A 72,089-nucleotide genomic window follows, 5' to 3' on the forward strand; every position below is an offset into this window, starting at 1 on the left:
GACAGAAAGTCTAATGCAGAGGCCATTCTTTGAGTTTTGTGGTGGTCGGTAAGAATTTTGGGCACCCATCGTGCACAGAACTTACGGTAACCCAATCTTGCTGTTACTATCTCGTACAAGAGAGTCTTAGAAAACCAGTAGACAACTCCGACATTGAGAAACGTCGATTTTCACGAACTTTTGCATCAACTGTCTGAACGAGTTCGTCAGTCACCAATGATGGTCTACCACTCCTCTCTTCATCATGAACGTTTTCTCGTCCACTTTTAAATAAACGTACCCATTCACGGGCAACTTCACTCATAACTCTTAGTCCGTACACGGCACAAAGCTCACGATGAATAGCTGCTGCAGAATATCCTTTGGCTGTAAAAAACCTTATGACAGCAAGCACTTCACATTTGGCGGGGTTTTCTATTGCAGCACACATTTCAAACTGCCACAAAAACTAAACTAGCGCAGGTACGACGTTCACTCAACCACGGCTTGATGCCGACTGACCTGTTGAGTGCGTGAACGCACAGATGGCGTCGCTACTCCCCCAACAACCCGCACTGTGACCAATCGGAGGTTACTTTCTGAACCGCCCTCGTATATGTATCTGGAGATTTAGACTTGGATTTATTCTGTCATTGATCTTTGTCGATAATTAACAGCTTGCAAATTTGTTTCTGGATCATGGTAACAATGTTTTTTTACACGTAGGGAGTTTTCTGTCACACTTGTATACTGACACAATAGTAATTCAGATGTTTAGGTATATTAGGTTTTTCCCATTTTCATTTGTAACTAATACATGCCAGAATTGTATACATCATAAGTGGTAATCCGTTTCAATTCCGAGGTGTCCGATACTATGATACATCCATGTACTTAGCATATAGTGCGCTACATTAGTGATGTTATTTTGGTAATATCTTATCATCTCTTTCAGTTATTTACTGTATTTATCACAGTATGCAATTGAATATGTCAATTACTCTCGAGATAAATTCAAGTTCGTTCATTTAGAGAAATATTTGTGTTAGGTGTCATCACCTGATATGTATCAATTTTAAGATGCAGCTAATAGCTTTGTAGGTCTCAGTGACCGTCACATATCCTCCATTGCATGTTTTATGTCAGTGTACTTAAACGTATTACGAAGTTTGTTTGTGTTGTTTAGGGTTTTGTAGAGACGTATATCTCCATGAGAGAAAATCTTCTTTCTTCATTCTTCATGTAGTGTTAGTGTAAATGGTTTGAAATGTGGAGTGTGAGTGTTGAAAAGGAGTTGTATTACAGTTACCTGTAGAGAAATATACGGGTATGTATGGAGGATATGTGGTATAGATCGTTGTGCCACTTTTACATCGTACGTAGAGTTCTATATGTATCTGAAGATTTAGGCTTTGATTTATTCTGTCATTGAACATTGTCGATAATTAACAGCTTGCACATTTGTTTCTGGAACCATGGTAACAATGCATGTATTACGCATCGAGAGTTTTCTGTCACACTTGTATACTGACATAATAGGAATTCAAATGTTTAGGTGTATTAGGATTTTTCCCATTTTCATTTGTAACTAATGCATGCCAGAATTGTATACATCATAAATGGTAATCCGTTTCAATGCTGAGGTGTCCGATACATTAATCCTTCCATGTACTTAGCATATAGTGTGCTACATTAGTCATGTTTTTTTGGTAACATCTTTTCATCTCTTTCAGTTATTTACTGCATTCATTACAGTACGCAATTGCATATGTCAATTACTCTCGAGATAGATACCAGTTCGTTCTTTTAGAGAATCATTTGTGTTAGCTGTCATCACCTAATATGTATTAATTTTAAGAAGCAGCTAATGGCTTTGTAGGTCTCAGTGACGGTCGCATATCCTCCATTGCATGTTTTATATCAGTGTACTGAAATGTATTAGGAAGTTTGTTTGTGTTGTTTAGAGTCGTTGTTTGCGGAAATTCATCTTCTCTCTTCATGTTTGGAAATCTTCTTTCTTGATTCATCATGTAATTTCATTTTTGGTGTTTTTAATTTTGGATTGTGTAAATACTGTATAAAATAGTTCTGTAGTGTGAATGCTTTGTGTTGTTGAGTTTGTGTCCAGTTGAGATATATGAAGTGTGTTTGATGAATTGTATTAATGTTGTATTTCGGAGTCATATTTCTTCATGTGTGGTTCTCTTCTCTCTTGATTCTTCATGTCATTTGTCCGAGGAGTATGTAAAATGAGTGTAATTGGGTTTATAGTATCATATGTAGAGTGATGCAATATTGTGTTCTGATATTTTTGTGTGAGTGGGTCTGTTGTATATCATATATAGTGTTTTTTAGAGATATTTTTCTTCATGAGACAAAATCTTCTTTCTTCATTCTTCATGTAGTGTTAATGTAAATGGTTTGATATGTGGAGTGTGAGTGTTGAAAAGGTGTTGTATTACAGTTACCTGTTGAGAAAGATACGAGTATGTATGGAGGATATATGGTATAGACGGTTGCGCCAATTTTTACATCGTACGTAGAGTTCTATATGTATCTGGAGATTTAGACTTGGATTTATTCTTTCATTGATCTTTGTCGATAATTAACTGCTTGCAAATTTGTTTCTGGATCATGGTAACAATGTTTTTTTACACATAGAGGGTTTTCTGTCACACTTGTATACTGACACAATAGTAATTCAGATTTTTAGGTATATTAGGTTTTTCCCATTTTCATTTGTAACTAATACATGCCAGAATTGCATACATCATAAGTGGTAATCCGTTTCAATGCCGAGGTGTCCGATACTTTAACCCTCCCATGTACTCAGCATATAGTGCGCTACATTAGTCATGTTATTTTGGTAATATATTTTCATCTATTTCAGTTATTTACTGTATTCACCGCAGTACGCAATTGCATATGTCAATTACTCTCGAGACAAATTCATGTTCGTTCATTTAGAGAACCATTTGTGTTAGGTGTCATCACCTAATATGTATAAATTTTAAGATGCAGCTAATGGCTTTGTAGGTCTCAATGACTGTCGCATATCCTCCATAGCATGTTTTATGTCATTGAAATGTATTAGGAAGTTTATTTGTGTTGTTAGAATCGTTGTGTGAGGAAGTTCATCTTCTCTCTTGATGTTTGGAAATCTTTCTTGATTCATCATGTAATTTCATTTTCTGTGTTTTCAATTTTGTATTGTGTACATACTGTGTAAAATATTTCTGTAGTATGAATGCTTTGTGTTGTTGTGCCTGTCTCCAGTTGAGATATTTGAAGTGTGTTTGATGGATTGTTTTAATGTTGTATTTAGGAGTCATATTTCTTCATGTGTGGTTCTCTTCTCTCTTGATTCTTCATGTCATTTGTCTGAGAAGTCTGTAAAATGAGTGTAATTGGGTTTATAGTTTCATATGAAGACTGATGTAAAGTTGTGTTCTGATCAGTTTGTTTGAGTGGGTTTGTTGTGTAGGTTATATAGTGTTTTGTAGAGATATATCTCCATGAGACAAAATCTTCTTTCTTCATTCTTCATGTTGTGTTAATGTAAGTGGTTTGGTATGTGGAGTGTGAGTGTTGAAAAGGTGTAGTATTACAGTTACCTGTAGAGAAATATACGATTATGTATGGAGGATATGTGGTACAGAAGGTTGTGCTATTTGTATATCGTACATAGAGTTCTATATGTATCTGGAGATTTAGACTTGGATTTATTCTGTCATTGATCTTTGTCGATAATTAACAGCTTGCAAATTTGTTTCTGGATCATGGTAACAATATTTTTTTACACGTAGGGAGTTTTCTGTCACACTTGTATACTGACACAATAGTGATTCAGATGTTTAGGTATATTAGGTTTTTCCCATTTTCATTTGTAACTAATACATGCCAGAATTGTATACATCATAAGTGGTAATCCGTTTCAATTCCGAGGTGTCCGATACTATGATACATCCATGTACTTAGCATATAGTGCGCTGCATTAGTGATGTTATTTTGGTAATATCTTATCATCTCTTTCAGTTATTTACTGTATTTATGACAGTATGCAATTGCATATGTCAATTACTCTCGAGATAAATTCATGTTCGTTCATTTAGAGAACCATTTGTGTTAGGTGTCATCACCTAATATGTATCAATTTTAAGATGCAGCTATTGGCTTTGTAGGTCTCAATGACCGTCACATATCCTCCATTGCATGTTTTATGTGAGTGTACTGAAATGTGTTAGGAAGTTTGTTTGTGTTGTTAGAGTCGTTGTTTGAGGAAGTTAATCTTCTCTCTTCATGTTTGGAAATCTTCTTTCTTGATTCATAATGTAATTTCATTTTTGGTGTTTTTAATTTTGTATTGTGTAAATACTGTGTAAAATAGTTCTGTAGTATGAATGCTTTGTGTTGTTGAGTCTGTGTCCATTTGAGATATTTGAAGTGTGTTTGATGGATTGTTTTAATGTTGTATTTCGGAGTCATATTTCTTCATGTGTGGTTCTCTTCTCTCTTGATTCTTCATGTCATTTGTCTGAGAAGTATGTCAAATTAGTGTAATTGGGTTTATAGTTTCATATGTAGAGTGATGTAAAGTTGTGTTCTGATATGTTTGTGTGAGTGGGTCTGTTGTATATCATATATAGTGTTTTTTAGAGACATTTTTCTTCATGAGACAAAATCTTCTTTCTTCATTCTTCATGTAGTGTTAATGTAAATGGTTTGATATGTGGAGTGTGAGTGTTGAAAAGGTGTTGTATTACAGTTACCTGTTGAGAAAGATACGAGTATGTATGGAGGATATATGGTATAGACGGTTGCGCCAATTTTTACATCGTACGTAGAGTTCTATATGTATCTGGAGATTTAGACTTGGATTTATTCTTTCATTGATCTTTGTCGATAATTAACTGCTTGCAAATTTGTTTCTGGATCATGGTAACAATGTTTTTTTACACATAGAGGGTTTTCTGTCACACTTGTATACTGACACAATAGTAATTCAGATTTTTAGGTATATTAGGTTTTTCCCATTTTCATTTGTAACTAATACATGCCAGAATTGCATACATCATAAGTGGTAATCCGTTTCAATGCCGAGGTGTCCGATACTTTAACCCTCCCATGTACTCAGCATATAGTGCGCTACATTAGTCGTGTTATTTTGGTAATATATTTTCATCTATTTCAGTTATTTACTGTATTCACCGCAGTACGCAATTGCATATGTCAATTACTCTCGAGATAAATTCATGTTCGTTCATTTAGAGAACCATTTGTGTTAGGTGTCATCACCTAATATGTATAAATTTTAAGATGCAGCTAATGGCTTTGTAGATCTCAATGACTGTCGCATATCCTCCATAGCATGTTTTATGTCATTGAAATGTATTAGGAAGTTTATTTGTGTTGTTAGAATCGTTGTGTGAGGAAGTTCATCTTCTCTCTTGATGTTTGGAAATCTTTCTTGATTCATCATGTAATTTCATTTTCTGTGTTTTCAATTTTGTATTGTGTACATACTGTGTAAAATATTTCTGTAGTATGAATGCTTTGTGTTGTTGTGCCTGTGTCCAGTTGAGATATTTGAAGTGTGTTTGATTGATTGTTTTAATGTTGTATTTAGGAGTCATATTTCTTCATGTGTGGTTCTCTTCTCTCTTGATTCTTCATGTCATTTGTCTGAGAAGTATGTAAAATGAGTGTAATTGGGTTTATAGTTTCATATGTAGACTGATGTAAAGTTGTGTTCTGATCTGTTTGTGTGAGTGGGTTTGTTGTGTAGGTTATATAGTGTTTTGTAGAGATATATCTCCATGAGACAAAATCTTCTTTCTTCATTCTTCATGTTGTGTTAATGTAAGTGGTTTGGTATGTGGAGTGTGAGTGTTGAATAGGTGTTGTATTGCAGTTATCTGTTGAGAAATATACGAGTATGTATGGAGGATATGTGGTATAGATCGTTGTGCCACTTTTACATCGTACATAGAGTTCTATATGTATCTGAAGATTTAGGCTTTGATTTCTTCTGTCATTGAACATTGTCGATAATTAACAGCTTGCACATTTGTTTCTGGAACCATGGTAACAATGCATGTTTTACACATCGAGAGTTTTCTGTCACACTTGTATACTGACATAATAGGAATTCAAATTTTTAGGTTTATAAGGATTTTTCCCATTTTCATTTGTAACTAATGCACGTCAGAATTGTATACATCATAAATGGTAATCCGTTTCAACGCCGAGGTGTCCGATACATTAATCCTTCCATGTACTTAGCATATAGTGTGCTACATTAGTCATGTTTTTTTGGTAACATCTTTTCATCTCTTTCAGTTATTTACTGCATTCATTACAGTACGCAATTGCATATGTCAATTACTCTCGAGATAGATACCAGTTCGTTCTTTTAGAGAATCATTTGTGTTAGCTGTCATCACCTAATATGTATCAATTTTAAGACGCAGCTAATGGCTTTGTAGGTCTCAGTGACCGTCACATATCCTCCATTGCATGTTTTATATCAGTGTACTGAAATGTATTAGGAAGTTTGTTTGTGTTGTTTAGAGTCGTTGTTTGTGGAAATTCATCTTCTCTCTTCATGTTTGGAAATCTTTTTTCTTGATTCATCATGTAATTTCATTTTTGGTGTTTTTAATTTTGTATTGTGTAAATACTGTATAAAATAGATCTGTAGTGTGAATGCCTTGTGTTGTTGAGTTTGTGTCCAGTTGAGATATATGAAGTGTGTTTGATGAATTGTATTAATGTTGTTTTTCGGAGTCATATTTCTTCATGTGTGGTTCTCTTCTCTCTTGATTCTTCATGTCATTTGTCCGAGGAGTATGTAAAATGAGTGTAATTGGGTTTATAGTATCATATGTAGAGTGATGCAATATTGTGTTCTGATATTTTTGTGTGAGTGGGTCTGTTGTATAGCATATATAATGTTTTGTAGAGAGATTTTTCTTCATGAAACAAAATCTTCTTTCTTCATTCTTCATGTAGTGTTAATGTAAATGGTTTGATATGTAGAGTGTGAGTGTTAAAAAGGTGTTGTATTACAGTTACCTGTAGAGAAATATACGATTATGTATGGAGGATATGTGGTACAGATGATTGTGCTATTTTTATATCGTACATAGAGTTCTATATGTATCTGGAGATTTAGACTTGGATTTATTCTGTCATTGATCTTTGTCGATAATTAACAGCTTGCAAAAATTGTTTCTGGATCATGGTAACAATGTTTTTTTACACGTAGGGAGTTTTCTGTCACACTTGTATACTGACACAATAGTAATTCAGATGTTTAGGTATATTAAGTTTTTCCCATTTTCATTTGTAACTAATACATGCCAGAATTGTATACATCATAAGTGGTAATCCGTTTCAATTCCGAGGTGTCCGATACTATGATACATCCATGTACTTAGCATATAGTGCGCTACATTAGTGATGTTATTTTGGTAATATCTTATCATCTCTTTCAGTTATTTACTGTATTTATCACAGTATGCAATTGCATATGTCAATTACTCTCGAGATAAATTCATGTTTGTTCATTTAGAGAACCATTTGTGTTAGGTGTCATCACCTAATATGTATCAATTTTAAGATGCAGCTATTGGCTTTGTAGGTCTCAATGACCGTCACATATCCTCCATTGCATGATTTATATCAGTGTACTGAAATGTATTAGGAAGTTTGTTTGTGTTGTTAGAGTCGTTGTTTGAGGAAGTTAATCTTCTCTCTTCATGTTTGGAAATCTTCTTTCTTGATTCATAATGTAATTTCATTTTTGGTGTTTTTAATTTTGTATTGTGTAAATACTGTGTAAAATAGTTCTGTAGTATGAATGCTTTGTGTTGTTGAGTCTGTGTCCAGTTGAGATATTTGAAGAGTGTTTGATGGATTGTTTTAATGTTGTATTTCGGAGTCATATTTCTTCATGTGTGGTTCTCTTCTCTCTTGATTCTTCATGTCATTTGTCTGAGAAGTATGTAAAATGAGTGCAATTGGGTTTATAGTTTCATATGTAGAGTGATGTAAAGTTTTGTTCTGATATGTTTGTGTGAGTGGGTCTGTTGTATAGCATATATAGTGTTTTTTATAGAGATTTTTCTTCATGAGACAAAATCTTCTTTCTTCATTCTTCATGTAGTGTTAATGTAAATGGTTTGATATGTGGAGTGTGTGTGTTGAAAAGGTCTTGTATTACAGTTACCTGTTGAGAAAGATACGAGTATGTATGGAGGATATGTGGTATAGACGGTTGTGCCAATTTTTACATCGTACATAGAGTTCTATATGTATCTGGAGATTTAGGCTTTGATTTATTCTGTCATTGAACTTTGTCGATAATTAACAGCTTGCATATTTGTTTCTGGAAACATGGTAACAATGTTTTTTTACACATAGAGGGGTTCCTGTCACACTTGTATACTGGCACAATAGTAAATCAGATGTTTAGGTTTATTAGGATTTTTCCCATTTTCATTTGTAACTAATGCATGCCAGAATTGTATACATCATAAATGGTAATCCGTTTCAATGCCGAGGTGTCCGATACTTTTTTTCCATCCATGTACTTAGCATATAGTGCGCTACATTAGTCAAGTTTTTTTGGTAATATCTTTTCATCTCTTTCAGTTATTGACTGTATTCATCACAGTACGCAATTGCATATGTCAATTACTCTCGAGATAGATACCAGTTCGATCTTTTAGAGAATCATTTGTGTTAGCTGTCATCACCTAATATGTATCAATTTTAAGATGCAGCTAATGGCTTTGTAGGTCTCAGTGACCGTCACATATCCTCCATTGCATGATTTATATCAGTGTACTGAAATGTATTAGGAAGTTTGTTTGTGTTGTTTAGAGTCGTTGGGTGCGGAAATTCATCTTCTCTCTTCATGTTTGGAAATCTTCTTTCTTGATTCATCATGTAATTTCATTTTTGGTGTTTTTAATTTTGTATTGTGCAAATACTGTATAAAATAGTTCTGTAGTGTGAATGCTTTGTGTTGTTGAGTTTGTGTCCAGTTGAGATATATGAAGTGTGTTTGATGAATTGTATTAATGTTGTATTTCGGAGTCATATTTCTTCATGTGTGGTTCTCTTCTCTCTTGATTCTTCATGTCATTTGTCCGAGGAGTATGTAAAATGAGTGTAATTGGGTTTATAGTATCATATGTAGAGTGATGCGATATTGTGTTCTGATATTTTTGTGTGAGTGGGTCTGTTGTATAGCATATATATAATGTTTTGTAGAGAGATTTTTCTTCACGAGACAAAATCTTCTTTCTTCATTCTTCATGTAGCGTTAATGTAAATGGTTTGATATGTAGAGTGTGAGTGTTAAAAAGGTGTTGTATTACAGTTACCTGTAGAGAAATATACGATTATGTATGGAGGATATGTGGTACAGATGGTTGTGCTATTTTTATATCGTACATAGAGTTCTATATGTATCTGGAGATTTAGACTTGGATTTATTCTGTCATTGATCTTTGTCGATAATTAACAGCTTGCAAATTTGTTTCTGGATCATGGTAACAATATTTTTTTACACGTAGGGAGTTTTCTGTCACACTTGTATACTGACACAATAATAATTCAGATGTTTAGGTATATTAGGTTTTTCCCATTTTCATTTGTAACTAATACATGCCAGAATTGTATACATCATAAGTGGTAATCCGTTTCAATTCCGAGGTGTCCGATACTATGATACATCCATGCACTTAGCATATAGTGCGCTTCATTAGTGATGTTATTTTGGTAATATCTTATCATCTCTTTCAGTTATTTACTGTATTTATCACAGTATGCAATTGCATATGTCAATTACTCTCGAGATAAATTCATGTTCGTTCATTTAGAGAACCATTTGTGTTAGGTGTCATCACCTAATATGTATCAATTTTAAGATGCAGCTAATGGCTTTGTAGGTCTCAATGACCGTCACATATCCTCCATTGCATGTTTTGTGTCAGTGTACTGAAATGGATTAGGAAGTTTGTTTGGTTTGTTTAGAGTCGTTGTTTGCGGAAGTTAATCTTCTCTCTTCATGTTTGGAAATCTTCTTTCTTGATTCATCATGAATTTAATTTTTTGTGTTTTTAATTTAGTATTGTGTAAATAATGTGTAAAATAGTTCTGTAGTATGAATGCTTTGTGTTGTTGAGTCTGTGTCCAGTTGAGATATTTGAAGTGTGTTTGATGGATTGTTTTAATGTTGTATTTCGGAGTAATATTTCTTCATGTGTGGTTCTCTTCTCTCTTGATTCTTCATGTCATTTGTCTGAGAAGTATGTAAAATGAGTGTAATTGGGTTTATAGTTTCATATGTAGAGTGATGTAAAGTTGTGTTCTGATATGTTTGTGTGATTGGGTCTGTTGTATAGCATATATAGTTTTTTTTTAATAGACATTTTTCTTCATGAGACAAAATCTTCTTTCTTCATTCTTCATGTAGTGTTAATGTAAATGGTTTGATATGTGGAGTGTGAGTGTTGAAAAGGTGTTGTATTACAGTTACCTGTTGAGAAAGATACGAGTATGTATGGAGGATATGTGGTATAGACGGTTGTGCCAATTTTTACATCGTACATAGAGTTCTATATGTATCTGGAGATTTAGGCTTTGATTTATTCTGTCATTGAACTTTGTCGATAATTAACAGCTTGCACATTTGTTTCTGGAAAGATGGTAACAATGTTTTTTTACCCATAGAGGGGTTCCTGTCACACTTGTATACTGGCATAACAGTAAATCAGATGTTTAGGTTTATTAGGTTTTTTCCCATTTTCATTTGTAACTAATACATGCCAGAATTGTATACATCATAAGTGGTAATCCGTTTCAATGCCGAGGTGTCCGATATCTTATTCCATCCATGTACTTAGCATATAGTGCGCTACATTAGTCAAGTTTTTTTGGTAATATCTTTTCATCTCTTTCAGTTATTGACTGTATTCATCACAGTACGCAATTGCATATGTCAGTTACTCTCGAGATAAATTCAAGTTCGTTCATTTAGAGAACCATTTGTGTTAGGTGTCATTACCTAATATGTATCAATTTTAAGATGCAGCTAATGGCTTTGTAGGTCTCAGTGACCATCACATATCCTCCATTGCATGTTTTATATCAGTGTACTGAAATGTATTAGGAAGTTTGTTTGTGTTGTTTAGAGTCGTTGTTTGCGGAAATTCATCTTCTCTCTTCATGTTTGGAAATCTTCTTTCTTGATTCATCATGTAATTTAATTTTTGTGTTTTTAATTTTGTATTGTGGAAATACTGTGTAAGATAGTTCTGTACTGTGAATGCTTTGTGTTGTTGAGTCTGTGTCCAGTTGAGATATTTGAAGTGTGTTTGATGAATTGCATTAATGTTGTATTTCGGAGTCATATTTCTTCATGTGTGGTTCTATTCTCTCTTGATTCTTCATGTCATTTGTCCGAGGAGTATGTAAAATGAGTGTAATTGGGTTTATAGTATCATATGTAGAGTGATGCAATATGTGTTCTGATATGTTTGTGTGAGTGGGTCTGTTGTATAGCATATATAATGTTTTGTAGAGATATTTTTCTTCACGAGACAAAATCTTCTTTCTTCATTCTTCATGTAGTGTTAATGTAAATGGTTTGAAATGTGGAGTGTGAGTCATGAAAAGGTGTTGTATTACAGTTATCTCTAGAAAAATATACGAGTATGTATGGAGGATATGTGGTATAGATGGTTCTGCCATTTTTACATCGTACATAGAGTTCTACATGTATCTGGAGATTTAGACTTGGGGTTATTCTGTCATTGAACTTTGTCGATAATTAACAGCTTGCACATTTGTTTCTGGAAACATGGTAGCAATGAATTTTTTACACATAGAGAGTTTTTTGTCACACTTGTATACTGACATAATAGTAATTCATATGTTTAGGTTTATTAGGTTTTTTCCCAATTTCATTTATAACTAATACATGCCAGAATTGTACGCATCATAAGTGGTAATCCGTTTCAATGCCGAGGTGTCCGATAGTTTAATCCTTCCATGTACTTAGCATATAGAGCGCTACATTACTCATGTTATTTTGGTAATATCTTTTCATCTATTTCAGTTATTTACTGTATTCACCGCAGTACGCAATTGCATATGTCAATTACTCTCGAGATAAATTCAAGTTCGTTCATTTAGAGAACCATTTGTGTTAGGTGTCATCACCTAATATGTATAAATTTTAAGATGCAGCTAATGGCTTTGTAGGTCTCAATGACTGTCGCATATCCTCCATAGCATGTTTTATGTCATTGAAATGTATTAGGAAGTTTATTTGTGTTGTTAGAATCGTTGTGTGAGGAAGTTCATCTTCTCTCTTGATGTTTGGAAATCTTCTTTCTTGATTCATCATGTAATTTCATTTTCTGTGTTTTCAATTTTGTATTGTGTACATACTGTGTAAAATATTTCTGTAGTATGAATGCTTTGTGTTGTTGTGCCTGTGTCCAGTTGAGATATTTGAAGTGTGTTTGATGGATTGTTTTAATGTTGTATTTCGGAGTCATATTTCTTCATGTGTGGTTCTCTTCTCTCTTGATTCTTCATGTCATTTGTCTGAGAAGTATGTAAAATGAGTGTAATTGGGTTTATAGTTTCATATGTAGACTGATGTAAAGTTGTGTTCTGATCTGTTTGTGTGAGTGGGTTTGTTGTGTAGGTTATATAGTGTTTTGTAGAGATATATCTCCATGAGACAAAATCTTCTTTCTTCATTCTTCATGTTGTGTTAATGTAAGTGGTTTGGTATGTGGAGTGTGAGTGTTGAATAGGTGTTGTATTGCAGTTATCTGTAGAGAAATATACGAGTATGTATGGAGGATATGTGGTATAGATCGTTGTGCCACTTTTACATCGTACATGGAGTTCTATATGTATCTGAAGATTTAGTCTTTGATTTCTTCTGTCATTTAACATTGTCGATAATTAACAGCTTGCACATTTGTTTCTGGAACCATGGTAACAATGCATGTTTTACACATCGAGAGTTTTCTGTCACACTTGTATACTGACATAATAGGAATTCAAATGTTTAGGTTTATAAGGATTTTTCCCATTATCATTTGTAACTAATGCATGCCAGAATTGTATACATCATAAATGGTAATCCGTTTCAACGCCGAGGTGTCCGATACATTAATCCTTCCATGTACTTAGCATATAGTGTGCTACATTAGTCATGTTTTTTTGGTAACATCTCTTCATCTCTTTCAGTTATTTACTGCATTCATTACAGTACGCAATTGCATATGTCAATTACTCTCGAGATAGATACCAGTTCGTTCTTTTAGAGTATCATTTGTGTTAGCTGTCATCACCTAATATGTATCAATTTTAAGACACAGCTAATGGCTTTGTAGGTCTAAGTGACCGTCACATATCCTCCATTGCATGTTTTATATCAGTGTACTGAAATGTATTAGGAAGTTTGTTTGTGTTGTTTAGAGTCGTTGTTTGCGGAAATTCATCTTCTCTCTTCATGTTTGGAAATCTTCTTTCTTGATTCATAATGTAATTTCATTTTTGGTGTTTTTAATTTTGTATTGTGTAAATACTGTGTAAAATAGTTCTGTAGTATGAATGCTTTGTGTTGTTGAGTCTGTGTCCAGTTGAGATATTTGAAGTGTGTTTGATGGATTGTTTTAATGTTGTATTTCGGAGTCATATTTCTTCATGTGTGGTTCTCTTCTCTCTTGATTCTTCATGTCATTTGTCTGAGAAGTATGTAAAATGAGTGCAATTGGGTTTATAGTTTCATATGTAGAGTGATGTAAAGTTTTGTTCTGATATGTTTGTGTGAGTGGGTCTGTTGTATAGCATATATAGTGTATTTTATAGAGATTTTTCTTCATGAGACAAAATCTTCTTTCTTCATTCTTCATGTAGTGTTAATGTAAATGGTTTGATATGTGGAGTGTGTGTGTTGAAAAGGTGTTGTATTACAGTTACCTGTTGAGAAAGATACGAGTATGTATGGAGGATATGTGGTATAGACGGTTGTGCCAATTTTTACATCGTACATAGAGTTCTATATGTATCTGGAGATTTAGGCTTTGATTTATTCTGTCATTGAACTTTGTTGATAATTAACAGCTTGCACATTTGTTTCTGGAAACATGGTAACAATGTTTTTTTACACATAGAGGGGTTCCTGTCACACTTGTATACTGGCACAATAGTAAATCAGATGTTTAGGTTTATTAGGATTTTTCCCATTTTCATTTGTAACTAATGCATGCCAGAATTGTATACATCATAAATGGTAATCCGTTTCAATGCCGAGGTGTCCGATACATTAATCATTTCCATGTACTTAGCATATAGTGTGCTACATTAGTCATGTTTTTTTGGTAACATCTTTTCATCTCTTTCAGTTATTTACTGCATTCATTACAGTACGCAATTGCATATGTCAATTACTCTCGAGATAGATACCAGTTCGATCTTTTAGAGAATCATTTGTGTTAGCTGTCATCACCTAATATGTATCAATTTTAAGATGCAGCTAATGGCTTTGTAGGTCTCAGTGACGGTCGCATATCCTCCATTGCATGTTTTATATCAGTGTACTGAAATGTATTAGGAAGTTTGTTTGTGTTGTTTAGAGTCGTTGGGTGCGGAAATTCATCTTCTCTCTTCATGTTTGGAAATCTTCTTTCTTGATTCATCATGTAATTTCATTTTTGGTGTTTTTAATTTTGTATTGTGCAAATACTGTATAAAATAGTTCTGTAGTGTGAATGCTTTGTGTTGTTGAGTTTGTGTCCAGTTGAGATATATGAAGTGTGTTTGATGAATTGTATTAATGTTGTATTTCGGAGTCATATTTCTTCATGTGTGGTTCTCTTCTCTCTTGATTCTTCATGTCATTTGTCCGAGGAGTATGTAAAATGAGTGTAATTGGGTTTATAGTATCATATGTAGAGTGATGCGATATTGTGTTCTGATATTTTTGTGTGAGTGGGTCTGTTGTATAGCATATATATAATGTTTTGTAGAGAGATTTTTCTTCACGAGACAAAATCTTCTTTCTTCATTGTTCATGTAGCGTTAATGTAAATGGTTTGATATGTAGAGTGTGAGTGTTAAGAAGGTGTTGTATTACAGTTACCTGTAGAGAAATATACGATTATATATGGAGGATATGTGGTACAGATGGTTGTGCTATTTTTATATCGTACATAGAGTTCTATATGTATCTGGAGATTTAGACTTGGATTTATTCTGTCATTGATCTTTGTCGATAATTAACAGCTTGCAAATTTGTTTCTGGATCATGGTAACAATATTTTTTTACACGTAGGGAGTTTTCTGTCACACTTGTATACTGACACAATAGTAATTCAGATGTTTAGGTGTATTAGGTTTTTCCCATTTTCATTTGTAACTAATACATGCCAGAATTGTATACATCATAAGTGGTAATCCGTTTCAATTCCGAGGTGTCCGATACTATGATACATCCATGTACTTAGCATATAGTGCGCTACATTAGTGATGTTATTTTGGTAATATCTTGACATCTCTTTCAGTTATTTACTGTATTTATCACAGTATGCAATTGCATATGTCAATTACTCTCGAGATAAATTCATGTTCGTTCATTTAGAGAACCATTTGTGTTAGGTGTCATCACCTAATATGTATCAATTTTAAGATGCAGCTATTGGCTTTGTAGGTCTCAATGACCGTCACATATCCTCCATTGCATGTTTTATGTGAGTGTACTGAAATGTATTAGGAAGTTTGTTTGTGTTGTTAGAGTCGTTGTTTGAGGAAGTTAATCTTCTCTCTTCATGTTTGGAAATCTTCTTTCTTGATTCATAATGTAATTTCATTTTTGGTGTTTTTAATTTTGTATTGTGTAAATACTGTGTAAAATAGTTCTGTAGTATGAATGCTTTGTGTTGTTGAGTCTGTGTCCAGTTGAGATATTTGAAGTGTGTTTGATGGATTGTTTTAATGTTGTATTTCGGAGTCATATTTCTTCATGTGTGGTTCTCTTCTCTCTTGATTCTTCATGTCATTTGTCTGAGAAGTATGTAAAATGAGTGTAATTGGGTTTATAGTTTCATATGTAGAGTGATGTAAAGTTGTGTTCTGATATGTTTGTGTGAGTGGGTCTGTTGTATAGCATATATAGTGTTTTTTAGAGACATTTTTCTTCATGAGACAAAATCTTCTTTCTTCATTCTTCATGTAGTGTTAATGTAAATGGTTTGATATGTGGAGTGTGAGTGTTGAAAAGGTGTTGTATTACAGTTACCTGTTGAGAAAGATACGAGTATGTATGGAGGATATATGGTATAGACGGTTGCGCCAATTTTTACATCATACGTAGAGTTCTATATGTATCTGGTGATTTAGACTTGGATTTATTCTGTCATTGATCTTTGTCGATAATTAACAGCTTGCAAATTTGTTTCTGGATCATGGTAACAATGTTTTTTTACACATAGAGGGTTTTCTGTCACACTTGTATACTGACACAATAGTAATTCAGATTTTTAGGTTTATTAGGTTTTTCCCATTTTCATTTGTAACTAATACATGCCAGAATTGCATACATCATAAGTGGTAATCCGTTTCAATGCCGAGGTGTCCGATACTTTAACCCTCCCATGTACTCAGCATATAGTGCGCTACATTAGTCATGTTATTTTGGTAATATATTTTCATCTATTTCAGTTATTTACTGTATTCACCGCAGTACGCAATTGCATATGTCAATTACTCTCGAGATAAATTCATGTTCGTTCATTTAGAGACCCATTTGTGTTAGGTGTCATCACCTAATATGTATCAATTTTAAGATGCAGCTATTGGCTTTGTAGGTCTCAATGACCGTCACATATCCTCCATTGCATGTTTTATGTCAGTGTACTGAAATGGATTAGGAAGTTTGTTTGGGTTGTTTAGAGTCGTTGTTTGCGGAAGTTAATCTTCTCTCTTCATGTTTGGAAATCTTCTTTCTTGATTCATCATGTAATTTCATTTTTGGTGTTTTTAATTTTGTATTGTGTAAATACTGTGTAAAATAGTTCTGTAGTGTGAATGCTTTGTGTTGTTGAGTCTGTGTCCAGTTGAGATATATGAAGTGTGTTTGATGAATTGTATTAATGTTGTATTTCGGAGTCATATTTCTTCATGTGTGGTTCTCTTCTCTCTTGATTCTTCATGTCATTTGTCCGAGGAGTATGTAAAAAGAGTGTAGTTGGGTTTATAGTGTCATATGTAGAGTGATGCAATATTGTGTTCTGATATGTTTGTGTGAGTGGGTCTGTTGTATAGCATATATAATGTTTTGTAGAGATATTTTTCTTCACGAGACAAAATCTTCTTTCTTCATTCTTCATGTAGTGTTAATGTAAATGGTTTGGAATGTGGAGTGTGAGTCATGAAAAGGTGTTGTGTTACAGTTATCTCTAGAAAAATATACGAGTATGTATGGAGGATATGTGGTATAGATGGTTCTGCCATTTTTACATCGTACATAGAGTTCTACATGTATCTGGAGATTTAGACTTGGGGTTATTCTGTTATTGAACTTTGTCGATAATTAGCAGCTTGCACATTTGTTTCTGGAAACATGGTAGCAATGTATTTTTTACACATAGAGAGTTTTCTGTCACACTTGTATACTGACATAATAGTAATTCATATGTTTAGGTTTATTAGGTTTTTTCCCAAATTCATTTATAACTAATACATGCCAGAATTGTACGCATCATAAGTGGTAATCCATTTCAATGCCGAGGTGTCCGGTAGTTTAATCCTTCCATGTACTTACCATATAGTGCGCTACATTACTCATGTTATTTTGGTAATATCTTTTCATCTGTTTCAGTTATTTATTGTATTCACCGCAGTACGCAATTGCATATGTCAATTACTCTCGAGATAAATTCAAGTTCGTTCATTTAGAGAACCATTTGTGTTAGGTGTCATTACCTAATATGTATCAATTTTTAGATGCAGCTAATGGCTTTGTAGGTCTCAGTGACCGTCACATATCCTCCATTGCATGTTTTATATCAGTGTACTGAAATGTATTAGGAAGTTTGTTTGTGTTGTTTAGAGTCGTTGTTTGTGGAATTTCATCTTTCCTCTTCATGTTTGGAAAACGTCTTTCTTGATTCATCATGTAATTTCATTTTTGGTGTTATTAATTTTGTATTGTGTAAATACTGTGTAAAATAGTTCTGTAGTGTGAATGCTTTGTGTTGTTGAGTCTGTTTCCAGTTGAGATATATGAAGTGTGTTTGATGAATTGTATTAATGTTGTATTTCGGAGTGATATTTCTTCATGTGTGGTTCTCTTCTCTCTTGATTCTTCATGTCATTTGTCCGAGGAGTATGTAAAAAGAGTGTAATTGGGTTTATAGTGTCATATGTAGGGTGATGCAATATTGTGTTCTGATATGTTTGTGTGAGTGGGTATGTTGTATAGCATATATAATGTTTTGTAGAGTTATTTTTCTTCACGAGACAAAATCTTCTTTCTTCGTTCTTCATGTAGTGTTAATGTAAAATGTTTGATATGTGGAGTGTGACTGTTGAAAAGGTGTTGTATTACAGTTACCTGTTGGGAAATATACGAGTATGTATGGAGGATATCTGGTACTGATGGTTGTGCTATTTTTATATCGTATATAGAGTTCTATATGTATCTGGAGATTTAGACTTTGATTTATTCTGTCATTGATCTTTGTCGATAATTAACAGCTTGCAAATTTGTTTCTGGATCATGGTAACAATGTTTTTTTAGACATAGAGGGTTTTCTGTCACACTTGTATATTGACACAATAGTAATTCAGATTTTTAGGTATATTAGGTTTTTCCCATTTTCATTTGTAACTAATACATGCCAGAATTGCATACATCATAAGTGGTAATCCGTTTCAATGCCGAGGTGTCCGATACTTTAAACCTCCCATGTACTCAGCATATAGTGCGTTACATTAGTCATGTTATTTTGGTAATAAATTTTCATCTATTTCAGTTATTTACTGTATTCACCGCAGTACGCAATTGCATATGTCAATTACTCTCGAGATAAATTCATGTTCGTTCATTTAGAGAACCATTTGTGTTAGGTGTCATCACCTAATATGTATCAATTTTAAGATGCAGCTAATGGCTTTGTAGGTCTCAATGACCGTCACATATCCTCCATTGCATGTTTTATGTCAGTGTACTGAAATGGATTAGGAAGTTTGTTTGGGTTGTTTAGAGTCGTTGTTTGCGGAAGTTAATCTTCTCTCTTCATGTTTGGAAATCTTCTTTCTTGATTCATCATGAATTTAATTTTTTGTGTTTTTAATTTAGTATTGTGTAAATAATGTGTAAAATAGTTCTGTAGTATGAATGCTTTGTGTTGTTGAGTCTGTGTCCAGTTGAGATATTTGAAGTGTGTTTGATGGATTGTTTTAATGTTGTATTTCGGAGTAATATTTCTTCATGTGTGGTTCTCTTCTCTCTTGATTCTTCATGTCATTTGTCTGAGAAGTATGTAAAATGAGTGTAATTGGGTTTATAGTTTCATATGTAGAGTGATGTAAAGTTGTGTTCTGATATGTTTGTGTGATTGGGTCTGTTGTATAGCATATATAGTGTTTTTTATAGACATTTTTCTTCATGAGACAAAATCTTCTTTCTTCATTCTTCATGTAGTGTTAATGTAAATGGTTTGATATGTGGAGTGTGAGTGTTGAAAAGGTGTTGTATTACAGTTACCTGTTGAGAAAGATACGAGTATGTATGGAGGATATGTGGTATAGCCGGTTGTGCCAATTTTTACATCGTACATAGAGTTCTATATGTATCTGGAGATTTAGGCTTTGATTTATTCTGTCATTGAACTTTGTCGATAATTAACAGCTTGCACATTTGTTTCTGGAAACATGGTAACAATGTTTTTTTACCCATAGAGGGGTTCCTGTCACACTTGTATACTGGCATAACAGTAAATCAGATGTTTAGGTTTATTAGGTTTTTTCCCATTTTCATTTGTAACTAATACATGCCAGAATTGTATACATCATAAGTGGTAATCCGTTTCAATGCCGAGGTGTCCGATATCTTATTCCATCCATGTACTTAGCATATAGTGCGCTACATTAGTCAAGTTTTTTTGGTAATATCTTTTCATCTCTTTCAGTTATTGACTGTATTCATCACAGTACGCAATTGCATATGTCAGTTACTCTCGAGGTAAATTCAAGTTCGTTCATTTAGAGAACCATTTGTTTTAGGTGTCATTACCTAATATGTATCAATTTTAAGATGCAGCTAATGGCTTTGTAGGTCGCAGTGACCGTCACATATCCTCCATTGCATGTTTTATATCAGTGTACTGAAATGTATTAGGAAGTTTGTTTGTGTTGTTTAGAGTCGTTGTTTGCGGAAATTCATCTTCTCTCTTCATGTTTGGAAATCTTCTTTCTTGATTCATCATGTAATTTAATTTTTGTGTTTTTAATTTTGTATTGTGGAAATACTGTGTAAAATAGTTCTGTAGTGTGAATGCTTTGTGTTGTTGAGTCTGTGTCCAGTTGAGATATTTGAAGTGTGTTTGATGAATTGCATTAATGTTGTATTTCGGAGTCATATTTCTTCATGTGTGGTTCTATTCTCTCTTGATTCTTCATGTCATTTGTCCGAGGAGTATGTAAAATGAGTGTAATTGGGTTTATAGTATCATATGTAGAGTGATGCAATATGTGTTCTGATATGTTTGTGTGAGTGGGTCTGTTGTATAGCATATATAATGTTTTGTAGAGATATTTTTCTTCACGAGACAAAATCTTCTTTCTTCATTCTTCATGTAGTGTTAATGTAAATGGTTTGAAATGTGGAGTGTGAGTCATGAAAAGGTGTTGTATTACAGTTATCTCTAGAAAAATATACGAGTATGTATGGAGGATATGTGGTATAGATGGTTCTGCCATTTTTACATCGTACATAGAGTTCTACATGTATCTGGAGATTTAGACTTGGGGTTATTCTGTCATTGAACTTTGTCGATAATTAACAGCTTGCACATTTGTTTCTGGAAACATGGTAGCAATGAATTTTTTACACATAGGGAGTTTTTTGTCACACTTGTATACTGACATAATAGTAATTCATATGTTTAGGTTTATTAGGTTTTTTCCCAATTTCATTTATAACTAATACATGCCAGAATTGTACGCATCATAAGTGGTAATCCGTTTCAATGCCGAGGTGTCCGATAGTTTAATCCTTCCATGTACTTAGCATATAGAGCGCTACATTACTCATGTTATTTTGGTAATATCTTTTCATCTATTTCAGTTATTTACTGTATTCACTGCAGTACGCAATTGCATATGTCAATTACTCTCGAGATAAATTCAAGTTCGTTCATTTAGAGAACCATTTGTGTTAGGTGTCATCACCTAATATGTATAAATTTTAAGATGCAGCTAATGGCTTTGTAGGTCTCAATGACTGTCGCATATCCTCCATAGCATGTTTTATGTCATTGAAATGTATTAGGAAGTTTATTTGTGTTGTTAGAATCGTTGTGTGAGGAAGTTCATCTTCTCTCTTGATGTTTGGAAATCTTCTTTCTTGATTCATCATGTAATTTCATTTTCTGTGTTTTCAATTTTGTGTTGTGTACATACTGTGTAAAATATTTCTGTAGTATGAATGCTTTGTGTTGTTGTGCCTGTGTCCAGTTGAGATATTTGAAGTGTGTTTGATGGATTGTTTTAATGTTGTATTTCGGAGTCATATTTCTTCATGTGTGGTTCTCTTCTCTCTTGATTCTTCATGTCATTTGTCTGAGAAGTATGTAAAATGAGTGTAATTGGGTTTATAGTTTCATATGTAGACTGATGTAAAGTTGTGTTCTGATCTGTTTGTGTGAGTGGGTTTGTTGTGTAGGTTATATAGTGTTTTGTAGAGATATATCTCCATGAGACAAAATCTTCTTTCTTCATTCTTCATGTTGTGTTAATGTAAGTGGTTTGGTATGTGGAGTGTGAGTGTTGAATAGGTGTTGTATTGCAGTTATCTGTAGAGAAATATACGAGTATGTATGGAGGATATGTGGTATAGATCGTTGTGCCACTTTTACATCGTACATAGAGTTCTATATGTATCTGAAGATTTAGGCTTTGATTTCTTCTGTCATTGAACATTGTCGATAATTAACAGCTTGCACATTTGTTTCTGGAACCATGGTAACAATGCATGTTTTACACATCGAGAGTTTTCTGTCACACTTGTATACTGACATAATAGGAATTCAAATGTTTAGGTTTATAAGGATATTTCCCATTATCATTTGTAACTAATGCATGCCAGAATTGTATACATCATAAATGGTAATCCGTTTCAACGCCGAGGTGTCCGATACATTAATCCTTCCATGTACTTAGCATATAGTGTGCTACATTAGTCATGTTTTTTTGGTAACATCTCTTCATCTCTTTCAGTTATTTACTGCATTCATTACAGTAGGCAATTGCATATGTCAATTACTCTCGAGATAAATTCATGTTCGTTCATTTAGAGAACCATTTGTGTTAGGTGTCATCACCTAATATGTATCAATTTTAAGATGCAGCTATTGGCTTTGTAGGTCTCAATGACCGTCACATATCTTCCATTGCATGTTTTAAGTCAGTGTACTGAAATGGATTAGGAAGTTTGTTTGGGTTGTTTAGAGTCGTCGTTTGCGGAAGTTAATCTTCTCTCTTCATGTTTGGAAATCTTCTTTCTTGATTCATCATGAATTTAATTTTTTGTGTTTTTAATTTAGTATTGTGTAAATAATGTGTAAAATAGTTCTGTAGTATGAATGCTTTGTGTTGTTGAGTCTGTGTCCAGTTGAGATATTTGAAGTGTGTTTGATGGATTGTTTTAATGTTGTATTTCGGAGTAATATTTCTTCATGTGTGGTTCTCTTCTCTCTTGATTCTTCATGTCATTTGTCTGAGAAGTATGTAAAATGAGTGCAATTGGGTTTATAGTTTCATATGTAGAGTGATGTAAAGTTTTGTTCTGATATGTTTGTGTGAGTGGGTCTGTTGTATAGCATATATAGTGTTTTTTATAGACATTTTTCTTCATGAGACAAAATCTTCTTTCTTCATTCTTCATGTAGTGTTAATGTAAATGGTTTGATATGTAGAGTGTGAGTGTTAAAAAGGTGTTGTATTACAGTTGCCTGTAGAGAAATATACGATTATGTATGGAGGATATGTGGTACAGATGGTTGTGCTATTTTTATATCGTACATAGAGTTCTATATGTATCTGGAGATTTAGACTTGGATTTATTCTGTCATTGATCTTTGTCGATAATTAACAGCTTGCAAAAATTGTTTCTGGATCATGGTAACAATGTTTTTTTACACGTAGGGAGTTTTCTGTCACACTTGTATACTGACACAATAGTAATTCAGATGTTTAGGTAAATTAGGTTTTTCCCATTTTCATTTGTAACTAATACATGCCAGAATTGCATACATCATAAGTGGTAATCCGTTTCAATGCCGAGGTGTCCGATACTTTAACCCTCCCATGTACTCAGCATATAGTGCGCTACATTAGTCATGTTATTTTGGTAATATATTTTCATCTATTTCAGTTATTTACTGTATTCACCGCAGTACGCAATTGCATATGTCAATTACTCTCGAGATAAATTCATGTTCGTTCATTTAGAGAACCATTTGTGTTAGGTGTCATCACCTAATATGTATCAATTTTAAGATGCAGCTATTGGCTTTGTAGGTCTCAATGACCGTCACATATCTTCCATTGCATGTTTTAAGTCAGTGTACTGAAATGGATTAGGAAGTTTGTTTGGGTTGTTTAGAGTCGTCGTTTGCGGAAGTTAATCTTCTCTCTTCATGTTTGGAAATCTTCTTTCTTGATTCATCATGAATTTAATTTTTTGTGTTTTTAATTTAGTATTGTGTAAATAATGTGTAAAATAGTTCTGTAGTATGAATGCTTTGTGTTGTTGAGTCTGTGTCCAGTTGAGATATTTGAAGTGTGTTTGATGGATTGTTTTAATGTTGTATTTCGGAGTCATATTTCTTCATGTGTGGTTCTCTTCTCTCTTGATTCTTCATGTCATTTGTCTGAGAAGTATGTAAAATGAGTGCAATTGGGTTTATAGTTTCATATGTAGAATGGTGTAAAGTTTTGTTCTGATATGTTTGTGTGAGTGGGTCTGCTGTATAGCATATATAGTGTTTTTTATAGACATTTTTCTTCATGAGACAAAATCTTCTTTCTTCATTCTTCATGTAGTGTTAATGTAAATGGTTTGATATGTGGAGTGTGTGTGTTGAAAAGGTGTTGTATTACAGTTACCTGTTGAGAAAGATACGAGTATGTATGGAGGATATGTGGTATAGACGGTTGTGCCAATTTTTACATCGTACATAGAGTTCTATATGTATCTGGAGATTCAGGCTTTGATTTATTCTGTCATTGAACTTTGTCGATAATTAACAGCTTGCACATTTGTTTCTGGAAACATGGTAACAATGTTTTTTTACACATAGAGGGGTTCCTGTCACACTTGTATACTGGCACAATAGTAAATCAGATGTTTAGGTTTATTAGGATTTTTCCCATTTTCATTTGTAACTAATGCATGCCAGAATTGTATACATCATAAATGGTAATCCGTTTCAATGCCGAGGTGTCCGATACTTTTTTTCCATCCATGTACTTAGCATATAGTGCGCTACATTAGTCAAGTTTTTTTGGTAATATCTTTTCATCTCTTTCAGTTATTGACTGTATTCATCACAGTACGCAATTGCATATGTCAGTTACTCTCGAGAGAGATACCAGTTCGATCTTTTAGAGAATCATTTGTGTTAGCTGTCATCACCTAATATGTATCAATTTTAAGATGCAGCTAATGGCTTTGTAGGTCTCAGTGACCGTCACATATCCTCCATTGCATGTTTTATGTCAGTGTACTGAAATGTATTAGGAAGTTTGTTTGTGTTGTTTAGAGTCGTTGTGTGCGGAAATTCATCTTCTCTCTTCATGTTTGGAAATCTTCTTTCTTGATTCATCATGTAATTTCATTTTTGGTGTTTTTAATTTTGTATTGTGTAAATACTGTATAAAATAGTTCTGTAGTGTGAATGCTTTGTGTTGTTGAGTTTGTGTCCAGTTGAGATATATGAAGTGTGTTTGATGAATTGTATTAATGTTGTATTTCGGAGTCATATTTCTTCATGTGTGGTTCTCTTCTCTCTTGATTCTTCATGTCATTTGTCCGAGGAGTATGTAAAATGAGTGTAATTGGGTTTATAGTATCATATGTAGAGTGATGCGATATTGTGTTCTGATATTTTTGTGTGAGTGGGTCTGTTGTATAGCATATATAATGTTTTGTAGAGAGATTTTTCTTCACGAGACAAAATCTTCTTTCTTCATTCTTCATGTAGCGTTAATGTAAATGGTTTGATATGTAGAGTGTGAGTGTTTGAAAGGTGTTGTATTACAGTTACCTGTTGAGAAAGATACGAGTATGTATGGAGGATATATGGTATAGACGGTTGCGCCAATTTTTACATCGTACGTAGAGTTCTATATGTATCTGGAGATTTAGACTTGGATTTATTCTGTCATTGATCTTTGTCGATAATTAACAGCTTGCAAATTTGTTTCTGGATCATGGTAACAATGTTTTTTTACACATAGAGGGTTTTCTGTCACACTTGTATACTGACACAATAGTAATTCAGATTTTTAGGTATATTAGGTTTTTCCCATTTTCATTTGTAACTAATACATGCCAGAATTGCATACATCATAAATGGTAATCCGTTTCAATGCCGAGGTGTCCGATACTTTAACCCTCCCATGTACTCAGCATATAGTGCGCTACATTAGTCATGTTATTTTGGTAATATATTTTCATCTATTTCAGTTATTTACTGTATTCACCGCAGTACGCAATTGCATATGTCAATTACTCTCGAGATAAATTCATGTTCGTTCATTTAGAGAACCATTTGTGTTAGGTGTCATCACCTAATATGTATCAATTTTAAGATGCAGCTATTGGCTTTGTAGGTCTCAATGACCGTCACATATCTTCCATTGCATGTTTTATGTCAGTGTACTGAAATGGATTAGGAAGTTTGTTTGGGTTGTTTAGAGTCGTTGTTTGCGGAAGTTAATCTTCTCTCTTCATGTTTGGAAATCTTCTTTCTTGATTCATCATGAATTTAATTTTTTGTGTTTTTAATTTAGTATTGTGTAAATAATGTGTAAAATAGTTCTGTAGTATGAATGCTTTGTGTTGTTGAGTCTGTGTCCAGTTGAGATATTTGAAGTGTGTTTGATGGATTGTTTTAATGTTGTATTTCGGAGTAATATTTCTTCATGTGTGGTTCTCTTCTCTCTTGATTTTTCATGTCATTTGTCTGAGAAGTATGTAAAATGAGTGTAATTGGGTTTATAGTTTCATATGTAGAGTGATGTAAAGTTGTGTTCTGATATGTTTGTGTGATTGGGTCTGTTGTATAGCATATATAGTGTTTTTTATAGACATTTTTCTTCATGAGACAAAATCTTCTTTCTTCATTCTTCATTTAGTGTTAATGTAAATGGTTTGATATGTGGAGTGTGAGTGTTGAAAAGGTGTTGTATTACAGTTACCTGTTGAGAAAGATACGAGTATGTATGGAGGATATGTGGTATAGACGGTTGTGCCAATTTTTACATCGTACATAGAGTTCTATATGTATCTGGAGATTTAGGCTTTGATTTATTCTGTCATTGAACTTTGTCGATAATTAACAGCTTGCACATTTGTTTCTGGAAACATGGTAACAATGTTTTTTTACCCATAGAGGGGTTCCTGTCACACTTGTATACTGGCATAACAGTAAATCAGATGTTTAGGTTTATTAGGTTTTTTCCCATGTTCATTTGTAACTAATACATGCCAGAATTGTATACATCATAAGTGGTAATCCGTTTCAATGCCGAGGTGTCCGATACTTTTTTTCCATCCATGTACTTAGCATATAGTGCGCTACATTAGTCAAGTTTTTTTGGTAATATCTTTTCATCTCTTTCAGTTATTGACTGTATTCATCACAGTACGCAATTGCATATGTCAGTTACTCTCGAGATAAATTCAAGTTCGTTCGTTTAGAGAACCATTTGTGTTAGGTGTCATTACCTAATATGTATCAATTTTAAGATGCAGCTAATGGCTTTGTAGGTCTCAGTGACCGTCACATATCCTCCATTGCATGTTTTATATCAGTGTACTGAAATGTATTAGGAAGTTTGTTTGTGTTGTTTAGAGTCGTTGTTTGCGGAAGTTCATCTTCTCTCTTCATGTTTGGAAATCTTCTTTCTTGATTCATCATGTAATTTAATTTTTGTGTTTTTAATTTTGTATTGTGGAAATACTGTGTAAAATAGTTCTGTAGTGTGAATGCTTTGTGTTGTTGAGTCTGTGTCCAGTTGAGATATTTGAAGTGTGTTCGATGAATTGCATTAATGTTGTATTTCGGAGTCATATTTCTTCATGTGTGGTTCTATTCTCTCTTGATTCTTCATGTCATTTGTCCGAGGAGTATGTAAAATGAGTGTAATTGGGTTTATAGTATCATATGTAGAGTGATGCAATATGTGTTCTGATATGTTTGTGTGAGTGGGTCTGTTGTATAGAATATATAATGTTTTGTAGAGATATTTTTCTTCACGAGACAAAATCTTCTTTCTTCATTCTTCATGTAGTGTTAATGTAAATGGTTTGAAATGTGGAGTGTGAGTCATGAAAAGGTGTTGTATTACAGTTATCTCTAGAAAAATATACGAGTATGTATGGAGGATATGTGGTATAGATGGTTCTGCCATTTTTACATCGTACATAGAGTTCTACATGTATCTGGAGATTTAGACTTGGGGTTATTCTGTCATTGAACTTTGTCGATAATTAACAGCTTGCACATTTGTTTCTGGAAACATGGTAACAATGTTTTTTTACCCATAGAGGGGTTCCTGTCACACTTGTATACTGACATAATAGTAATTCATATGTTTAGGTTTATTACGTTTTTTCCCAATTTCATTTATAACTAATACATGCCAGAATTGTACGCATCATAAGTGGTAATCCGTTTCAATGCCGAGGTGTCCGATAGTTTAATCCTTCCATGTACTTAGCATATAGTGCGCTACATTACTCATGTTATTTTGGTAATATCTTTTCATCTATTTCACTTATTTACTGTATTCACCGCAGTACGCAATTGCATATGTCAATTACTCTCGAGATAAATTCAAGTTCGTTCATTTAGAGAACCATTTGTGTTAGGTGTCATCACCTAATATGTATAAATTTTAAGATGCAGCTAATGGCTTTGTAGGTCTCAATGACTGTCGCATATCCTCCATAGCATGTTTTATGTCATTGAAATGTATTAGGAAGTTTATTTGTGTTGTTAGAATCGTTGTGTGAGGAAGTTCATCTTCTCTCTTGATGTTTGGAAATCTTCTTTCTTGATTCATCATGTAATTTCATTTTCTGTGTTTTCAATTTTGTATTGTGTACATACTGTGTAAAATATTTCTGTAGTATGAATGCTTTGTGTTGTTGTGCCTGTGTCCAGTTGAGATATTTGAAGTGTGTTTGATGGATTGTTTTAATGTTACATTTCGGAGTCATATTTCTTCATGTGTGGTTCTCTTCTCTCTTGATTCTTCATGTCATTTGTCTGAGAAGTATGTAAAATGAGTGTAATTGGGTTTATAGTTTCATATGTAGACTGATGTAAAGTTGTGTTCTGATCTGTTTGTGTGAGTGGGTTTGTTGTGTAGGTTATATAGTGTTTTGTAGAGATATATCTCCATGAGACAAAATCTTCTTTCTTCATTCTTCATGTTGTGTTAATGTAAGTGGTTTGGTATGTGGAGTGTGAGTGTTGAATAGGTGTTGTATTGCAGTTATCTGTAGAGAAATATACGAGTATGTATGGAGGATATGTGGTATAGATCGTTGTGCCACTTTTACATCGTACATAGAGTTCTATATGTATCTGAAGATTTAGGCTTTGATTTCTTCTGTCATTGAACATTGTCGATAATTAACAGCTTGCACATTTGTTTCTGGAACCATGGTAACAATGCATGTTTTACGCATCGAGAGTTTTCTGTCACACTTGTATACTGACATAATAGGAATTCAAATGTTTAGGTTTATAAGGATTTTTCCCATTATCATTTGTAACTAATGCATGCCAGAATTGTATACATCATAAATGGTAATCCGTTTCAACGCCGAGGTGTCCGATACATTAATCCTTCCATGTACTTAGCATATAGTGTGCTACATTAGTCATGTTTTTTTGGTAACATCTCTTCATCTCTTTCAGTTATTTACTGCATTCATTACAGTACGCAATTGCATATGTCAATTACTCTCGAGATAAATTCATGTTCGTTCATTTAGAGAACCATTTGTGTTAGGTGTCATCACCTAAAATGTATCAATTTTAAGATGCAGCTATTGGCTTTGTAGGTCTCAATGACCGTCACATATCTTCCATTGCATGTTTTAAGTCAGTGTACTGAAATGGATTAGGAAGTTTGTTTGGGTTGTTTAGAGTCGTCGTTTGCGGAAGTTAATCTTCTCTCTTCATGTTTGGAAATCTTCTTTCTTGATTCATCATGAATTTAATTTTTTGTGTTTTTAATTTAGTATTGTGTAAATAATGTGTAAAATAGTTCTGTAGTATGAATGCTTTGTGTTGTTGAGTCTGTGTCCAGTTGAGATATTTGAAGTGTGTTTGATGGATTGTTTTAATGTTGTATTTCGGAGTCATATTTCTTCATGTGTGGTTCTCTTCTCTCTTGATTCTTCATGTCATTTGTCTGAGAAGTATGTAAAATGAGTGCAATTGGGTTTATAGTTTCATATGTAGAGTGATGTAAAGTTTTGTTCTGATATGTTTGTGTGAGTGGGTCTGTTGTATAGCATATATAGTGTTTTTTATAGACATTTTTCTTCATGAGACAAAATCTTCTTTCTTCATTCTTCATGTAGTGTTAATGTAAATGGTTTGATATGTGGAGTGTGTGTGTTGAAAAGGTGTTGTATTACAGTTACCTGTTGAGAAAGATACGAGTATGTATGGAGGATATGTGGTATAGACGGTTGTGCCAATTTTTACATCGTACATAGAGTTCTATATGTATCTGGAGATTTAGGCTTTGATTTATTCTGTCATTGAACTTTGTCGATAATTAACAGCTTGCACATTTGTTTCTGGAAACATGGTAACAATGTTTTTTTACACATAGAGGGGTTCCTGTCACACTTGTATACTGGCACAATAGTAAATCAGATGTTTAGGTTTATTAGGATTTTTCCCATTTTCATTTGTAACTAATGCATGCCAGAATTGGATACATCATAAATGGTAATCCGTTTCAATGCCGAGGTGTCCGATACTTTTTTTCCATCCATGTACTTAGCATATAGTGCGCTACATTAGTCAAGTTTTTTTGGTAATATCTTTTCATCTCTTTCAGTTATTGACTGTATTCATCACAGTACGCAATTGCATATGTCAGTTACTCTCGAGATAAATTCAAGTTCGTTCGTTTAGAGAACCATTTGTGTTAGGTGTCATTACCTAATATGTATCAATTTTAAGATGCAGCTAATGGCTTTGTAGGTCTCAGTGACCGTCACATATCCTCCATTGCATGTTTTATATCAGTGTACTGAAATGTATTAGGAAGTTTGTTTGTGTTGTTTAGAGTCGTTGTTTGCGGAAGTTCATCTTCTCTCTTCATGTTTGGAAATCTTCTTTCTTGATTCATCATGTAATTTAATTTTTGTGTTTTTAATTTTGTATTGTGGAAATACTGTGTAAAATAGTTCTGTAGTGTGAATGCTTTGTGTTGTTGAGTCTGTGTCCAGTTGAGATATTTGAAGTGTGTTCGATGAATTGCATTAATGTTGTATTTCGGAGTCATATTTCTTCATGTGTGGTTCTATTCTCTCTTGATTCTTCATGTCATTTGTCCGAGGAGTATGTAAAATGAGTGTAATTGGGTTTATAGTATCATATGTAGAGTGATGCAATATGTGTTCTGATATGTTTGTGTGAGTGGGTCTGTTGTATAGAATATATAATGTTTTGTAGAGATATTTTTCTTCACGAGACAAAATCTTCTTTCTTCATTCTTCATGTAGTGTTAATGTAAATGGTTTGAAATGTGGAGTGTGAGTCATGAAAAGGTGTTGTATTACAGTTATCTCTAGAAAAATATACGAGTATGTATGGAGGATATGTGGTATAGATGGTTCTGCCATTTTTACATCGTACATAGAGTTCTACATGTATCTGGAGATTTAGACTTGGGGTTATTCTGTCATTGAACTTTGTCGATAATTAACAGCTTGCACATTTGTTTCTGGAAACATGGTAACAATGTTTTTTTACCCATAGAGGGGTTCCTGTCACACTTGTATACTGACATAATAGTAATTCATATGTTTAGGTTTATTACGTTTTTTCCCAATTTCATTTATAACTAATACATGCCAGAATTGTACGCATCATAAGTGGTAATCCGTTTCAATGCCGAGGTGTCCGATAGTTTAATCCTTCCATGTACTTAGCATATAGTGCGCTACATTACTCATGTTATTTTGGTAATATCTTTTCATCTATTTCACTTATTTACTGTATTCACCGCAGTACGCAATTGCATATGTCAATTACTCTCGAGATAAATTCAAGTTCGTTCATTTAGAGAACCATTTGTGTTAGGTGTCATCACCTAATATGTATAAATTTTAAGATGCAGCTAATGGCTTTGTAGGTCTCAATGACTGTCGCATATCCTCCATAGCATGTTTTATGTCATTGAAATGTATTAGGAAGTTTATTTGTGTTGTTAGAATCGTTGTGTGAGGAAGTTCATCTTCTCTCTTGATGTTTGGAAATCTTCTTTCTTGATTCATCATGTAATTTCATTTTCTGTGTTTTCAATTTTGTATTGTGTACATACTGTGTAAAATATTTCTGTAGTATGAATGCTTTGTGTTGTTGTGCCTGTGTCCAGTTGAGATATTTGAAGTGTGTTTGATGGATTGTTTTAATGTTACATTTCGGAGTCATATTAGTCATGTTATTTTGGTAATATATTTTCATCTATTTCAGTTATTTACTGTATTCACCGCAGTACGCAATTGCATATGTCAATTACTCTCGAGATAAATTCATGTTCGTTCATTTAGAGAACCATTTGTGTTAGGTGTCATCACCTAATATGTATCAATTTTAAGATGCAGCTATTGGCTTTGTAGGTCTCAATGACCGTCACATATCTTCCATTGCATGTTTTATGTCAGTGTACTGAAATGGATTAGGAAGTTTGTTTGGGTTGTTTAGAGTCGTTGTTTGCGGAAGTTAATCTTCTCTCTTCATGTTTGGAAATCTTCTTTCTTGATTCATCATGAATTTAATTTTTTGTGTTTTTAATTTAATATTGTGTAAATAATGTGTAAAATAGTTCTGTAGTATGAATGCTTTGTGTTGTTGAGTCTGTGTCCAGTTGAGATATTTGAAGTGTGTTTGATGGATTGTTTTAATGTTGTATTTCGGAGTCATATTTCTTCATGTGTGGTTCTCTTCTCTCTTGATTCTTCATGTCATTTGTCTGAGAAGTATGTAAAATGAGTGCAATTGGGTTTATAGTTTCATATGTAGAGTGATGTAAAGTTTTGTTCTGATATGTTTGTGTGAGTGGGCCTGTTGTATAGCATATATAGTGTTTTTTATAGACATTTTTCTTCATGAGACAAAATCTTCTTTCTTCATTCTTCATGTAGTGTTAATGTAAATGGTTTGATATGTGGAGTGTGTGTGTTGAAAAGGTGTTGTATTACAGTTACCTGTTGAGAAAGATACGAGTATGTATGGAGGATATGTGGTATAGACGGTTGTGCCAATTTTTACATCGTACATAGAGTTCTATATGTATCTGGAGATTTAGGCTTTGATTTATTCTGTCATTGAACTTTGTCGATAATTAACAGCTTGCACATTTGTTTCTGGAAACATGGTAACAATGTTTTTTTACACATAGAGGGGTTCCTGTCACACTTGTATACTGGCACAATAGTAAATCAGATGTTTAGGTTTATTAGGATTTTTCCCATTTTCATTTGTAACTAATGCATGCCAGAATTGTATACATCATAAATGGTAATCCGTTTCAATGCCGAGGTGTCCGATACTTTTTTTCCATCCATGTACTTAGCATATAGTGCGCTACATTAGTCAAGTTTTTTTGGTAATATCTTTTCATCTCTTTCAGTTATTGACTGTATTCATCACAGTACGCAATTGCATATGTCAGTTACTCTCGAGAGAGATACCAGTTCGATCTTTTAGAGAATCATTTGTGTTAGCTGTCATCACCTAATATGTATCAATTTTAAGATGCAGCTAATGGCTTTGTAGGTCTCAGTGACCGTCACATATCCTCCATTGCATGTTTTATATCAGTGTACTGAAATGTATTAGGAAGTTTGTTTGTGTTGTTTAGAGTCGTTGTGTGCGGAAATTCATCTTCTCTCTTCATGTTTGGAAATCTTCTTTCTTGATTCACCATGTAATTTCATTTTTGGTGTTTTTAATTTTGTATTGTGTAAATACTGTATAAAATAGTTCTGTAGTGTGAATGCTTTGTGTTGTTGAGTTTGTGTCCAGTTGAGATATATGAAGTGTGTTTGATGAATTGTATTAATGTTGTATTTCGGAGTCATATTTCTTCATGTGTGGTTCTCTTCTCTCTTGATTCTTCATGTCATTTGTCCGAGGAGTATGTAAAATGAGTGTAATTGGGTTTATAGTATCATATGTAGAGTGATGCGATATTGTGTTCTGATATTTTTGTGTGAGTTGGTCTGTTGTATAGCATATATAATGTTTTGTAGAGAGATTTTTCTTCACGAGACAAAATCTTCTTTCTTCATTCTTCATGTAGCGTTAATGTAAATGGTTTGATATGTAGAGTGTGAGTGTTTGAAAGGTGTTGTATTACAGTTACCTGTTGAGAAAGATACGAGTATGTATGGAGGATATATGGTATAGACGGTTGCGCCAATTTTTACATCGTACGTAGAGTTCTATATGTATCTGGAGATTTAGACTTGGATTTATTCTGTCATTGATCTTTGTCGATAATTAACAGCTTGCAAATTTGTTTCTGGATCATGGTAACAATGTTTTTTTACACATAGAGGGTTTTCTGTCACACTTGTATACTGACACAATAGTAATTCAGATTTTTAGGTATATTAGGTTTTTCCCATTTTCATTTGTAACTAATACATGCCAGAATTGCATACATCATAAGTGGTAATCCGTTTCAATGCCGAGGTGTCCGATACTTTAACCCTCCCATGTACTCAGCATATAGTGCGCTACATTAGTCATGTTATTTTGGTAATATATTTTCATCTATTTCAGTTATTTACTGTATTCACCGCAGTACGCAATTGCATATGTCAATTACTCTCGAGATAAATTCATGTTCGTTCATTTAGAGAACCATTTGTGTTAGGTGTCATCACCTAATATGTATCAATTTTAAGATGCAGCTATTGGCTTTGTAGGTCTCAATGACCGTCACATATCTTCCATTGCATGTTTTATGTCAGTGTACTGAAATGGATTAGGAAGTTTGTTTGGGTTGCTTAGAGCCGTTGTTTGCGGAAGTTAATCTTCTCTCTTCATGTTTGGAAATCTTCTTTCTTGATTCATCATGAATTTAATTTTTTGTGTTTTTAATTTAGTATTGTGTAAATAATGTGTAAAATAGTTCTGTAGTATGAATGCTTTGTGTTGTTGAGTCTGTGTCCAGTTGAGATATTTGAAGTGTGTTTGATGGATTGTTTTAATGTTGTATTTCGGAGTAATATTTCTTCATGTGTGGTTCTCTTCTCTCTTGATTTTTCATGTCATTTGTCTGAGAAGTATGTAAAATGAGTGTAATTGGGTTTATAGTTTCATATGTAGAGTGATGTAAAGTTGTGTTCTGATATGTTTGTGTGATTGGGTCTGTTGTATAGCATATATAGTGTTTTTTATAGACATTTTTCTTCATGAGACAAAATCTTCTTTCTTCATTCTTCATTTAGTGTTAATGTAAATGGTTTGATATGTGGAGTGTGAGTGTTGAAAAGGTGTTGTATTACAGTTACCTGTTGAGAAAGATACGAGTATGTATGGAGGATATGTGGTATAGACGGTTGTGCCAATTTTTACATCGTACATAGAGTTCTATATGTATCTGGAGATTTAGGCTTTGATTTATTCTGTCATTGAACTTTGTCGATAATTAACAGCTTGCACATTTGTTTCTGGAAACATGGTAACAATGTTTTTTTACCCATAGAGGGGTTCCTGTCACACTTGTATACTGGCATAACAGTAAATCAGATGTTTAGGTTTATTAGGTTTTTTCCCATTTTCATTTGTAACTAATACATGCCAGAATTGTATACATCATAAGTGGTAATCCGTTTCAATGCCGAGGTGTCCGATACTTTTTTTCCATCCATGTACTTAGCATATAGTGCGCTACATTAGTCAAGTTTTTTTGGTAATATCTTTTCATCTCTTTCAGTTATTGACTGTATTCATCACAGTACGCAATTGCATATGTCAGTTACTCTCGAGATAAATTCAAGTTCGTTCATTTAGAGAACCATTTGTGTTAGGTGTCATTACCTAATATGTATCAATTTTAAGATGCAGCTAATGGCTTTGTAGGTCTCAGTGACCGTCACATATCCTCCATTGCACGTTTTATATCAGTGTACTGAAATGTATTAGGAAGTTTGTTTGTGTTGTTTAGAGTCGTTGTTTGCGGAAGTTAATCTTCTCTCTTCATGTTTGGAAATCTTCTTTCTTGATTCATCATGTAATTTAATTTTTGTGTTTTTAATTTTGTATTGTGGAAATACTGTGTAAAATAGTTCTGTAGTGTGAATGCTTTGTGTTGTTGAGTCTGTGTCCAGTTGAGATATTTGAAGTGTGTTTGATGAATTGCATTAATGTTGTATTTTGGAGTCATATTTCTTCATGTGTGGTTCTATTCTCTCTTGATTCTTCATGTCATTTGTCCGAGGAGTATGTAAAATGAGTGTAATTGGGTTTATAGTATCATATGTAGAGTGATGCAATATGTGTTCTGATATGTTTGTGTGAGTGGGTCTGTTGTATAGAATATATAATGTTTTGTAGAGATATTTTTCTTCACGAGACAAAATCTTCTTTCTTCATTCTTCATGTAGTGTTAATGTAAATGGTTTGAAATGTGGAGTGTGAGTCATGAAAAGGTGTTGTATTACAGTTATCTCTAGAAAAATATACGAGTATGTATGGAGGATATGTGGTATAGATGGTTCTGCCATTTTTACATCGTACATAGAGTTCTACATGTATCTGGAGATATAGACTTGGGGTTATTCTGTCATTGAACTTTGTCGATAATTAACAGCTTGCACATTTGTTTGTGGAAACATGGTAACAATGTTTTTTTACCCATAGAGGGGTTCCTGTCACACTTGTATACTGACATAATAGTAATTCATATGTTTAGGTTTATTACGTTTTTTCCCAATTTCATTTATAACTAATACATGCCAGAATTGTACGCATCATAAGTGGTAATCCGTTTCAATGCCGAGGTGTCCGATAGTTTAATTCTTCCATGTACTTAGCATATAGTGCGCTACATTACTCATGTTATTTTGGTAATATCTTTTCATCAATTTCACTTATTTACTGTATTCACCGCAGTACGCAATTGCATATGTCAATTACTCTCGAGATAAATTCAAGTTCGTTCATTTAGAGAACCATTTGTGTTAGGTGTCATCACCTAATATGTATAAATTTTAAGATGCAGCTAATGGCTTTGTAGGTCTCAATGACTGTCGCATATCCTCCATAGCATGTTTTATGTCATTGAAATGTATTAGGAAGTTTATTTGTGTTGTTAGAATCGTTGTGTGAGGAAGTTCATCTTCTCTCTTGATGTTTGGAAATCTTCTTTCTTGATTCATCATGTAATTTCATTTTCTGTGTTTTCAATTTTGTATTGTGTACATACTGTGTAAAATATTTCTGTAGTATGAATGCTTTGTGTTGTTGTGCCTGTGTCCAGTTGAGATATTTGAAGTGTGTTTGATGGATTGTTTTAATGTTACATTTCGGAGTCATATTTCTTCATGTGTGGTTCTCTTCTCTCTTGATTCTTCATGTCATTTGTCTGAGAAGTATGTAAAATGAGTGTAATTGGGTTTATAGTTTCATATGTAGACTGATGTAAAGTTGTGTTCTGATCTGTTTGTGTGAGTGGGTTTGTTGTGTAGGTTATATAGTGTTTTGTAGAGATATATCTCCATGAGACAAAATCTTCTTTCTTCATTCTTTATGTTGTGTTAATGTAAGTGGTTTGGTATGTGGAGTGTGAGTGTTGAATAGGTGTTGTATTGCAGTTATCTGTAGAGAAATATACGAGTATGTATGGAGGATATGTGGTATAGATCGTTGTGCCACTTTTACATCGTACATAGAGTTCTATATGTATCTGAAGATTTAGGCTTTGATTTCTTCTGTCATTGAACATTGTCGATAATTAACAGCTTGCACATTTGTTTCTGGAACCATGGTAACAATGCATGTTTTACGCATCGAGAGTTTTCTGTCACACTTGTATACTGACATAATAGGAATTCAAATGTTTAGGTTTATAAGGATTTTTCCCATTATCATTTGTAACTAATGCATGCCAGAATTGTATACATCATAAATGGTAATCCGTTTCAACGCCGAGGTGTCCGATACATTAATCCTTCCATGTACTTAGCATATAGTGTGCTACATTAGTCATGTTTTTTTGGTAACATCTCTTCATCTCTTTCAGTTATTTACTGCATTCATTACAGTACGCAATTGCATATGTCAATTACTCTCGAGATAGATACCAGTTCGATCTTTTAGAGAATCATTTGTGTTAGCTGTCATCACCTAATATGTATCAATTTTAAGATGCAGCTAATGGCTTTGTAGGTCTCAGTGACCGTCACATATCCTCCATTGCATGTTTTATATCAGTGTACTGAAATGTATTAGGAAGTTTGTTTGTGTTGTTTAGAGTCGTTGGGTGCGGAAATTCATCTTCTCTCTTCATGTTTGGAAATCTTCTTTCTTGATTCATCATGTAATTTCATTTTTGGTGTTTTTAATTTTGTATTGTGTAAATACTGTATAAAATAGTTCTGTAGTGTGAATGCTTTGTGTTGTTGAGTTTGTGTCCAGTTGAGATATATGAAGTGTGTTTGATGAATTGTATTAATGTTGTATTTCGGAGTCATATTTCTTCATGTGTGGTTCTCTTCTCTCTTGATTCTTCATGTCATTTGTCCGAGGAGTATGTAAAATGAGTGTAATTGGGTTTATAGTATCATATGTAGAGTGATGCGATATTGTGTTCTGATATTTTTGTGTGAGTGGGTCTGTTGTATAGCATATATAATGTTTTGTAGAGAGATTTTTCTTCACGAGACAAAATCTTCTTTCTTCATTCTTCATGTAGTGTTAATGTAAATGGTTTGATATGTAGAGTGTGAGTGTTTGAAAGGTGTTGTATTACAGTTACCTGTTGGGAAAGATACGAGTATGTATGGAGGATATATGTATAGACGGTTGCGCCAATTTTTACATCGTACGTAGAGTTCTATATGTATCTGGAGATTTAGACTTGGATTTATTCTGTCATTGATCTTTGTCGATAATTAACAGCTTGCAAATTTGTTTCTGGATCATGGTAACAATGTTTTTTTACACATAGAGGGTTTTCTGTCACACTTGTATACTGACACAATAGTAATTCAGATTTTTAGGTATATTAGGTTTTTCCCATTTTCATTTGTAACTAATACATGCCAGAATTGCATACATCATAAGTGGTAATCCGTTTCAATGCCGAGGTGTCCGATACTTTAACCCTCCCATGTACTCAGCATATAGTGCGCTACATTAGTCATGTTATTTTGGTAATATATTTTCATCTATTTCAGTTATTTACTGTATTCATCGCAGTACGCAATTGCATATGTCAATTACTCTCGAGATAAATTCATGTTCGTTCATTTAGAGAACCATTTGTGTTAGGTGTCATCACCTAATATGTATCAATTTTAAGATGCAGCTATTGGCTTTGTAGGTCTCAATGACCGTCACATATCTTCCATTGCATGTTTTATGTCAGTGTACTGAAATGGATTAGGAAGTTTGTTTGGGTTGCTTAGAGTCGTTGTTTGCGGAAGTTAATCTTCTCTCTTCATGTTTGGAAATCTTCTTTCTTGATTCATCATGAATTTAATTTTTTGTGTTTTTAATTTAGTATTGTGTAAATAATGTGTAAAATAGTTCTGTAGTATGAATGCTTTGTGTTGTTGAGTCTGTGTCCAGTTGAGATATTTGAAGTGTGTTTGATGGATTGTTTTGATGTTGTATTTCGGAGTAATATTTCTTCATGCGTGGTTCTCTTCTCTCTTGATTTTTCATGTCATTTGTCTGAGAAGTATGTAAAATGAGTGTAATTGGGTTTATAGTTTCATATGTAGAGTGATGTAAAGTTGTGTTCTGATATGTTTGTGTGATTGGGTCTGTTGTATAGCATATATAGTGTTTTTTATAGACATTTTTCTTCATGAGACAAAATCTTCTTTCTTCATTCTTCATTTAGTGTTAATGTAAATGGTTTGATATGTGGAGTGTGAGTGTTGAAAAGGTGTTGTATTACAGTTACCTGTTGAGAAAGATACGAGTATGTATGGAGGATATGTGGTATAGACGGTTGTGCCAATTTTTACATCGTACATAGAGTTCTATATGTATCTGGAGATTTAGGCTTTGATTTATTCTGTCATTGAACTTTGTCGATAATTAACAGCTTGCACATTTGTTTCTGGAAAGATGGTAACAATGTTTTTTTACCCATAGAGGGGTTCCTGTCACACTTGTATACTGGCATAACAGTAAATCAGATGTTTAGGTTTATTAGGTTTTTTCCCATTTTCATTTGTAACTAATACATGCCAGAATTGTATACATCATAAGTGGTAATCCGTTTCAATGCCGAGGTGTCCGATACTTTTTTTCCATCCATGTACTTAGCATATAGTGCGCTACATTAGTCAAGTTTTTTTGGTAATATCTTTTCATCTCTTTCAGTTATTGACTGTATTCATCACAGTACGCAATTGCATATGTCAGTTACTCTCGAGATAAATTCAAGTTCATTCATTTAGAGAACCATTTGTGTTAGGTGTCATTACCTAATATGTATCAATTTTAAGATGCAGCTAATGGCTTTGTAGGTCTCAGTGACCGTCACATATCCTCCATTGCATGTTTTATATCAGTGTACTGAAATGTATTAGGAAGTTTGTTTGTGTTGTTTAGAGTCGTTGTTTGCGGAAGTTCATCTTCTCTCTTCATGTTTGGAAATCTTCTTTCTTGATTCATCATGTAATTTAATTTTTGTGTTTTTAATTTTGTATTGTGGAAATACTGTGTAAAATAGTTCTGTAGTGTGAATGCTTTGTGTTGTTGAGTCTGTGTCCAGTTGAGATATTTGAAGTGTGTTTGATGAATTGCATTAATGTTGTATTTCGGAGTCATATTTCTTCATGTGTGGTTCTATTCTCTCTTGATTCTTCATGTCATTTGTCCGAGGAGTATGTAAAATGAGTGTAATTGGGTTTATAGTATCATATGTAGAGTGATGCAATATGTGTTCTGATATGTTTGTGTGAGTGGGTCTGTTGTATAGAATATATAATGTTTTGTAGAGATATTTTTCTTCACGAGACAAAATCTTCTTTCTTCATTCTTCATGTAGTGTTAATGTAAATGGTTTGAAATGTGGAGTGTGAGTCATGAAAAGGTGTTGTATTACAGTTATCTCTAGAAAAATATACGAGTATGTATGGAGGATATGTGGTATAGATGGTTCTGCCATTTTTACATCGTACATAGAGTTCTACATGTATCTGGAGATATAGACTTGGGGTTATTCTGTCATTGAACTTTGTCGATAATTAACAGCTTGCACATTTGTTTCTGGAAACATGGTAACAATGTTTTTTTACCCATAGAGGGGTTCCTGTCACACTTGTATACTGACATAATAGTAATTCATATGTTTAGGTTTATTACGTTTTTTCCCAATTTCATTTATAACTAATACATGCCAGAATTGTACGCATCATAAGTGGTAATCCGTTTCAATGCCGAGGTGTCCGATAGTTTAATCCTTCCATGTACTTAGCATATAGTGCGCTACATTACTCATGTTATTTTGGTAATATCTTTTCATCTATTTCACTTATTTACTGTATTCACCGCAGTACGCAATTGCATATGTCAATTACTCTCGAGATAAATTCAAGTTCGTTCATTTAGAGAACCATCTGTGTTAGGTGTCATCACCTAATATGTATAAATTTTAAGATGCAGCTAATGGCTTTGTAGGTCTCAATGACTGTCGCATATCCTCCATAGCAAGTTTTATGTCATTGAAATGTATTAGGAAGTTTATTTGTGTTGTTAGAATCGTTGTGTGAGGAAGTTCATCTTCTCTCTTGATGTTTGGAAATCTTCTTTCTTGATTCATCATGTAATTTCATTTTCTGTGTTTTCAATTTTGTATTGTGTACATACTGTGTAAAATATTTCTGTAGTATGAATGCTTTGTGTTGTTGTGCCTGTGTCCAGTTGAGATATTTGAAGTGTGTTTGATGGATTGTTTTAATGTTACATTTCGGAGTCATATTTCTTCATGTGTGGTTCTCTTCTCTCTTGATTCTTCATGTCATTTGTCCGAGGAGTATGTAAAATGAGTGTAATTGGGTTTATAGTATCATATGTAGAGTGATGCGATATTGTGTTCTGATATTTTTGTGTGAGTGGGTCTGTTGTATAGCATATATAATGTTTTGTAGAGAGATTTTTCTTCACGAGACAAAATCTTCTTTCTTCATTCTTCATGTAATGTTAATGTAAATGGTTTGATATGTAGAGTGTGAGTGTTTGAAAGGTGTTGTATTACAGTTACCTGTTGAGAAAGATACGAGTATGTATGGAGGATATATGTATAGACGGTTCCGCCAATTTTTACATCGTACGTAGAGTTCTATATGTATCTGGAGATTTCGACTTGGATTTATTCTGTCATTGATCTTTGTCGATAATTAACAGCTTGCAAATTTGTTTCTGGATCATGGTAACAATGTTTTTTTACACATAGAGGGTTTTCTGTCACACTTGTATACTGACACAATAGTAATTCAGATTTTTAGGTATATTAGGTTTTTCGCATTTTCATTTGTAACTAATACATGCCAGAATTGCATACATCATAAGTGGTAATCCGTTTCAATGCCGAGGTGTCCGATACTTTAACCCTCCCATGTACTCAGCATATAGTGCGCTACATTAGTCATGTTATTTTGGTAATATATTTTCATCTATTTCAGTTATTTACTGTATTCACCGCAGTACGCAATTGCATATGTCAATTACTCTCGAGATAAATTCATGTTCGTTCATTTAGAGAACCATTTGTGTTAGGTGTCATCACCTAATATGTATCAATTTTTAGATGCAGCTATTGGCTTTGTAGGTCTCAATGACCGTCACATATCTTCCATTGCATGTTTTATGTCAGTGTACTGAAATGGATTAGGAAGTTTGTTTGGGTTGCTTAGAGTCGTTGTTTGCGGAAGTTAATCTTCTCTCTTCATGTTTGGAAATCTTCTTTCTTGATTCATCATGAATTTAATTTTTTGTGTTTTTAATTTAGTATTGTGTAAATAATGTGTAAAATAGTTCTGTAGTATGAATGCTTTGTGTTGTTGAGTCTGTGTCCAGTTGAGATATTTGAAGTGTGTTTGATGGATTGTTTTAATGTTGTATTTCGGAGTAATATTTCTTCATGTGTGGTTCTCTTCTCTCTTGATTTTTCATGTCATTTGTCTGAGAAGTATGTAAAATGAGTGTAATTGGGTTTATAGTTTCATATGTAGAGTGATGTAAAGTTGTGTTCTGATATGTTTGTGTGATTGGGTCTGTTGTATAGCATATATAGTGTTTTTTATAGACATTTTTCTTCATGAGACAAAATCTTCTTTCTTCATTCTTCATTTAGTGTTAATGTAAATGGTTTGATATGTGGAGTGTGAGTGTTGAAAAGGTGTTGTATTACAGTTACCTGTTGAGAAAGATACGAGTATGTATGGAGGATATGTGGTATAGACGGTTGTGCCAATTTTTACATCGTACATAGAGTTCTATATGTATCTGGAGATTTAGGCTTTGATTTATTCTGTCATTGAACTTTGTCGATAATTAACAGCTTGCACATTTGTTTCTGGAAACATGGTAACAATGTTTTTTTACCCATAGAGGGGTTCCTGTCACACTTGTATACTGGCATAACAGTAAATCAGATGTTTAGGTTTATTAGGTTTTTTCCCATTTTCATTTGTAACTAATACATGCCAGAATTGTATACATCATAAGTGGTAATCCGTTTCAATGCCGAGGTGTCTGATACTTTTTTTCCATCCATGTACTTAGCATATAGTGCGCTACATTAGTCAAGTTTTTTTGGTAATATCTTTTCATCTCTTTCAGTTATTGACTGTATTCATCACAGTACGCAATTGCATATGTCAGTTACTCTCGAGATAAATTCAAGTTCGTTCATTTAGAGAACCATTTGTGTTAGGTGTCATTACCTAATATGTATCAATTTTAAGATGCAGCTAATGGCTTTGTAGGTCTCAGTGACCGTCACATATCCTCCATTGCATGTTTTATATCAGTGTACTGAAATGTATTAGGAAGTTTGTTTGTGTTGTTTAGAGTCTTTGTTTGCGGAAGTTCATCTTCTCTCTTCATGTTTGGAAATCTTCTTTCTTGATTCATCATGTAATTTAATTTTTGTGTTTTTAATTTTGTATTGTGGAAATACTGTGTAAAATAGTTCTGTAGTGTGAATGCTTTGTGTTGTTGAGTCTGTGTCCAGTTGAGATATTTGAAGTGTGTTTGATGAATTGCATTAATGTTGTATTTCGGAGTCATATTTCTTCATGTGTGGTTCTATTCTCTCTTGATTCTTCATGTCATTTGTCCGAGGAGTATGTAAAATGAGTGTAATTGGGTTTATAGTATCATATGTAGAGTGATGCAATATGTGTTCTGATATGTTTGTGTGAGTGGGTCTGTTGTATAGAATATATAATGTTTTGTAGAGATATTTTTCTTCACGAGACAAAATCTTCTTTCTTCATTCTTCATGTAGTGTTAATGTAAATGGTTTGAAATGTGGAGTGTGAGTCATGAAAAGGTGTTGTATTACAGTTATCTCTAGAAAAATATACGAGTATGTATGGAGGATATGTGGTATAGATGGTTCTGCCATTTTTACATCGTACATAGAGTTCTACATGTATCTGGAGATATAGACTTGGGGTTATTCTGTCATTGAACTTTGTCGATAATTAACAGCTTGCACATTTGTTTGTGGAAACATGGTAACAATGTTTTTTTACCCATAGAGGGGTTCCTGTCACACTTGTATACTGACATAATAGTAATTCATATGTTTAGGTTTATTACGTTTTTTCCCAATTTCATTTATAACTAATACATGCCAGAATTGTACGCATCATAAGTGGTAATCCGTTTCAATGCCGAGGTGTCCGATAGTTTAATCCTTCCATGTACTTAGCATATAGTGCGCTACATTACTCATGTTATTTTGGTAATATCTTTTCATCTATTTCACTTATTTACTGTATTCACCGCAGTCCGCAATTGCATATGTCAATTACTCTCGAGATAAATTCAAGTTCAATCATTTAGAGAACCATTTGTGTTAGGTGTCATCACCTAATATGTATAAATTTTAAGATGCAGCTAATGGCTTTGTAGGTCTCAATGACTGTCGCATATCCTCCATAGCATGTTTTATGTCATTGAAATGTATTAGGAAGTTTATTTGTGTTGTTAGAATCGTTGTGTGAGGAAGTTCATCTTCTCTCTTGATGTTTGGAAATCTTCTTTCTTGATTCATCATGTAATTTCATTTTCTGTGTTTTCAATTTTGTATTGTGTACATACTGTGTAAAATATTTCTGTAGTATGAATGCTTTGTGTTGTTGTGCCTGTGTCCAGTTGAGATATTTGAAGTGTGTTTGATGGATTGTTTTAATGTTACATTTCGGAGTCATATTTCTTCATGTGTGGTTCTCTTGTCTCTTGATTCTTCATGTCATTTGTCTGAGAAGTATGTAAAATGAGTGTAATTGGGTTTATAGTTTCATATGTAGACTGATGTAAAGTTGTGTTCTGATCTGTTTGTGTGAGTGGGTTTGTTGTGTAGGTTATATAGTGTTTTGTAGAGATATATCTCCATGAGACAAAATCTTCTTTCTTCATTCTTCATGTTGTGTTAATGTAAGTGGTTTGGTATGTGGAGTGTGAGTGTTGAATAGGTGTTGTATTGCAGTTATCTGTAGAGAAATATACGAGTATGTATGGAGGATATGTGGTATAGATCGTTGTGCCACTTTTACATCGTACATAGAGTTCTATATGTATCTGAAGATTTAGGCTTTGATTTCTTCTGTCATTGAACATTGTCGATAATTAACAGCTTGCACATTTGTTTCTGGAACCATGGTAACAATGCATGTTTTACGCATCGAGAGTTTTCTGTCACACTTGTATACTGACATAATAGGAATTCAAATGTTTAGGTTTATAAGGATTTTTCCCATTATCATTTGTAACTAATGCATGCCAGAATTGTATACATCATAAATGGTAATCCGTTTCAACGCCGAGGTGTCCGATACATTAATCCTTCCATGTACTTAGCATATAGTGTGCTACATTAGTCATGTTTTTTTGGTAACATCTCTTCATCTCTTTCAGTTATTTACTGCATTCATTACAGTACGCAATTGCATATGTCAATTACTCTCGAGATAGATACCAGTTCGATCTTTTAGAGAATCATTTGTGTTAGCTGTCATCACCTAATATGTATCAATTTTAAGATGCAGCTAATGGCTTTGTAGGTCTCAGTGACCGTCACATATCCTCCATTGCATGTTTTATATCAGTGTACTGAAATGTATTAGGAAGTTTGTTTGTGTTGTTTAGAGTCGTTGGGTGCGGAAATTCATCTTCTCTCTTCATGTTTGGAAATCTTCTTTCTTGATTCATCATGTAATTTCATTTTTGGTGTTTTTAATTTTGTATTGTGTAAATACTGTATAAAATAGTTCTGTAGTGTGAATGCTTTGTGTTGTTGAGTTTGTGTCCAGTTGAGATATATGAAGTGTGTTTGATGAATTGTATTAATGTTGTATTTCGGAGTCATATTTCTTCATGTGTGGTTCTCTTCTCTCTTGATTCTTCATGTCATTTGTCCGAGGAGTATGTAAAATGAGTGTAATTGGGTTTATAGTATCATATGTAGAGTGATGCGATATTGTGTTCTGATATTTTTGTGTGAGTGGGTCTGTTGTATAGCATATATAATGTTTTGTAGAGAGATTTTTCTTCACGAGACAAAATCTTCTTTCTTCATTCTTCATGTAGTGTTAATGTAAATGGTTTGATATGTAGAGTGTGAGTGTTTGAAAGGTGTTGTATTACAGTTACCTGTTGAGAAAGATACGAGTATGTATGGAGGATATATGTATAGACGGTTGCGCCAATTTTTACATCGTACGTAGAGTTCTATATGTATCTGGAGATTTAGACTTGGATTTATTCTGTCATTGATCTTTGTCGATAATTAACAGCTTGCAAATTTGTTTCTGGATCATGGTAACAATGTTTTTTTACACATAGAGGGTTTTCTGTCACACTTGTATACTGACACAATAGTAATTCAGATTTTTAGGTATATTAGGTTTTTCCCATTTTCATTTGTAACTAATACATGCCAGAATTGCATACATCATAAGTGGTAATCCGTTTCAATGCCGAGGTGTCCGATACTTTAACCCTCCCATGTACTCAGCATATAGTGCGCTACATTAGTCATGTTATTTTGGTAATATATTTTCATCTATTTCAGTTATTTACTGTATTCATCGCAGTACGCAATTGCATATGTCAATTACTCTCGAGATAAATTCATGTTCGTTCATTTAGAGAACCATTTGTGTTAGGTGTCATCACCTAATATGTATCAATTTTAAGATGCAGCTATTGGCTTTGTAGGTCTCAATGACCGTCACATATCTTCCATTGCATGTTTTATGTCAGTGTACTGAAATGGATTAGGAAGTTTGTTTGGGTTGCTTAGAGTCGTTGTTTGCGGAAGTTAATCTTCTCTCTCCATGTTTGGAAATCTTCTTTCTTGATTCATCATGAATTTAATTTTTTGTGTTTTTAATTTAGTATTGTGTAAATAATGTGTAAAATAGTTCTGTAGTATGAATGCTTTGTGTTGTTGAGTCTGTGTCCAGTTGAGATATTTGAAGTGTGTTTGATGGATTGTTTTAATGTTGTATTTCGGAGTAATATTTCTTCATGCGTGGTTCTCTTCTCTCTTGATTTTTCATGTCATTTGTCTGAGAAGTATGTAAAATGAGTGTAATTGGGTTTATAGTTTCATATGTAGAGTGATGTAAAGTTGTGTTCTGATATGTTTGTGTGATTGGGTCTGTTGTATAGCATATATAGTGTTTTTTATAGACATTTTTCTTCATGAGACAAAATCTTCTTTCTTCATTCTTCATTTAGTGTTAATGTAAATGGTTTGATATGTGGAGTGTGAGTGTTGAAAAGGTGTTGTATTACAGTTACCTGTTGAGAAAGATACGAGTATGTATGGAGGATATGTGGTATAGACGGTTGTGCCAATTTTTACATCGTACATAGAGTTCTATATGTATCTGGAGATTTAGGCTTTGATTTATTCTGTCATTGAACTTTGTCGATAATTAACAGCTTGCACATTTGTTTCTGGAAAGATGGTAACAATGTTTTTTTACCCATAGAGGGGTTCCTGTCACACTTGTATACTGGCATAACAGTAAATCAGATGTTTAGGTTTATTAGGTTTTTTCCCATTTTCATTTGTAACTAATACATGCCAGAATTGTATACATCATAAGTGGTAATCCGTTTCAATGCCGAGGTGTCCGATACTTTTTTTCCATCCATGTACTTAGCATATAGTGCGCTACATTAGTCAAGTTTTTTTGGTAATATCTTTTCATCTCTTTCAGTTATTGACTGTATTCATCACAGTACGCAATTGCATATGTCAGTTACTCTCGAGATAAATTCAAGTTCGTTCATTTAGAGAACCATTTGTGTTAGGTGTCATTACCTAATATGTATCAATTTTAAGATGCAGCTAATGGCTTTGTAGGTCTCAGTGACCGTCACATATCCTCCATTGCATGTTTTATATCAGTGTACTGAAATGTATTAGGAAGTTTGTTTGTGTTGTTTAGAGTCGCTGTTTGCGGAAGTTCATCTTCTCTCTTCATGTTTGGAAATCTTCTTTCTTGATTCATCATGTAATTTAATTTTTGTGTTTTTAATTTTGTATTGTGGAAATACTGTGTAAAATAGTTCTGTAGTGTGAATGCTTTGTGTTGTTGAGTCTGTGTCCAGTTGAGATATTTGAAGTGTGTTTGATGAATTGCATTAATGTTGTATTTCGGAGTCATATTTCTTCATGTGTGGTTCTATTCTCTCTTGATTCTTCATGTCATTTGTCCGAGGAGTATGTAAAATGAGTGTAATTGGGTTTATAGTATCATATGTAGATTGATGCAATATGTGTTCTGATATGTTTGTGTGAGTGGGTCTGTTGTATAGAATATATAATGTTTTGTAGAGATATTTTTCTTCACGAGACAAAATCTTCTTTCTTCATTCTTCATGTAGTGTTAATGTAAATGGTTTGAAATGTGGAGTGTGAGTCATGAAAAGGTGTTGTATTGCAGTTATCTCTAGAAAAATATACGAGTATGTATGGAGGATATGTGGTATAGATGGTTCTGCCATTTTTACATCGTACATAGAGTTCTACATGTATCTGGAGATATAGACTTGGGGTTATTCTGTCATTGAACTTTGTCGATAATTAACAGCTTGCACATTTGTTTCTGGAAACATGGTAACAATGTTTTTTTACCCATAGAGGGGTTCCTGTCACACTTGTATACTGACATAATAGTAATTCATATGTTTAGGTTTATTACGTTTTTTCCCAATTTCATTTATAACTAATACATGCCAGAATTGTACGCATCATAAGTGGTAATCCGTTTCAATGCCGAGGTGTCCGATAGTTTAATCCTTCCATGTACTTAGCATATAGTGCGCTACATTACTCATGTTATTTTGGTAATATCTTTTCATCTATTTCACTTATTTACTGTATTCACCGCAGTACGCAATTGCATATGTCAATTACTCTCGAGATAAATTCAAGTTCGTTCATTTAGAGAACCATCTGTGTTAGGTGTCATCACCTAATATGTATAAATTTTAAGATGCAGCTAATGGCTTTGTAGGTCTTAATGACTGTCGCATATCCTCCATAGCATGTTTTATGTCATTGAAATGTATTAGGAAGTTTATTTGTGTTGTTAGAATCGTTGTGTGAGGAAGTTCATCTTCTCTCTTGATGTTTGGAAATCTTCTTTCTTGATTCATCATGTAATTTCATTTTCTGTGTTTTCAATTTTGTATTGTGTACATACTGTGTAAAATATTTCTGTAGTATGAATGCTTTGTGTTGTTGTGCCTGTGTCCAGTTGAGATATTTGAAGTGTGTTTGATGGATTGTTTTAATGTTACATTTCGGAGTCATATTTCTTCATGTGTGGTTCTCTTGTCTCTTGATTCTTCATGTCATTTGTCTGAGAAGTATGTAAAATGAGTGTAATTGGGTTTATAGTTTCATATGTAGACTGATGTAAAGTTGTGTTCTGATCTGTTTGTGTGAGTGGGTTTGTTGTGTAGGTTATATAGTGTTTTGTAGAGATATATCTCCATGAGACAAAATCTTCTTTCTTCATTCTTCATGTTGTGTTAATGTAAGTGGTTTGGTATGTGGAGTGTGAGTGTTGAATAGGTGTTGTATTGCAGTTATCTGTAGAGAAATATACGAGTATGTATGGAGGATATGTGGTATAGATCGTTGTGCCACTTTTACATCGTACATAGAGTTCTATATGTATCTGAAGATTTAGGCTTTGATTTCTTCTGTCATTGAACATTGTCGATAATTAACAGCTTGCACATTTGTTTCTGGAACCATGGTAACAATGCATGTTTTACGCATCGAGAGTTTTCTGTCACACTTGTATACTGACATAATAGGAATTCAAATGTTTAGGTTTATAAGGATTTTTCCCATTATCATTTGTAACTAATGCATGCCAGAATTGTATACATCATAAATGGTAATCCGTTTCAACGCCGAGGTGTCCGATACATTAATCCTTCCATGTACTTAGCATATAGTGTGCTACATTAGTCATGTTTTTTTGGTAACATCTCTTCATCTCTTTCAGTTATTTACTGCATTCATTACAGTACGCAATTGCATATGTCAATTACTCTCGAGATAGATACCAGTTCGATCTTTTAGAGAATCATTTGTGTTAGCTGTCATCACCTAATATGTATCAATTTTAAGATGCAGCTAATGGCTTTGTAGGTCTCAGTGACCGTCACATATCCTCCATTGCATGTTTTATATCAGTGTACTGAAATGTATTAGGAAGTTTGTTTGTGTTGTTTAGAGTCGTTGGGTGCGGAAATTCATCTTCTCTCTTCATGTTTGGAAATCTTCTTTCTTGATTCATCATGTAATTTCATTTTTGGTGTTTTTAATTTTGTATTGTGTAAATACTGTATAAAATAGTTCTGTAGTGTGAATGCTTTGTGTTGTTGAGTTTGTGTCCAGTTGAGATATATGAAGTGTGTTTGATGAATTGTATTAATGTTGTATTTCGGAGTCATATTTCTTCATGTGTGGTTCTCTTCTCTCTTGATTCTTCATGTCATTTCTCTGAGAAGTATGTAAAATGAGTGCAATTGGGTTTATAGTTTCATATGTAGAGTGATGTAAAGTTTTGTTCTGATATGTTTGTGTGAGTGGGTCTGTTGTATAGCACATATAGTGTTTTTTATAGACATTTTTCTTCATGAGACAAAATCTTCTTTCTTCATTCTTCATGTAGTGTTAATGTAAATGGTTTGATATGTAGAGTGTGAGTGTTAAAAAGGTGTTGTATTACAGTTACCTGTACAGAAATATACGATTATGTATGGAGGATATGTGGTACAGATGGTTGTGCTATTTTTATATCGTACATAGAGTTCTATATGTATCTGGAGATTTAGACTTGGATTTATTCTGTCATTGATCTTTGTCGATAATTAACAGCTTGCAAAAATTGTTTCTGGATCATGGTAACAATGTTTTTTTACACGTAGGGAGTTTTCTGTCACACTTGTATACTGACACAATAGTAATTCAGATGTTTAGGTAAATTAGGTTTTTCCCATTTTCATTTGTAACTAATACATGCCAGAATTGCATACATCATAAGTGGTAATCCGTTTCAATGCCGAGGTGTCCGATACTTTAACCCTCCCATGTACTCAGCATATAGTGCGCTACATTAGTCATGTTATTTTGGTAATATATTTTCATCTATTTCAGTTATTTACTGTATTCACCACAGTACGCAATTGCATATGTCAATTACTCTCGAGATAAATTCATGTTCGTTCATTTAGAGAACCATTTGTGTTAGGTGTCATCACCTAATATGTATCAATTTTAAGATGCAGCTATTGGCTTTGTAGGTCTCAATGACCGTCACATATCTTCCATTGCATGTTTTATGTCAGTGTACTGAAATGGATTAGGAAGTTTGTTTGGGTTGTTTAGAGTCGTTGTTTGCGGAAGTTAATCTTCTCTCTTCATGTTTGGAAATCTTCTTTCTTGATTCATCATGAATTTAATTTTTTGTGTTTTTAATGTAGTATTGTGTAAATAATGTGTAAAATAGTTCTGTAGTATGAATGCTTTGTGTTGTTGAGTCTGTGTCCAGTTGAGATATTTGAAGTGTGTTTGATGGATTGTTTTAATGTTGTATTTCGGAGTCATATTTCTTCATGTGTGGTTCTCTTCTCTCTTGATTCTTCATGTCATTTCTCTGAGAAGTATGTAAAATGAGTGCAATTGGGTTTATAGTTTCATATGTAGAGTGATGTAAAGTTTTGTTCTGATATGTTTGTGTGAGTGGGTCTGTTGTATAGCATATATAGTGTTTTTTATAGACATTTTTCTTCATGAGACAAAATCTTCTTTCTTCATTCTTCATGTAGTGTTAATGTAAATGGTTTGATATGTGGAGTGTGTGTGTTGAAAAGGTGTTGTATTACAGTTACCTGTTGAGAAAGATACGAGTATGTATGGAGGATATGTGGTATAGACGGTTGTGCCAATTTTTACATCGTACATAGAGTTCTATATGTATCTGGAGATTTAGGCTTTGATTTATTCTGTCATTGAACTTTGTCGATAATTAACAGCTTGCACATTTGTTTCTGGAAACATGGTAACAATGTTTTTTTACACATAGAGGGGTTCCTGTCACACTTGTATACTGGCACAATAGTAAATCAGATGTTTAGGTTTATTAGGATTTTTCCCATTTTCATTTGTAACTAATGCATGCCAGAATTGTATACATCATAAATGGTAATCCGTTTCAATGCCGAGGTGTCCGATACTTTTTTTCCATCCATGTACTTAGCATATAGTGCGCTACATTAGTCAAGTTTTTTTGGTAATATCTTTTCATCTCTTTCAGTTATTGACTGTATTCATCACAGTACGCAATTGCATATGTCAGTTACTCTCGAGAGAGATACCAGTTCGATCTTTTAGAGAATCATTTGTGTTAGCTGTCATCACCTAATATGTATCAATTTTAAGATGCAGCTAATGGCTTTGTAGGTGTCAGTGACCGTCACATATCCTCCATTGCATGTTTTATATCAGTGTACTGAAATGTATTAGTTAGTTTGTTTGTGTTGTTTAGAGTCGTTGTGTGCGGAAATTCATCTTCTCTCTTCATGTTTGGAAATCTTCTTTCTTGATTCATCATGTAATTTCATTTTTGGTGTTTTTAATTTTGTATTGTGTAAATACTGTATAAAATAGTTCTGTAGTGTGAATGCTTTGTGTTGTTGAGTTTGTGTCCAGTTGAGATATATGAAGTGTGTTTGATGAATTGTATTAATGTTGTATTTCGGAGTCATATTTCTTCATGTGTGGTTCTCTTCTCTCTTGATTCTTCATGTCATTTGTCCGAGGAGTATGTAAAATGAGTGTAATTGGGTTTATAGTATCATATGTAGAGTGATGCGATATTGTGTTCTGATATTTTTGTGTGAGTGGGTCTGTTGTATAGCATATATAATGTTTTGTAGAGAGATTTTTCTTCACGAGACAAAATCTTCTTTCTTCATTCTTCATGTAGTGTTAATGTAAATGGTTTGATATGTAGAGTGTGAGTGTTTGAAAGGTGTTGTATTACAGTTACCTGTTGAGAAAGATACGAGTATGTATGGAGGATATATGGTATAGACGGTTGCGCCAATTTTTACATCGTACGTAGAGTTCTATATGTATCTGGAGATTTAGACTTGGATTTATTCTGTCATTGATCTTTGTCGATAATTAACAGCTTGCAAATTTGTTTCTGGATTATGGTAACAATGTTTTTTTACACATAGAAGGTTTTCTGTCACACTTGTATACTGACACAATAGTAATTCAGATTTTTAGGTATATTAGGTTTTTCCCATTTTCATTTGTAACTAATACATGCCAGAATTGCATACATCATAAGTGGTAATCCGTTTCAATGCCGAGGTGTCCGATACTTTAACCCTCCCATGTACTCAGCATATAGTGCGCTACATTAGTCATGTTATTTTGGTAATATATTTTCATCTATTTCAGTTATTTACTGTATTCATCGCAGTACGCAATTGCATATGTCAATTACTCTCGAGATAAATTCATGTTCGTTCATTTAGAGAACCATTTGTGTTAGGTGTCATCACCTAATATGTATCAATTTTAAGATGCAGCTATTGGCTTTGTAGGTCTCAATGACCGTCACATATCTTCCATTGCATGTTTTATGTCAGTGTACTGAAATGGATTAGGAAGTTTGTTTGGGTTGCTTAGAGTCGTTGTTTGCGGAAGTTAATCTTCTCTCTTCATGTTTGGAAATCTTCTTTCTTGATTCATCATGAATTTAATTTTTTGTGTTTTTAATTTAGTATTGTGTAAATAATGTGTAAAATAGTTCTGTAGTATGAATGCTTTGTGTTGTTGAGTCTGTGTCCAGTTGAGATATTTGAAGTGTGTTTGATGGATTGTTTTAATGTTGTATTTCGGAGTAATATTTCTTCATGTGTGGTTCTCTTCTCTCTTGATTTTTCATGTCATTTGTCTGAGAAGTATGTAAAATGAGTGTAATTGGGTTTATAGTTTCATATGTAGAGTGATGTAAAGTTGTGTTCTGATATGTTTGTGTGATTGGGTCTGTTGTATAGCATATATAGTGTTTTTTATAGACATTTTTCTTCATGAGACAAAATCTTCTTTCTTCATTCTTCATTTAGTGTTAATGTAAATGGTTTGATATGTGGAGTGTGAGTGTTGAAAAGGTGTTGTATTACAGTTACCTGTTGAGAAAGATACGAGTATGTATGGAGGATATGTGGTATAGACGGTTGTGCCAATTTTTACATCGTACATAGAGTTCTATATGTATCTGGAGATTTAGGCTTTGATTTATTCTGTCATTGAACTTTGTCGATAATTAACAGCTTGCACATTTGTTTCTGGAAACATGGTAACAATGTTTTTTTACCCATAGAGGGGTTCCTGTCACACTTGTATACTGGCATAACAGTAAATCAGATGTTTAGGTTTATTAGGTTTTTTCCCATTTTCATTTGTAACTAATACATGCCAGAATTGTATACATCATAAGTGGTAATCCGTTTCAATGCCGAGGTGTCCGATACTTTTTTTCCATCCATGTACTTAGCATATAGTGCGCTACATTAGTCAAGTTTTTTTGGTAATATCTTTTCATCTCTTTCAGTTATTGACTGTATTCATCACAGTACGCAATTGCATATGTCAGTTACTCTCGAGATAAATTCAAGTTCGTTCATTTAGAGAACCATTTGTGTTAGGTGTCATTACCTAATATGTATCAATTTTAAGATGCAGCTAATGGCTTTGTAGGTCTCAGTGACCGTCACATATCCTCCATTGCATGTTTTATATCAGTGTACTGAAATGTATTAGGAAGTTTGTTTGTGTTGTTTAGAGTCGTTGTTTGCGGAAGTTCATCTTCTCTCTTCATGTTTGGAAATCTTCTTTCTTGATTCATCATGTAATTTAATTTTTGTGTTTTTAATTTTGTATTGTGGAAATACTGTGTAAAATAGTTCTGTAGTGTGAATGCTTTGTGTTGTTGAGTCTGTGTCCAGTTGAGATATTTGAAGTGTGTTTGATGAATTGCATTAATGTTGTATTTCGGAGTCATATTTCTTCATGTGTGGTTCTATTCTCTCTTGATTCTTCATGTCATTTGTCCGAGGAGTATGTAAAATGAGTGTAATTGGGTTTATAGTATCATATGTAGAGTGATGCAATATGTGTTCTGATATGTTTGTGTGAGTGGGTCTGTTGTATAGAATATATAATGTTTTGTAGAGATATTTTTCTTCACGAGACAAAATCTTCTTTCTTCATTCTTCATGTAGTGTTAATGTAAATGGTTTGAAATGTGGAGTGTGAGTCATGAAAAGGTGTTGTATTACAGTTATCTCTAGAAAAATATACGAGTATGTATGGAGGATATGTGGTATAGATGGTTCTGCCATTTTTACATCGTACATAGAGTTCTACATGTATCTGGAGATTTAGACTTGGGGTTATTCTGTCATTGAACTTTGTCGATAATTAACAGCTTGCACATTTGTTTCTGGAAACATGGTAACAATGTTTTTTTACCCATAGAGGGGTTCCTGTCACACTTGTATACTGACATAATAGTAATTCATATGTTTAGGTTTATTACGTTTTTTCCCAATTTCATTTATAACTAATACATGCCAGAATTGTACGCATCATAAGTGGTAATCCGTTTCAATGCCGAGGTGTCCGATAGTTTAATCCTTCCATGTACTTAGCATATAGTGCGCTACATTACTCATGTTATTTTGGTAATATCTTTTCATCTATTTCACTTATTTACTGTATTCACCGCAGTACGCAATTGCATATGTCAATTACTCTCGAGATAAATTCAAGTTCGTTCATTTAGAGAACCATTTGTGTTAGGTGTCATCACCTAATATGTATAAATTTTAAGATGCAGCTAATGGCTTTGTAGGTCTCAATGACTGTCGCATATCCTCCATAGCATGTTTTATGTCATTGAAATGTATTAGGAAGTTTATTTGTGTTGTTAGAATCATTGTGTGAGGAAGTTCATCTTCTCTCTTGATGTTTGGAAATCTTCTTTCTTGATTCATCATGTAATTTCATTTTCTGTGTTTTCAATTTTGTATTGTGTACATACTGTGTAAAATATTTCTGTAGTATTAATGCTTTGTGTTGTTGTGCCTGAGTCCAGTTGAGATATTTGAAGTGTGTTTGATGGATTGTTTTAATGTTACATTTCGGAGTCATATTTCTTCATGTGTGGTTCTCTTCTCTCTTGATTCTTCATGTCATTTGTCTGAGAAGTATGTAAAATGAGTGTAATTGGGTTTATAGTTTCATATGTAGACTGATGTAAAGTTGTGTTCTGATCTGTTTGTGTGAGTGGGTTTGTTGTGTAGGTTATATAGTGTTTTGTAGAGATATATCTCCATGAGACAAAATCTTCTTTCTTCATTCTTCATGTTGTGTTAATGTAAGTGGTTTGGTATGTGGAGTGTGAGTGTTGAATAGGTGTTGTATTGCAGTTATCTGTAGAGAAATATACGAGTATGTATGGAGGATATGTGGTATAGATCGTTGTGCCACTTTTACATCGTACATAGAGTTCTATATGTATCTGAAGATTTAGGCTTTGATTTCTTCTGTCATTGAACATTGTCGATAATTAACAGCTTGCACATTTGTTTCTGGAACCATGGTAACAATGCATGTTTTACGCATCGAGAGTTTTCTGTCACACTTGTATACTGACATAATAGGAATTCAAATGTTTAGGTTTATAAGGATTTTTCCCATTTTCATTTGTAACTAATGCATGCCAGAATTGTATACATCATAAATGGTAATCCGTTTCAATGCCGAGGTGTCCGATACATTAATCCTTCCATGTACTTAGCATATAGTGTGCTACATTAGTCATGTTTTTTTGGTAACATCTTTTCATCTCTTTCAGTTATTTACTGCATTTATTACAGTACGCAATTGCATATGTCAATTACTCTCGAGATAGATACCAGTTCGATCTTTTAGAGAATCATTTGTGTTAGCTGTCATCACCTAATATGTATCAATTTTAAGATGCAGCTAATGGCTTTGTAGGTCTCAGTGACCGTCACATATCCTCCATTGCATGTTTTATATCAGTGTACTGAAATGTATTAGGAAGTTTGTTTGTGTTGTTTAGAGTCATTGTGTGCGGAAATTCATCTTCTCTCTTCATGTTTGCAAATCTTCTTTCTTGATTCATCATGTAATTTCATTTTTGGTGTTTTTAATTTTGTATTGTGTAAATACTGTATAAAATAGTTCTGTAGTGTGAATGCTTTGTGTTGTTGAGTTTGTGTCCAGTTGAGATATATGAAGTGTGTTTGATGAATTGTATTAATGTTGTATTTCGGAGTCATATTTCTTCATGTGTGGTTCTCTTCTCTCTTGATTCTTCATGTCATTTGTCCGAGGAGTATGTAAAATGAGTGTAATTGGGTTTATAGTATCATATGTAGAGTGATGCGATATTGTGTTCTGATATTTTTGTGTGAGTGGGTCTGTTGTATAGCATATATATAATGTTTTGTAGAGAGATTTTTCTTCACGAGACAAAATCTTCTTTCTTCATTCTTCATGTAGCGTTAATGTAAATGGTTTGATATGTAGAGTGTGAGTGTTAAAAAGGTGTTGTATTACAGTTACCTGTAGAGAAATATACGATTATGTATGGAGGATATGTGGTACAGATGGTTGTGCTATTTTTATATCGTACATAGAGTTCTATATGTATCTGGAGATTTAGACTTGGATTTATTCTGTCATTGATCTTTGTCGATAATTAACAGCTTGCAAATTTGTTTCTGGATCATGGTAACAATATTTTTTTACACGTAGGGAGTTTTCTGTCACACTTGTATACTGACACAATAGTAATTCAGATGTTTAGGTATATTAGGTTTTTCCCATTTTCATTTGTAACTAATACATGCCAGAATTGTATACATCATAAGTGGTAATCTGTTTCAATTCCGAGGTGTCCGATACTATGATACATCCATGTACTTAGTATAGAGTGCGCTACATTAGTGATGTTATTTTGGTAATATATTTTCATCTATTTCAGTTATTTACTGTATTCACCGCAGTACGCAATTGCATATGTCAATTACTCTCGAGATAAATTCATGTTCGTTCATTTAGAGAACCATTTGTGTTAGGTGTCATCACCTAATATGTATCAATTTTAAGATGCAGCTATTGGCTTTGTAGGTCTCAATGACCATCACATATCTTCCATTGCATGTTTTATGTCAGTGTACTGAAATGGATAAGGAAGTTTGTTTGGGTTGTTTAGAGTCGTTGTTTGCGGAAGTTAATCTTCTCTCTTCATGTTTGGAAATCTTCTTTCTTGATTCATCATGAATTTAATTTTTTGTGTTTTTAATTTAGTATTGTGTAAATAATGTGCAAAATAGTTCTGTAGTATGAATGCTTTGTGTTGTTGAGCCTGTGTCCAGTTGAGATATTTGAAGTGTGTTTGATAGATTGTTTTAATGTTGTATTTCGGAGTCATATTTCTTCATGTGTGGTTCTCTTCTCTCTTGATTCTTCATGTCATTTGTCTGAGAAGAATGTAAAATGAGTGTAATTGGGTTTATAGTTTCATATGTAGAGTGATGTAAAGTTGTGTTCTGATATGTTTGTGTGAGTGGGTCTGTCGTATAGCATATATAGTGTTTTTTGTAGACATTTTTCTTCAGCAGACAAAATTTTCTTTCTTCATTCTTCATGTAGTGTTAATGTAAATGGTTCGATATGTGGAGTGTGAGTGTTGAAAAGGTGTTGTTTTACAGTTACCTGTTGAGAAAGATACGAGTATGTGTGGAGGATATGTGGTATAGACGGTTGTGCCAATTTTTACATCGTACATAGAGTTCTATATGTATCTGGAGATTTAGGCTTTGATTTATTCTGTCATTGAACTTTGTCGATAATTAACAGCTTGCACATTTGTTTCTGGAAACATGGTAACAATGTTTTTTTACACATAGAGAGGTTCCTGTCACACTTGTATACTGGCATAACAGTAAATCAGATGTTTAGGTTTATTAGGTTTTTTCCCATTTTCATTTGTAACTAATACATGCCAGAATTGTATACATCATAAGTGGTAATCCGTTTCAATGCCGAGGTGTCCGATACTTTATTCCATCCATGTACTTAGCATATAGTGCGCTACATTAGTCAAGTTTTTTTGGTAATATCTGTTCATCTCTTTCAGTTATTGACTGTATTCATCACAGTACGCAATTGCATATGTCAGTTACTCTCGAGATAAATTCAAGTTCGTTCATTTAGAGAACCATTTGTGTTAGGTGTCATTACCTAATATGTATCAATTTTAAGATGCAGCTAATGGCTTTGTAGGTCTCAGTGACCGTCACATATCCTCCATTGCATGTTTTATATCAGTGTACTGAAATGTATTAGGAAGTTTGTTTGTGTTGTTTAGAGTCGTTGTTTGTGGAATTTCATCTTCTCTCTTCATGTTTGGAAAACTTCTTTCTTGATTCATCATGTAATTTCATTTTTGGTGTTTTTAATTTTGTATTGTGTAAATACTGTGTAAAATAGTTCTGTAGTGTGAATGCTTTGTGTTGTTGAGTCTGTGTCCAGTTGAGATATATGAAGTGTGTTTGATGAATTGTATTAATGTTGTATTTCGGAGTCATATTTCTTCATGTGTGGTTCTCTTCTCTCTTGATTCTTCATGTCATTTGTCCGAGGAATATGTAAAAAGAGTGTAATTGGGTTTATAGTGTCATATGTAGAGTGATGCAATATTGTGTTCTGATATGTTTGTGTGAGTGGGTCTGTTGTATAATATATATAATGTTTTGTAGAGATATTTTTCTTCACGAGACAAAATCTTCTTTCTTCATTCTTCATGTAGTGTTAATGTAAATGGTTTGAAATGTGGAGTGTGAGTCATGAAAAGGTGTTGTATTACAGTTATCTCTAGAAAAATATACGAGTATGTATGGAGGATATGTGGTATAGATGGTTCTGCCATTTTTACATCGTACATAGAGTTCTACATGTATCTGGAGATTTAGACTTGGGGTTATTCTGTCATTGAACTTTGTCGATTATTAACAGGTTGCACATTTGTTTCTGGAAACATGGTAGCAATGTATTTTTTACACATAGTGAGTTTTCTGTCACACTTGTATACTGACATAATAGTAATTCATATGTTTAGGTTTATTAGGTTTTTTCCCAATTTCATTTATAACTAATACATGCCAGAATTGTACGCATCATAAGTGGTAATCCGTTTCAATGCCGAGGTGTCCGATAGTTTAATCCTTCCATGTACTTAGCATATAGAGCGCTACATTACTCATGTTATTTTGGTAATATCTTTTCATCTGTTTCAGTTATTTACTGTATTCCCCGCAGTACGCAATTGCATATGTCAATTACTCTCGAGATAAATTCAAGTTCGTTCATTTAGAGAACCATTTGTGTTAGGTGTCATCACCTAATATGTATAAATTTTAAGATGCAGCTAATGGCTTTGTAGGTCTCAATGACTGTCGCATATCCTCCATAGCTTGTTTATGTCGTTGAAATGTATTAGGAAGTTTATTTGTGTTGTTAGAATCGTTGTGTGAGGAAGTTCATCTTCTCTCTTCATGTTTGGAAATCTTCTTTCTTGATTCATCATGTAATTTCATTTTTTGTGTTTTCAATTTTGTATTGTGTACATACTGTGTAAAATATTTCTGTAGTATGAATGCTTTGTGTTGTTGTGCCTGTGTCCAGTTGAGATAATTGAAGTGTGTTTGATGAATTGTATTAATGTTGTATTTCGGAGACAAATTTCTTCATGTGGGGTTCTCTTCTCTCTTGATTCTTCATGTCATTTGTCTGAGAAGTATGTAAAATGAGTGTAATTGGGTTTATAGTTTCATATGTAGACTGATGTAAAGTTGTGTTCTGATCTGTTTGTGTGAGTGAGTTTGTTGTGTAGGTTATATAGTGCTTTGTAGAGATATATTTCCATGAGACAAAATCTTCTTTCTTCATTCTTCATGTTGTGTTAATGTAAGTGGTTTGGTATGTAGAGTGTGAGTGTTGAATAGGTGTTGTATTGCAGTTATCTGTAGAGAAATATACGAGTATGTATTAAGGATATGTGGTATAGATCGTTGTGCCACTTTTACATCGTTCATAGAGTTCTATATGTATCTTGAGATTTAGGCTTTGATTTATTCTGTCATTGAACATTGTCGATAATTAACAGCTTGCACATTTGTTTCTGGAACCATGGTAACAATGCATGTTATACACATCGAGAGTTTTCTGTCCCACTTGTATACTGACATAATAGGAATTCAAATGTTTAGGTTTATTAGGATTTTTCCCATTTTCATTTGTAACTAATGCATGCCAGAATTGTATACATCATAAATGGTAATCCGTTTCAATGCCGAGGTGTCCGATACATTAATCCTTCCATGTACTTAGCATATAGTGTGCTACATTAGTCATGTTTTTTTGGTAACATCTTTTCATCTCTTTCACTTATTTACTGCATTCATTACAGTACGCAATTGCATATGTCAATTACTCTCGAGATAGATACCAGTTCGTTCTTTTAGAGAATCATTTGTGTTAGCTGTCATCACCTAATATGTATCAATTTTAAGAAGCAGCTAATGGCTTTGTAGGTCTCAGTGACCGTCACATATCCTCCATTGCATGTTTTATATCAGTGGACTGAAATGTATTAGGAAGTTTGTTTGTGTTGTTTAGAGTTGTTGTTTGCGGAAATTCATCTTCTCTCTTCATGTTTGGAAATCTTCTTTCTTGATTCATCATGTAATTTCATTTTTGGTGTTTTTAATTTTGTATTGTGTTAATACTGTGTAAAATAGTTCTGTAGTGTGAATGCTTTGTGTTGTTGAGTCTGTGTCCAGTTGAGATATATGAAGTGTGTTTGATGAATTGTATTAGTGTTGTATTTCGGAGTCATAGTTTTTAATTTTGTATTGTGTAAATAATGTGTAAAATAGTTCTGTAGTGTGAATGCTTTGTGTTGTTGAGTCTGTGTCCAGTTGAGATATATGAAGTGTGTTTGATGAATTGTATTAATGTTGTATTTCGGAGTCATATTTCTTCATGTGTGGTTCTCTTCTCTCTTGATTCTTCATGTCATTTGTCCGAGGAGTATGTAAAATGAGTGTAATTGGGTTTATAGTATCATATGTAGAGTGATGCAATATTGTTTTCTGATATTTTTGTGTGAGTGGGTCTGTTGTATAGCATATATAATGTTTTGTAGAGAGATTTTTCTTCACGAAACAAAATCTTCTTTCTTCATTCTTCATGTAGCGTTAATGTAAATGGTTTGATATGTAGAGTGTGAGTTTTAAAAAGGTGTTGTATTACAGTTACCTGTAGAGAAATATACGAGTATGCATGGAGGATATGTGGTACAGATGGTTGTGCCATTTTTATATCGTACATAGAGTTCTATATGTATCTGGAGATTTAGACTAGGATTTATTCTGTCATTGATCTTTGTCGATAATTAACAGCTTGCAAATTTGTTTCTGGATCATGGTAACAATGTTTTTTTACATGTAGGGAGTTTTCTGTCACACTTGTATACTGACACAATAGTAATTCAGATGTTTAGGTATATTAGGTTTTTCCCATTTTCATTTGTAACTAATACTTGCCAGAATTGTATACATCATAAGTGGTGATCCGTTTCAATTCCGAGGTGTCCGATACTATGATACATCCATGTACTTAACATATAGTGCGCTACATTAGTGATGTTATTTTGGTAATATCTTATCATCTCTTTCAGTTATTTACTGTATTTATCACAGTATGCAATTGCATATGTCAATTACTCTCGAGATAAATTCATGTTCGTTCATTTAGAGAACCATTTGTGTTAGGTGTCATCACCTAATATGTATCAATTTTAAGATGCAGCTATTGGCTTTGTAGGTCTCAATGACCGTCACATATCCTCCATTGCATGTTTTATGTGAGTGTACTGAAATGTATTAGGAAGTTTGTTTGTGTTGTTTGAGTCGTTGTTTGAGGAAGTTAATCTTCTCTCTTCATGTTTGGAAATCTTCTTTCTTGATTCATAATGTAATTTCATTTTTGGTGTTTTTAATTTTGTATTGTGTAAATACTGTGTAAAATAGTTCTGTAGTATGAATGCTTTGTGTTGTTGAGTCTGTGTCCAGTTAGATATTTGAAGTGTGTTTGATGGATTGTTTTAATGTTGTATTTCGGAGTAATATTTCTTCATGTGTGGTTCTATTCTCTCTTGATTCTTCATGTCATTTGTCTGAGAAGTATGTAAAATGAGTGTAATTGGGTTTATAGTTTCATATGTAGAGTGATGTAAAGTTGTGTTCTGATATGTTTGTGTGAGTTGGTCTGTTGTATAGCATATATAGTGTTTTTTAGAGACATTTTTCGTCATGAGACAAAATCTTCTTTCTTCATTCTTCATGTAGTGTTAATGTAAATGGTTTGATATGTGGAGTGTGAGTGTTGGAAAGGTGTTGTATTACAGTTACCTGTTGAGAAAGATACGAGTATGTATGGAGGATATGTGGTATAGACGGTTGTGCCAATTTTTACATCGTACATAGAGTTCTATATGTATCTGGAGATTTAGGCTTTGATTTATTCTGTCATTGAACTTTGTCGATAATTAACAGCTTGCACATTTGTTTCTGGAAACATGGTAACAATGTTTTTTTACACATAGAGGGGTTCCTGTCACACTTGTATACTGGCGTAATAGTAAATCAGATGTTTAGGTTTATTAGGTTTTTTCCCATATTCATTTGTAACTAATACATGCCAGAATTGTATACATCATAAGTGGTAATCCGTTTCAATGCCGAGGTGTCCGATACTTTATTCCATCCTTGTACTTAGCATATAGTGCGCTACATTAGTCATGTTTTTTTGGTAATATCTTTTCATCTCTTTCAGTTATTGACTGTATTCATCACAGTGCGCAATTGCATATGTCAGTCACTCTCGAGATAAATTCAAGTTCGTTCATTTAGAGAACCATTTGTGTTAGGTGTCATTACCTAATATGTATCAATTTTAAGATGCAGCTAATGGCTTTGTAGGTCTCAGTGACCGTCACATATCCTCCATTGCATGTTTTATATCAGTGTACTGAAATGTATTAGGAAGTTTGTTTGTGTTGTTTAGAGTCGTTGTTTGTGGAATTTCATCTTCTCTCTTCATGTTTGGAAAACTTCTTTCTTGATTCATCATGTAATTTGATTTCTGGTGTTTTTAATTTTGTATTGTGTAAATACTGTGTAAAATAGTTCTGTAGTGTGAATGCTTTGTGTTGTTGAGTCTGTGTCCAGTTGAGATATATGAAGTGTGTTTGATGAATTGTATTAAAGTAGTATTTCAGAGTCATATTTCTTCATGTGTGGTTCTCTTCTCTCTTGATTCTTCATGTCATTTGTCCGAGGAGTGTGTAAAAAGAGTGTAATTGGGTTTATAGTGTCATATGTAGAGTGATGCAATATTGTGTTCTGATATGTTTGTGTGAGTGGGTCTGTTGTATAGCATATATAATGTTTTGTAGAGAGATTTTTCTTCACGAGACAAAATCTTCTTTCTTCGTTCTTCATGTAGTGTTAATGTAAAATGTTTGATATGTGGAGTGTGAGTGTTGAAAAGATGTTGTATTACAGTTACCTGTTGAGAAATATACGAGTATGTATGGAGGATATGTGGTACAGATGGTTGTGCTATTTTTATATCGTACGTAGAGTTCTATATGTATCTGGAGATTTAGACTTGGATTTATTCTGTCATTGATCTTTGTCGATAATTAACAGCTTGCACATTTGTTTCTGGAAACATGGTAACAATGTTTTTTTACACATAGAGGGTTTTCTGTCACACTTGTATACTGACACAATAGTAATTCTGATTTTTAGGTATATTAGGTTTTTCCCATTTTCATTTGTAACTAATACATGCCAGAATTGCATACATCATAAGTTGTAATCCGTTTCAATGCCGAGGTGTCCGATACTTTAAACCTCCCATGTATTCAGCATATAGTGCGCTACATTAGTCATGTTATTTTGGTAATATATTTTCATCTATTTCAGTTATTTACTGTATTCACCGCAGTACGCAATTGCATATGTCAATTACTCTCGAGATAAATTCTAGTTCGTTCATTTAGAGAACCATTTGTGTTAGGTGTCATCACCTAATATGTATAAATTTTAAGATGCAGCTAATGGCTTTGTAGGTCTCAATGACTGTCGCATATCCTCCATAGCATGTTTTATGTCGTTGAAATGTATTAGGAAGTTTATTTGTGTTGTTAGAATCGTTGTGTGAGGAAGTTCATCTTCTCTCTTCATGTTTGGAAATCTTCTTTCTTGATTCATCATGTAATTTCATTTTTTGTGTTTTCAATTTTGTATTGTGTACATACTGTGTAAAATATTTCTGTAGTATGAATGCTTTGTGTTGTTGTGCCTGTGTCCAGTTGAGGTAATTGAAGTGTGTTTGATGAATTGTATTAATGTTGTATTTCGGAGACAAATTTCTTCATGTGGGGTTCTCTTCTCTCTTGATTCTTCATGTCATTTGTCTGAGAAGTATGTAAAATGAGTGTAATTGGGTTTATAGTTTCATATGTAGAGTGATGTAAAGTTGTGTTCTGAGCTGTTTGTGTGAGTGTATTTGTTGTGTAGGTTATATAGTGTTTTGTAGAGATATATTTCCATGAGACAAAATCTTCTTTCTTCATTCATCATGTTGTGTTAATGTAAGTGGTTTGGTATGTAGAGTGTGAGTGTTGAATAGGTGTTGTATTGCAGTTATCTGTAGAGAAATATACGAGTATGTATGGAGGATATGTGGTATAGATCGTTGTGCAACTTTTACATCGTTCATAGAGTTCTATATGTATCTGGAGATTTAGGCTTTGATTTATTCTGTCATTGAACATTGTCGATAATTAACAGCTTGCACATTTGTTTCTGGAACCATGGTAACAATGCATGTTATACACATCGACAGTTTTCTGTCCCACTTGTATACTGACATAATAGGAATTCAAATGTTTAGGTTTATTAGGATTTTTCCCATTTTCATTTGTAACTAATGCATGCCAGAATTGTATACATCATAAATGGTAATCCGTTTCAATGCCGAGGTGTCCGATACATTAATCCTTCCATGTACTTAGCATATAGTGTGCTACAGTAGTCATGTTTTTTTGGTAACATCGTTTCATCTCTTTCAGTTATTTACTGCATTCATTACAGTACGCAATTGCATATGTCAATTACTCTCGAGATAGATACCAGTTTGTTCTTATAGAGAATCATTTGTGTTAGCTGTCATCACCTAATATGTATCAATTTTAAGATGCAGCTAATGGCTTTGTAGGTCTCAGTGACCGTCACATATCCTCCATTGCATGTTTTATATCAGTGTACTGAAATGTATTAGGAAGTTTGTTTGTGTTGTTTAGAGTCGTTGTTTGCGGAAATTCATCTTCTCTCTTCATGTTTGGAAATCTTCTTTCTTGATTCATCATGTAATTTCATTTTTGGTGTTTTTAATTTTGTATTGTGTAAATACTGTGTAAAATAGTTCTGTAGTGTGAATGCTTTGTGTTGTTGAGTCTGTGTCCAGTTGAGATATATGAAGTGTGTTTGATGAATTGTATTAATGTTGTATTTCGGAGTCATAGTTTTTAATTTTGTATTGTGTAAATACTGTGTAAAATAGTTATGTAGTGTGAATGCTTTGTGTTGTTGAGTCTGTGTCCATTTGAGATATATGAAGTGTGTTTGATGAATTGTATTAATGTTGTATTTCGGAGTCATATTTCTTCATGTGTGGTTCTCTTCTCTCTTGATTCTTCATGTCATTTGTCCGAGGAGTATGTAAAATGAGTGTAATTGGGTTTATAGTACCATATGTAGAGTGATGCAATATTGTTTTCTGATATTTTTGTGTGAGTGGGTCTGTTGTATAGCATATATAATGTTTTGTAGAGAGATTTTTCTTCACGAAACAAAATCTTCTTTGTTCATTCTTCATGTAGCGTTAATGTAAATGGTTTGATATGTAGAGTGTGAGTGTTAAAAAGGTGTTGTATTACAGTTACCTGTAGAGAAATATACGAGTATGCATGGAGGATATGTGGTACAGATGGTTGTGCCATTTTTATATCGTACATAGAGTTCTATATGTATCTGGAGAATTAGACTTGGATTTATTCTGTCATTGATCTTTGTCGATAATTAACAGCTTGCAAAATTGTTTCTGGATCATGGTAACAATGTTTTTTTACACGTAGGGAGTTTTCTGTCACACTTGTATACTGACACAATAGTAATTCAGATGTTTAGGTATATTAGGTTTTTCCCATTTTCATTTGTAACTAATGCATGCCAGAATTGTATACATCATAAATGGTAATCCGTTTCAATTCCGAGGTGTCCGATACTATGATACATCCATGTACTTAGCATATAGTGCGCTACATTAGTGATGTTGTTTTGGTAATATCTTATCTTCTCTTTCAGTTATTTACTGTATTTATCACAGTATGCAATTGCATATGTCAATTACTCTCGAGATAAATTCATGTTCGTTCATTTAGAGAACCATTTGTGTTAGGTGTCATCACCTAATATGTATCAATTTTGAGATGCAGCTATTGCCTTTGTAGGTCTCAATGACCGTCACATATCCTCCATTGCATGTTTTATGTGAGTGTACTGAAATGTATTAGGAAGTTTGTTTGTGTTGTTAGAGTCGTTGTTTGAGGAAGTTAATCTTCTGTCTTCATGTTTGGAAATCTTCTTTCTTGATTCATAATGTAATTTCATTTTTGGTGTTTTTAATTTTGTATTGTGTAAATACTGTGTAAAATAGTTCTGTAGTATGAATGCTTTGTGTTGTTGAGTCTGTGTCCAGTTAGATATTTGAAGTGTGTTTGATGGATTGTTTTAATGTTGTATTTCGGAGTAATATTTCTTCATGTGTGGTTCTCTTCTCTCTTGATTCTTCATGTCATTTGTCTGAGAAGTATGTAAAATGAGTGTAATTGGGTTTATAGTTTCATATGTAGAGTGATGTAAAGTTGTGTTCTGATCTGTTTGTGTGAGTGGGTCTGTTGTGTAGCATATATAGTGTTTTTTAGAGACATTTTTCTTCATGAGACAAAATCTTCTTTCTTCATTCTTCATGTAGTGTTAATGTAAATGGTTTGATATGTGGAGTGTGAGTGTTGAAAAGGTGTTGTATTACAGTTACCTGTTGAGAAAGATACGAGTATGTATGGAGGATATGTGGTATAGACGGTTGTGCCAATTTTTACATCGTACATAGATTAGATTATTAGATTAGATTTACTTTCATTCCAATTGATCCGTAGTGAGGAGGTCCTCCAGGATGTGGAACATGTCAGAAAAACAACAATACATGACAAATATTTAAACTAAAACAAATAAGCTAATGTACCATTCCACAGGTCCCAAGTGGAATGATCGTCATTTTTTAATGAACACTAAGAGTCATTTTACAAATACTATTGCACTGAATTTAAAATAAAAAAGTTTTATATTTATTTATAAGGTAAGAAACATGTAATACAACTACTGTAATACTTATTTACAATGAACACATTGCTGCACTGAAATGGTGCAGAAGTTAGATTATACTTACACACACACACACACACACACACACACACACACACACACAAATTTTCAGTGAACACATTACTGCACTGAAATTGTGCAGAAGTTATGTTGTACTTATATACAAATCAGTTGGTTTTCCTCAGAAATTCATCAATGGAGTAGAAGGAGTTGGCCACCAATAAATCCTTTAGGCTTCTCTTAAACTGAATTTCATTGGTTGTTAAGCTTTTTATGGCTGCTGGCAAGTTATTGAAAATGTGTGTTCCTGAATAATGCACACCTTTTTGTACAAGACTAAGTGACTTTAAATCCTTGTGAAGATTATTCTTATTTCTAGTATTGATTCCATGAATTGAGCTGTTGGTTTGAAAAAGTGATATATTTTTAATGACAAATTTCATTAAGGAATAAATATATTGGGAAGCTGTAGTTAGTATCCCTAGTTCCCTAAACAGGCTTCTGCAGGATGTTCTTGAGTTCACACCACATATAATTCTTACTGCACGTTTTTGTGCCCGGAAAACTTTAGCTTGGCTTGATGAATTACCCCAGAAAATAATCCCATATGACATTATGGAATGAAAGTAAGCATAGTATGCCAGCTTTTTCATTTTTATATCCCCTATGTCTGACAAAATTCGCATTGCAAACAGAGATTTGTTAAGACGCTTCAGCAGTTCTGTGGTGTGCTCCTCCCAGTTGAATTTATTATCAAGCTGTAATCCCAAGAATTTAACACCGTCCACTTCTTCTATCTTCTTGTCATCATATGTTAGACATATACTCTTGGGACACCCCTTACAAGTTCTGAACTGCATGTAGTGTGTTTTTTCAAAGTTTAGTGACAAAGAATTGGCTAGGAACCAGTGATTAATGTCTACAAATATTTTATTGGCTGATCTTTCTAAGACTACACTTGATTTGCTATTTATTGCAATGTTTGTATCATCAGCAAACAAAACAAACTTGGCATCTGGTAATGTTACTGATGAAAGGTCATTGATATACACAAGAAAAAGTAAGGGCCCCAAAATGGAACCTTGTGGGACCCCACATGTAATTAGTTCCCAGTTGGATGATGCCTGATAGCTTGATACATGTCTCTTTCCTAATAACACCCTTTGTTTCCTGCCAGAGATATAAGATTTGAACCATTTTGCAGCATTTCCTGTTACACTATAATATTCTAGTTTACTTAAAAGGATATTGTGATTTACACAGTCAAATGCCTTTGACAGATCACAAAATATACCAGTTGCCTGCAATTTTTTGTCTAATGAATTAAGTACATTTTCACTGTAAGTGTAGATAGCCTTCTCAATATCAGAACCTTTTAGAAATCCAAACTGTGACTTTGACAGTATGTTATTTGAGATAAGATGGTTATAAAGACGACTGTACATTACTTTTTCGAAAATTTTTGAGAATGCTGGCAACAGTGAAATTGGACGGAAATTTGATGCTATTTCTTTATCTCCCCTCTTAAACAGTGGCTTAACTTCAGCATATTTCAGCCATTCGGGAAATATTCCACTGATAAACGACTGGTTACACAGATAGCTTAATATGTTACTTAGCTCAGAATCACATTCTTTAATTAACTTTGTTGATATTTCATCATACCCACTAGATGTTTTTGATTTTAAAGATTTTATGATGGACATTATTTCTGTTGGGGTAGTGAGGGTCAAATTCATATTATGGAAGTTACTTGAAATGTCTGGTCTAAGGTAATCCATAGCAGCATCTACCGAACCTGACAACCCCATCTTTTCAGTAACAGTTATAAAATGTTTGTTAAAAAGTTCTGCAACACTATACACATCTGTCACCAATGCATCATTTACTCTTAATGCTATTTGTTCCTCTTCATGTCTGGTTCTACCGGTCTCCTCCTTCACTATATCCCATATTGTCTTTATTTTGTTATCTGATATGACTATCTTTTCCTTGTAATATATTTGCTTTGACATCCGTATTACAGTCTTTAATATTTTGCAGTATTTCTTATAATGTGCTATAGCATCAACATTGGAAATGTTTCGGATTGACAGATACAGTTTTCTTTTTGTTTTACAAGATACCCCTATTCCTCGAGTAGAGTTCTATATGTATCAGGAGATTTAGGCTTTGATTTATTCTGTCATTGAACTTTGTCGATAATTAACAGCTTGCACATTTGTTTCTGGAAACATGGTAACAATGTTTTTTTACACATAGAGGGGTTCCTGTCACACTTGTATACTGGCATAATAGTAAATCAGATGTTTAGGTTTATTAGGTTTTTTCCCATATTCATTTGTAACTAATACATGCCAGAATTGTATACATCATAAGTGGTACTCCGTTTCAATGCCGAGGTGTCCGATACTTTATTCCATCCTTGTACTTAGCATATAGTGCGCTACATTAGTCATGTTTTTTTGGTAATATCTTTTCATCTCTTTCAGTTATTGACTGTATTCATCACAGTAAGCAATTGCATATGTCAGTCACTCTCGAGATAAATTCAAGTTCGTTCATTTAGAGAACCATTTGTGTTAGGTGTCATTACCTAATATGTATCAATTTTAAGATGCAGCTAATGGCTTTGTAGGTCTCAGT

Source organism: Schistocerca piceifrons, chromosome 4 (assembly GCF_021461385.2).
Source record: "Schistocerca piceifrons isolate TAMUIC-IGC-003096 chromosome 4, iqSchPice1.1, whole genome shotgun sequence".
NCBI lineage: Eukaryota > Metazoa > Arthropoda > Insecta > Orthoptera > Acrididae > Schistocerca > Schistocerca piceifrons.